General features: G+C 31.4%; 2 protein-coding genes and 1 long non-coding RNA gene across 3 annotated transcripts; all 3 read right to left on the bottom strand.

Moving 5' to 3' along the window:
- Positions 1–23045: 23045 nt before the first annotated feature.
- LOC148278945 (uncharacterized) lies at positions 23046–28370 on the bottom strand. Its single transcript, XM_088230667.1, has 5 exons — positions 28169–28370; positions 26333–26568; positions 24748–24941; positions 23294–23415; positions 23046–23209 (listed from the first exon to the last, which is right to left on the bottom strand). Exons 1-5 carry the CDS (start codon positions 28368–28370, stop codon positions 23046–23048), a joined length of 918 nt encoding a protein of 305 aa, XP_088086793.1.
- Positions 28371–39145: 10775 nt separating this feature from the next.
- LOC148278944 (uncharacterized) lies at positions 39146–39884 on the bottom strand. Its single transcript, XR_015823023.1, has 2 exons — positions 39431–39884; positions 39146–39311 (listed from the first exon to the last, which is right to left on the bottom strand). It is a non-coding gene; the product is annotated as an uncharacterized LOC148278944 (long non-coding RNA).
- Positions 39885–41647: 1763 nt separating this feature from the next.
- On the bottom strand, positions 41648–72080 carry LOC148278943 (nose resistant to fluoxetine protein 6-like). The gene is made up of 12 exons (XM_088230677.1): positions 71916–72080; positions 64099–64292; positions 60025–60125; positions 57752–57905; positions 55298–55453; positions 52826–52948; positions 51949–52194; positions 48138–48233; positions 46989–47118; positions 45186–45360; positions 44320–44462; positions 41648–44214 (listed from the first exon to the last, which is right to left on the bottom strand). Exons 1-12 carry the CDS (start codon positions 71940–71942, stop codon positions 44056–44058), a joined length of 1704 nt encoding a protein of 567 aa, XP_088086803.1. The 5' UTR covers positions 71943–72080; the 3' UTR covers positions 41648–44055.
- Positions 72081–72089: the final 9 nt, after the last annotated feature.

Here is a 72089-nt window from a genome sequence, read left to right as displayed (position 1 = left end):
GGTGAATTACATCACAGAACACCCAGGCTTGAGAAAAATCACATTTAATTTTTGTGTTCTCACCGGGAATCGAACCCGGAACCTTCCGTCTGTGAGTTAAGCGTCTTGACCACTACACCACGGAGGCCGCCTTATCTTAAATGTTCTTCATCTATGTTGTAATATGTTAATAAAAACAGCTCCCCAGGGAGTTGAATCCAGTCCTTGTCTACAAAAATTTGGACAAACTCAAAATATTGTTAACTTCTTATATTATATCAGAGGGCGCGCTAGAAACTTGATATTGCATATTTTCTGTAAGCTCATCGAAATGCGGTTCATAGATTCTTATAGTGATTCGTAAAAACATGCTGCCAAATAGTCATCTGTCAAACTGCTCAGATTGCTCGCAGGGTAAAGTGGATCAAAAAAAAGTGATCAAATACGCCGCACATCTCCCAAAACTTGCATATATATTTCTTCACAAATTAAATCCGAAAAATATATTGTATCAGACATGCGGGTGACTAGGAATGGATACGCGGTCGACCGATTGTCCGCGGTCGATTCTTCGACTACCCGTGCTATTTAGGAAGCTCCACATAAAAACCAAGATAATTTCCTTCTGTTCTTTGGCACGATTGCGGAATGTTTGTATACGTTATATCTTCGTAAAAATCTTAGCAAATTCAACCAAATAACCGAATATTGCACGCAACTACACTGGCTCAGTATCAGGCATGGAAGAAACGTTCACATTTTATCACTCCTTCACAATATTTTTAATAATCTTACTTTGTCTGTTTTTCTGAAAGAACTCTTCCAACCTCTATCACAGCATGGGCTATCTCTTTGTTCTAGTATGCTGAGAACCCTTTCAATACTCATTTACCATTCCATTTTTTTGCCTCCTCTTTCACAGTGGTAGCTGCTCGGTTGTGGGATAATCTACCCACTAATGTCAGGGGCCCCTTCTTTATTCACATTTAAACCATAGTTAAAATGTAATTATCTCAATATATCAGCTTTTCCTTGGTGAGAAATAAAAAAAGGGGGAAACAAAAAAAAATTTACAGTGAAAAGGTTGAATAAAATCATGATGAAAAACACGTTTAATGGACTGTCGCGTAACATAACATTGTGTTGTTATGGCGTTGTAGCACAATGATGATCTCACAATGATTTGCGGTTCGCGACCAACGTCATCATTATATCACATGTACCCTTTGATCATTAAATAACGCTTCACTTCATGTGCCTGCACATAATATAGCCGCCATCGTAATCAAACAGATTGTTATGCTGATTTCAAATTTAACAAGTGAACACAGCCAGTCCTGTTCGATTAATTAGTTAATCCTTTTAATCAAAATTTAAAGGAACACGAAAATTACTGTTAAATATTTAAAAAATTACTTCATCTTTTTCTCCTCTATTTATTGACTTTATTAAACTTTGATGTAACTTTTAATATCAAAACATAAACCATAAAATATTTTATAAATATACATACCTACACATTTTACGGGCAATTTTAAGTGTCCTCTTTACAAGGCTTTTTTTATTTAAAAAAAAAATATTTGGAAGTTCAACAAGGATACATAAAATACATACAATTTTTAAGTAAGCATTGCTTACATTCTTTATACATATCCTCAATTATAGAACTCCACCATCTTTTATAAATTTTATAAAATAAGTGTTAATGTAAAATAAAGTTAATGAAATCGATTTAAGCAGATTAAGTTTAGTGAAAGATAAGAATAATAATTGAGTTAAAAAAATAAAATTGAGTTAAACACAAGAAACTTTTTAATTTATTTATTTTTTAATGGAAGAAAGAGAAAATAAGAACATATAAGATGTAATAAAATAAACTAAAATTAATTTATATCCACAAAAATAAAGATTAGGCATTTATTTGATTAAAGACACATGGTAATATTTTTATCATTTATCATGACAAATGTCAATGTTTACTTTTTTTTCTATTTTGTTATAGAGTCTTAACAATAGAAAAAATCTTTGTTATGAAATAAATTAGGAGTTAATGCTATTTGCTATGTAATAGAGGACGAAAATTTTGATTTTAACATAGCAATGACTAAATTTCATCATATTTAGAGTTACCGTAGTTTACCTCTCGTACACAGACATATTTATGGGTACCGCATGAAACTTAAGACGGTTTTCTTTTCTTCGGTGTAAAAACATATATTTTAGTCAATCTTTGCTTCAGAAGTATTTATGGAATCACCATTGGTCGAAGTTGATACTTTCTTATTTGCCAAAATATTAACAACTCTTAACATGGGAGACTCAAACGTTATTGCGAAGATGAATACAGCGAAATGAACAAATACCATTATTCCAACTCCTGATGTCAACTAGAAAAATAAGAAAAAAAAAGAAATATATCAATCGTTTATATTTTAATAATTAATTTCATTAAATGTTAGTAAATATTTATAATATGGTTTCTGCAATATTTCACTATCCCTAGACTGGCGCCGGAAGCGTAAAACTCATTCTTCCGCACCAAATGTCGCCTAACAATTTTATCACTATACTCGAAGTTTGCGTTAAGTTTGGATATCCGCGAGCGATAATAACCGGTGAAAATCCCGTCTTGTCTTTTAATTCAGTACCCCGTGCGTAAAATCTCTTACACCCCCCATTGTGCGCGATTTCTATATTTACTTCCTATTATTCATTAATTAATATGCCGCGATCATCAAAAGTAGTGCGTGTTGATGTTAGAAGAATTGCTTACGCAGCCTTACAATATTGTGAAGCAGAAAAGTTGCAGAAAGGGCCATTAATCGCATTTGAAAATTCGATAAGACGAGCTGCCGCCATGACAGCTTTGTTATTTGATTATTTAACTGATTGCTGGCAGGATAGTTATTTTAACTATCCTTTCTTAGTAATTTTTTTCGGAAAAAATATCTGCGTTTACCATTTTTTATTTCATGTTTAAAAAATTATTGTTCAGTTTCTGTTAAATTAACTATGTAAGTATTTTTGTGTTTGTTTTATTAAAATAAAAAAAAAGTTTTTATAATATAATATTGTTCTGTTTTGTCAGGTTTCAACACTTTTATTAAATTATTTTTTTAATGCATAAACTTTACGTAGTAAATGATATAATGTACTTTGTTTTAATAGCAGTACATTGTTTAATTGTGCAACGCTTGTCTTTGTAATAATAAACTACTAAAGTAAATGATAATATAATAGTGAACGGGATTTTTTTTAAAGTAGCAGTTTTGGACTTGTCGAACGAATGGACGGCGAAAGGACGGCTAATAGGATTTACAATGTTAATATTGATGGACGCACAAAGCGAGAAAGACCGAGAAAGACGTGGCATAATCAAATTTAAAAAAACATAACTAAAATATTTCTTGAATTTGATTATGAATAGACCATGCTTATTATATATTCACATTAAAATTGTGACAGTTAAATATTTTTGCTAAGAAAATTAAATAAACAAAAACATTTCATCAGCAATTATTTCTACACCTGACAACATTGTCCATCCCATACTAGCGCCGTCACCAAACTGCCAAGTAAGACTGGTCGACCATAGTACTTCCGCACCCTTCCGCTAGGCGGGTACCACAAAGACGTCCAGCCTGCTCTCAAAGTGACAGTAGATAAGTGCGGACAGTTTCCATATGACTCAGTTTGGTGCGTAAGACAGACGGTTTTATCCATATAATTCAGTGTGCAAAACACATCGAACTCTGGATAGCCACGCGCAAATCCCGTCGTGTGTTTTAAACCAGTACCCAATCCACCCTTTCGCTTAGCGGGCACAACAAAGGCTTCCTGTCCGATCCTGAAATAACCGTAGATAACGTACCGGGCCGCGTATGCTTAATCGTGTCGGATTAAACCTACTCGAGCGTCGCCCGCCTCTTCGAACCAGCCTATCCCCCGCGTAGAAGTCGCCTTATTTTTGTACTCATCCTGCTTCCCTCCACTCCAGTATAAAAGTCGAGGATCCAGCCCTGGTCACCGTTGTCATACCATAGAGATAGAACTCTGGTTTGTCTTCCGCGGCGGGTGAGGACCCACATCTCAGATAAGCTACTTTGATTTTGCCAGTAGTGTCTTGATAATTTGATGTTCCTCTGTGATTTGGTAAAGATACGTATTGTTCTTCTTCCGTTGCTTGAGTGCATGTTGTATAGGGCAAATTATTCTTATTTTTCCCATATGTTTTTGGGTTTTGTTTGTATTACTACGTTCTTCTTCCTTTCCGAGGCGGGATCTGGAGCGTGCGGCCGCGGTCTCAATTTGGAACTAACACTGTATTCCTTCACTGTCATACTGGGAAATTAGAAAAAGGTGATTGTGCTGACCATGTGTATTTGATTGATCACAAATTGACAATACTGCAGTGAGGGATACAATGAAAACTTTTAAAGTTTCTTTGTTTTGTTATTTCCGCGGTTTGATTGTAAAGAAATATTAAATTTTCACATAATTAGTTTAAAAAAAATAAATATTGATATGCGAAACTGAAGAAAGACTCAAGTCTTAATGAACAGTTTCTGGAAAGGGTTAGATGCTTTCATTATATGTATTTCCTTCCGTCCACGTTGTTAAAAGGTGACTGAATTCTTCTTGTTTCACTGCCGAATGTGTTATTGTTTCCATTCGGCCGATTGTGGTTAAATATGTCTAAGTAATGTCTACAGTATAATTGTTTTTATTTACACTTGATTTTTCATGCTTTCGCCCTCGTAAAATAAATGTATATGGTCACATAACCCTATCTTTCAATAAATAGTAAATGAGCTTCCGTCGTTTTCAGTCAATAAAAATAGGTACTCGACTGAGTAATAAATGAAATAACTAAAGACGACAACCTCGTACCCCCTTGAGAATAAAAAGGTCTCCTCTCTCTGCCCGCTCAAAAAAAGTACTTAAGGATTGGTGAGTAAACTATCTAGTTTGTATATTTTGTATATTCCTACCTGAAAAATGATCCATTTTACCACTATACTCCACAGAGGAGTCCACCATGGTTTTATTACGTTTCATAGTTCAGCTCGAAGTTTTATGTGTTTATTAATATATTGCAAACCATTATTTCATTGCCTTTGTTTGTCTTTGCTACATATTTTAATGTTCGTTTTGTTCAGTTCGTTGTATTTATGTTTCTTCATATAACTGTTTAAATTGGCTTAGGCCGTATATAAAATAAATAAACACCGTCTTGGTAATTGTCAAAAGTCATATAAAAATCTTGTTCAAGCGAGAAATTTTGGTTGAATTGGGATTTATCGGAGCTCATAATTGCTTTGAAGTAGCCACTTTTTATCGCGGAAGCCTATGTAAAATACGAATGAGAACTATCTAAATTTTTTGTTGGATTTAAATTTTTTAGATTTAGATTTATTTATTTATGATAAAATACATCGTTTTAACTTTACATATTTCATTAAATTACATATTTTATTTGTACGAAAATTTCCAATCAGCAAAATTGCTGGTATGAGGGGATATAATATATTATGACATAATAGGTTTAATCAAAAAGTCGATAAAATAACAAGACATACAATTCGTCACACGGGCTGTAAAAACTGTTTTATTTGGGTGTTTTGTAATTTTTTTAGGTCATTAGAAAGTGAATTGTAGAATTTTATTTCTGTAAACACAAAATTGTTTCTTTTTCTGTTAGTTCTAGGTTGTTCGCAAGTCAAATTATTTCACGCTCTTGTATTTCTTTGGTGTATATTGTTGTTGAATTAAAATGTAATATATGTCATTATTATTATTTTTTTCATCTTAAATATCATCTTGACTTTTTCTTTGTAAATTAATTAATCTAAATTGAGCATTTTTGTTATTTTATATGAATCTGGAGTTCTGGTATATTTATTAAAATTAAACGTTTCTTTAAGTGCTTTAACTTTTGTTCTTATAACTAATTCTTGCATTTGTTTACTACTTGGCGACCATATTATTAATCCATATACAAAGTGTGGAAGTATGAAAGCATTGCATATTATTAATTTTTAGTTAAATATGAAACGCTGACTAAATTTTCAGTGTCAATTATTGGTTAGATTCGATCGTATGACAAGTCGGTAGAACATATCGAGGAAGATAGAGATAGTACAGAAGTAAAGTATACCGTTTTAATAAAGCGCTATGTACCGTTGAAGATAGCCTTTATAACCGTGGCCCAGATGCAGCGGATATTAATCATCTGTTTTATGAAGGCATGGTCTTACACTTAAGGTTCCAGTCCAGGGACAGTAAAATATTGCAATGTAAAACCATTTTCAAAAAAGCAGTTTCACGTCAACTCTGCCAGGATTCGACCCTGGGGCTTTAAGCTCAGTAGATCCAGCCGCATTACTACAAGGCGGACTTATTAAAATAAAATTAAAATCGGGTTGTGGTCCCGCGGCTAGTGTCTCGGACTCACGGCTCAAAGGTCCGCGGTTTGAATCTCACTCTACCATGATTTCCATTTTCTAATAGTGAGTTATTTACAACTCGTTGAAAATGGCCCTCAAAATTAAATATTTGGGTCTATCATAAGAACGTAAATATTTCTTTTAAAAAAAATAAAAAATCGTCGCTTGATTTTATTTTTTAGAATTTTTAGCTGAGAGTATTCATACTCGTATGGTAAAAAATCGCTCGTCCAGGATTTATTCTACACACAGAATTGTATTATTAATCCGCCCGAACATCAATTGATAACTTAACTTTAAAAAATAATTAATATGAAGTCTTTCAAGTAACTAAGCGTCAGTGATTTTTTGTAAATTTGATTGATTAAACTGTGTTTACCACCTACTTAATTTATCTTTATATATTCATAAAAATGGCCCTGAAAAATAAAATATTTGGGTTAATCGTACGATCGCAAATATTTATTTTTCTTATAAAAAACCTTAAATAATAAGTCGGCTAGAAGAAGTCCCAAGAACATAATGATGTCTTAAAAATTAACATTTATTTATATTTTTCTTATTTTATATTTATTTCAAACAAAAAAAAAACAATCATGCCCTATGTTTCTTTTAAATCTTGTCATATCATGTATTTTATTTTAATTGGATTGTAAATATTATTTCGTTGCATATTTCTACTTCCTATTTTTTATGTTTTTTATTCATATATGTGTGGCAACACTATAGACGTCACACGCGACGTCGCGCGCCAGGTCCGAGCGACGAACACCAAGAGAAGCGTTTTGGCTGTGTTCGGTGACACACGTTCTTTAGACAAAAACTTGATTTAATTTTAATTGTTACGATTTCATACTTTTTCTTAACTGCTTTATTTTACGTTTTATAAATCAGATTCCTTGAGTTATTTTAAGTATTCCCATTCTCTATTATATTAAGTTTACTTAATTTTATATATTGTAGATTTTGTATTAATAAAAGATAGTAAAACTATAAGTACAATATTTCACTCTATCTGTGCATTACACGTACCATGTTAGTCTGAAGATTTATCCAAAACGAGCGTGAAGTAAAAAACGTTCTCACGATACGATTTTTGCGGAACGATATCAACGCGGATAAATATTTAGGAATTCATGTGGAACCTACTAGGCAGTCGACATAAGCCGACGTTTAGTAGGTAACAAATACCACCATGTATGTTTTGTTTTTAAATTGTAAAAAGTGAAGCTGCAATGAATAGATATTTTCTTGCAGTTTTACGTCATTTTTTTTTAAACTACCTAATTTGTATTAAAAGAGTTTATTTTTGGTTCATATCATTATTTTTTGTTGCAAGTAAATTATTTGCATCATTTTACCAACTGACGCCGTATTACTGCGCTGAAACTAAAACTCAAAATGCTTACTATCGTTAGAATACTTGATTCGAGAGTCATCTCATACATCCCGACAATATTTCTTATTATTGCTGGATGAATAAGGTAACTGCAGTAGGTTATTCTCGATAGTGGAATCCAAATCCTAAGTCCCAAAAACTCAGCAGTTCGACCTTGAAATACAGAAAAAAGCACGTTAGAATTTTTGGTTATTTTATTTATTCGACAATAGGAAAATATCACATACTACGAATACCGATAAAAATATATGAAATGGATTTAGAAAAATTAATTGTATTTTAAAATCAATATGCATGTTGTGGAGAAATGTTTTCAAACATTATTATTTTTTTATTTTTTTTTATTAATAAATTTCATAAAAAGTATATGTTTTTTAAAAATTCTATGCACATCTAGTAAATGTTATCATCGTAACTCTCCAAAAAAGAGACTATCTCTTGTGCTTGGAGAGTGACTTACACTGTTGTAGTTGTTTATTTATAAGAGTTTATATAATTTTAATTACGAGTACATGAGAAAAAAAAACATAGGATATATTAAGAAAAAGCATAAAACAATAAAACATTCATACTAATTATAATTTAATGTTGTTTTTACACGTGTTCAAAAAATTTCATTAGATTTACTTTAAATTTATTTATTGATATATTATTTTTAATAGTTTTTAGTTCATTGGGAAGATTATTATAATTTTTTACACCTTTGAAGACAAAGCTTTTTTGACCATGACTTGTAAAAAATGTAAAAAAGAAATTTAATAAAAATTCGTTGACAGTAAACGCGAAGTGTTTGGCCTTGGTCGTTGTGACGTCAAAATTTGTGATAATGTTCTGAACAAACATCAATAGCCCGGAACAAATAAACATAAATCGTGACGTATTAGGGGAGTGGCAATGGAATGACTGTTTTCGAGGGAATTAAAATATTAAAAATAAATGGATAATCACCTCCGTGTCCTGATACACAAGCGACAATAAAAAATGCTGTTGCCATGCCCCATATTGGCCTATGAATTGTCATGTACAAAACACTGATATGTATCGGTACGTTACGTTCTGAAAATGAAAATAACATTCCAACCAACGTGAAAACTGAAACATACCAAAGTACGTTGATTGATTTCTGAAAAAATAAAAAAATATATTCTAACGAGGAAATTTAGTAGTGGTATTTGTTATTATCGTTAGTTTTTTTAATTTGTATCGCATTATATTCGCTGTGATTTTTTAAAGTTTTGGAGAGTCGTCGGAGAGTTGTACTGCCATTTTAAATTAGAACCTCGTACCTCACAAAATACACTAAAAGAAGAAAAAATATATTTTATTTTATTGGAAAGCCAACAGACATTTATAAATTTATAAGATACAATTATATTATAAATACATATCATAAAGTACAATTAGAGGCTCCACGTAATATGGTTGTTGTTAATGTTGTCACATAAAAATTTTACATAACATAAAATAACCAATCATACAAAACATATAATATTACTAAAAATGTAAATAATAAATGAAAAATGTTGATCACACAGTTGCACATTATAAATATTTATGAAATCTATCACAATACATAAAAACGATATAATTAATTGAAATTGAGATTAATTTTTACAGCGTGTAAAACATTTTTTTCTCCAATTTCGAGGTGAAATCCAGTCTTCTGTCTACAAACATTTGGGCAAACTCAAAATATTGTTATTGAACTAACTTGTTCAAGAATAAGTATAAAAATTCGAATATTATTTTCAATAATTCAATCAAATGAATCTCTTCACAACAATAAAGTTTTCTGCTCTTTAACTTCACTTAAATCAACAGATGGAAGAATTAAAAATGGTGAATGTTAAACTATGTAAGTAGCCACTTAAACCAGCCAATGATAGGTCATAAGCCCGGTAAATGCCTAGACTTCCCCATTTCCTTCGCTGTTGTAATTTGATAGAAGAAAAAAAGATTGCAAAAAATAATTTTAGGTCTATTATGCTTTGCACTGAACAATATCGTAAAAAATAATAACTGTGTTTCACTACTATATTCATTTAACTTTTTGTACAAAGTCGATTGCACGATGGCGGGCTTATTGCCAAATGGAAATTTCTTCCGAACATTTTTATTTTACTTTATGTACAATGATTCAATTATGGACAATCTGCTTTTTCTGTTTTGCTGCACCTATCTAGTAGGTACTCGTTTATACTTTATTATTTTTTATTTAAAAAATCAATTTTTCAAAAAGTTGAAGAATTTTCTCCTGTAATTTTAAAAGTAAAGCCGAAATTCAAATTATTTCCAATAAATGAAAAAATCCCCCCCTCCATCCAACTATATCAGTACCTGAGTGCTATTGTGTATAGCTATTTTACGGGGAAGTTGAGTGATTTTTTTTATTTTTATGTATCGTATTTTCAAAGTTTTGTATTTCTACTCGACGTCTCAAATTCTCTTCCGATGATTCTCGGTCAGTTCTGGCGATTAGTTCGTTGCCGGTAAATAAACCGGAAATCTTCAACAACTCTCTTATCATTGGTTGATTCATATAAACTAGTGACGTCGTTCAAAGTAGTTCGTTTTTTTTTTATTCAAATTTTTTTGTAAATTTTCAAAAAACGTTACGGTATAATTTAATGCTCTAATATTTACCGCACGTAAGAAATCATTTCATGTATCCAATTTCCCGTAGGGCTGAAGTTCTTCATTCTGAACACCCAAAACTTGTTGTGTTCAAACTGATATTAAACTCGTTTGTCGTTTAAATACTTAGTGTTTTATTTATGTATTTACATAACCATTATTTAGATGAGAATGATAAGAAAGAAAAAAATATGATGTGCTGTGTCACTTAATTGAACGTTAGTATGAAGCTAAATTCATTATCATCATCATCAATCCCTTTTCGCACCTAATGGTGCATAGGGCACTGGATTGATACACCAATCGCAGCATATCTAGATCTGGACTTTTTTGGTGTAAGTTTGTATTGTTTTAAAAATTCACTAAGATAGACCGGATCTTGCCTTAGGTAGTAATTTATTTTTTTGTCCTAGCTTTAATTTTATTTAGTTGTATTTTATTTTATTCGTGCCTGTATTTATTATAAGAAATTGCATTTACCATCGTTAGAATGGACTGCATAAGCCCGTCAAACAAATAAATAAATAATATTGTTACATGAAGGTAAGGTGATCAGTCTTCGGGACTATGAAAATATTCTAGTGTGAAAACACTCTTTTAAATAAATATGTCACATCAACCCTGTCAGGAATCGAACCAGAGACCTCTTGCATGGTGGGCAAACGCGCTGACCATTACACCACGGGACCGAAAAATTACAGCTTAATTATAATGACATAATTATTTTAATTATTTTCGTGTCTCAACAAATTGAGTGCAATACATTTTTGATTAAATAAATTTGTGTATAAATAAGCGCGAATAATTCACGGTTCGTGTATTTTCATTGCAAATGTTTAATTTATTTATTATTGAATTAGTTACTTACTTTACTAAGCGGAACTTTCCCGTTATTTTTTCTGAGAAAATAGCCAGAAAAGGTCCCAATCATATAAACACATACTCTGGTCCAAGGGGTTCCATATAAAACATTATAATGGTTCCACATACTATCCAAACTATAAAAAAATACTTGTATATTATTATTTTAAGCATTTTAGCACTTAGTTACAATGCATTTAAATCTTTGATGGCCTTTGTTTATGTGTGCTGGACAGAAAATTTTCGTATGAAATATGATAGCAAGCGTAATCACACAAACAAAAACTGTACGCTTACTTGGTTCTCCGACACGCACCAACACAAAAATATTGGCCATTTAACATTCTAGCGCATTGTACAGTGTCTTCGAATGTTTAATAACCCTGTGTTGATGTGTAAGTGCCTGTCGCTGAACTAAGTAAATATACGAATTTCGTTTGAGTTAGTAGGCTCTTAAATTATTTATATGAAATATTATCGATACGCGCGCATAAATCAAAGGTTTATTAAAGATTTTTATTTTGTTATTTATTTGTTTCAACGCCGTGTAGGCTTTTGCTTGTTTTAGATATATAAATATAAAACATTTAAGTTTGTGAGTAAAAATTCTTGATGGAAGTTCATTGTAATTTATTATATAAATAAAACACGAGTGATACTTCAATCCACAAATTTGGAATATCCAGTGACCGGTTTCATCGCTTTCGCGACATCTTCGAGACTGGTATCTTTATTAAAGAGTTAAATGTATTTATACAAAACAGAGGTAAGGATAGATAATTCAAAGTTATTTGTAAGTAAATTAAATAAAGTTATTTTTATCTTAAGGATCATTATCAAAAAATTTCTTTGGGTTAACTAATGAGTTGAGTCTTTAATAAAGATACCAGTCTCGAAGATGTCGCGAAAGCGATGAAACCGGTCACTAGATATTCCAAATTTGTGGATTAAAGTATCACTCGTGTTTTATTTTTATCATAAAAAAAATAAAAATATATATAAACATAATATCTGAAATGTATTTTACAAAATGAAATAAATATCATCTTACTATAAAATATGCGAGTATACACAGAATACATATATATTGCAGTGGAGAGAACAAAAGTGAATTTTTTCCCTTCAATTATAATGGCGTCCCAAATTTCATGCAAGAAGTAATTTTGATAGAAAACACGGGTTTTTTATTTAAAATTGTAATTTTTTTATTGATTCATAAAGTACAGGTTTGTGTATGGAATAGCACATCGGACAACGCAAAGCGAAGAAAGTACATGGACTATGAAACAACAAGTGGATGTTGATTTTCTGAACAAACTTGTTTTCAGTAATGAGGCTTATTTTCATTTTGATGTTTTCGTCAATTCTCAAAATTGACACATTTGGGATATAGAAAATCCACGAGAGATTGTCGAGAAACAAACGCATCCACAACGTTCCACTGTTAGGTGTGGATTTTGGGCTGGAGGCATCATCGGACCTTCTTCTTCCAAAATGTGGCCAGTCAGGCAATAACACTTATGGCGCTCACCACCGCGGCATGACAATCCAGATTTTGTGCCTTAATTGCAAGGTATGGGTATGGATGACATGTGATTTCAACAAGACGGTGCCACATGCCATACAGCGGGAGAAATAATTGAATTACTGCGCGATTAATTTCCTGGTCGGGTATTTGCCGTTTTAGGGCCGGTTGCATCGACAAAAGTTAAGTTAAAGCCAGGGCTAAAGTCAAATAAAAGTTACTTTTATGGCAAAATGCGTTGCATCAAAAAAAGTTAACTAAATATTGACAAAAAGTTACTTTTATTTAACCGACCACTAGGGGGCCGTTGATTATTTGAATTTTTAATTGTTAATTATTTTTCAAAACACGGGACTTGATCATCAGCGGGCGTGGTGTAAAATAAATTTAAATTATCACTGTATTGAAATCTTAAAGTATAAAAATTAAAATGCTGTTTATTTATTTTTAAATAAAGCTAGATTGATCTCAGCTAACTCTTTCTGGGCATTTAAGGCTGCCATAGTTACCCGAAAAATGTCACTTTTTTGCTCTATTTCTAGAGTAAAAAGTTCTTCATTTTGTTTAAGATTTTGCTCTTTTATTTTTTTATCTAGTTCAAAAAGGACGATGTCCCTTTTGTTCTTTTCTTCTCTGAATGCGCAGTGTTGCTTCGCCCTTTCGCACACACTGAAAATTGGAACGAAATTTAAACGTTTGTGCCCAAAGACGCGTCGCGGGGCACGTGTATTGCTACATGTAAATAAACAAGTACGTGCTTGCGCAAAAATCCCAAAAATTTTTAGGGTGAAACTTAAACCTTTACAGTGGCAACATTCTTAACTTTAACTTAACTAAAATAATGTTGATGCAACGGAATTTTTTAGTTACCAGATTTTGAGCCTTAACTAAGTTTAAATATTAAACTTTAAACTAAATTTATACCAACTTTGATGCAACCGGCCCTTAGTAATGAGAATTGGCCGTCCATGGCTGGTATTTCAAACACTCTCGTGACCGTATTTTGTATGTAAATACACGAGAAAAACTGTTTTCTCGTGCCACGAGAAAAACTGTTTTCTCGTGCCACGAGAGTGGTTTAGAATAGCACCCCAGATCATGCGATTTAACGCCGTTTGACTTTTTCTTTGAAGTTTTTTAAAGTCTAAGGTTTATGCCAACAAGCCCGTGACTATCCAGCCTTAAGGAGACAATTGAGAGCTACGTAAGCGGAACTCAGTCACATTTTTGAAAAACGGTCACGGAAAATTGTGCTAGCAAGCCGTGGAGACCATTTTTATCCGATATGCTATTGCATACATAACCCTATGCTTTATACTTTATAAATCAACAAAATTGTTACATTTTTCAATTAAAAATCTGTGAACTTTGTAATTATTTCACAAATACTATCACCATAAACATATAACATATATTAGTAAAATAGTATCATACTCACAATGGAAGAAATTTCATGACATGTGTCAAGTATCCTACAAAAATATTTGACGTCACACTTATTAAAACCGTTATCCAGATGGCCAATTTAAAACGTCTGAAACAAACTACGAATATAAATCAAATAACATTTTTTCAGATATTACAACATATTATCGTAATCCTAATTTTTCATAATATATAATTTTAATAAAAATAAAATAGGAATCATTAATAATAATAATATTTATTTTTAATATTTAAAGCATTAACTTTGAGGTCAAACATTTAAATAAATGTTATTAAATATTTGTATATAACCACTTACCGACTTTTCTATGTTTGTCCTAATCAGTGCATGTGCTTATTAAAATGCATGTCGTGTTGGTTTTATATTTTTGTGCAACAACTATGGTGAAGGTGTATAGTGGGTTTTGCATGTTGGTTTGCATGTTGATTTAATTGGTGTCCTGACGAAGAGACGGGTACGTCTCGAAACCGGTAGACATAAAAAAGTCGATAAGTGGTTATATACAAATATTTAATAACATTTATTAAATCTTTATTAACCGTAATAGACAATGTCATACATACAAAAAAAATAACAAAGATATACACAGTTTGATGGCGGACTTATTGCTACTTGCAATTTATTAAGTCTATCCAAAACTAGAGATAAAAAAAAGATAAAAATTCATTTCAAAAATGAAAAATTTAAAATTAAAATAAAAACAAATAAATGAAAAAGTTTAGAAAAACATAGACAGTAAAAACATTACACAAGATTATGATGTTTTTTGCTTACATTATATTTAATACATTTTAATTTATTCTTTTACATCTTTCAAATATTCATTTATGGTATTTAAACATTTGATTAGAAACACTTTTAGCACACTTGCAAATTTTTTAACACAATCGTTTTCCTTAATTTTATTATGGAGCTCATTATATATATTGCTATATTTAAATAAGTTAAACATACTTTTTTATTAATACTATAATTAATATTAAAAAAAACATGCACATACTAAAAAATCATCGTCACAATCCTATCCACACCCGGTGGTGCATGGAGTACTATATTGGGAGTTACACCAATGTTTTCATTACCTCATGTACCACATTGTCTTCTTGATCATCTTAGTCATATGCTTATTTATGTTACGTAAAGGCATGGTGATCAGTCCCACGCTTCAGTTTCATCAAAATCACCTCATGAAACAATTTTCCATGTCGACCTTCCTAGAAATCGAACCTGAAACCTCAAGCATGGTAGGCGAATGTACCAAACAACTCGATTACCTTTTTCAGTATTTTTATGAGGCTGGAGAGTATCGAAAACACTTATCCAGGGTTCTGGTTCTACTTCAAGTGTCTTCATCTACTCGGACATGGACGTTTTACTATATACATAATTAAACGTATTACTATATGAACAAGGTGAAGTATTATAAAAGTTGTTGGACGTGGGTGCACGTATCTTTACTGAGACCAGGGCCCCCAAGGAGTGACAATATTAATATCGAAGAAGGTATCTCGCTGCCTTGTGATGTGGCAACTAATCTTGAAACGGCTGATATGCGCTATTTTTAAGACGCCTGATAGCTCCACTTAAAGAAAATGGTTATGGTGGTTCCAACTCCTGTTGTCAGTGGCATATAAAGTATTTAGAATAAATGACAGAATTTTAAAACCTCAATTATGATGGATTATCTGGGGTGGATGTCAAATGATCCTTGTTGAATGAGATTGAAGAAAAGCGAGCAAAACTGAACGCACTGAAAGACAGTAAAACAGACCCTGATCTAATTGTAATTCTTAAGCTAGGGTTTCCTAGGACAGCGGTGCCCGTATTTTAACGGCCGTAGTGAACGGTGATGCAGTGGACAGCCGTCGTAAAGGTGATTAGAGAGTGGTTTCCTAGGAAAACGGTTTTAAATGGTGTTGATAACACCGTTTTCCTATAAAACCACACTCTAGTCACCTTTACGACGGCTGTCCACTGCATCACCGTTCACTACGGCCGTTAAAATACGGGCACCGCTGTCCTAGGAAACCCTAGCTTTAAAAACAACTACCAAAACCAAGACTAAATTATCAAGAAATCTGCTCGCACGGAGAAACGACGCTTTCTGGATTCGCAAATAAACAGTCTGCTGCGTCTAGGGGCATCTCACTACTTACTCGGTTAGAACAAAATTCAGATTATTCAACTCTTGTATAATGCCAGAACTTGTATATGAATGCAAATCCTGGTACCTTACCAAAAAACCAAACTTCTGAGTTTTGAGTAGTTCTTACAAGTGCTTAAGGAGACTAGATATACGGGGGTTTGATTTAATAACTAACATTGAGAACGGACGCAGCAGCCTCCTATAATCAGAATCTTAAGGGTAGTTGACATGCCTTAGGTTCGTGTTCCGAATGCCTCCTGAGAGCATTAACTCATGTTGCCTCTTTTTCACACATCTGGACTTCCGCCGTCCTAGAAGGCTGCCTATATTGATTTTTCGGATTCATTCGGCAGAACTAGGGGACGCGAGGTTGACGTAGGAGGATGTGAAAATTCTAGCTAACGATAGGGTCTCAGGCATCTGGTGATATCCACATGCTTCACTCGGATGTGGAAAAGAAGAGACAATTGATAGCCTGCTTTTACAAAAATGGAATGGACGCTGATTTTATCGGCATGAAATAAAAAAATTATAAATCGGTACATTTATTTCGTTTTAGACAACTTACTTTGTTGAGAGTAAAAGCAAGCTTAATGCGATGATGAACAGTTGCATATCATTACTGATAAACCAGCTCCAAGTCATACACATTTGTTCCCTGGTGTATAAATTATTGATAAAGAGGATATTCCTCCACCAATACTTCTCACATTGAATGTCATTTCTCTCTATATCTCTCAAAACTGTTCTCCTGTAACTCCACTTGGTCCAAAATTCTGTCATACCAATAGCGATTATGTATGATGGCAATATCCTAAAATTAAACAAATTACATAAATTTTAAAGTTATTTTTTTCTGTTTCTACCTTAATTTACAAGTTTTTTAAATCAGTTTAAAAATTGATTTGCTTCATTCAAAATAGCTTTATAAACTTGCCAACCAGTTTCCGAATTTAAATAAAGTTGTACATTTTTTAAGTTGGTACAAGTACTGGCATCTATTCACATTGTGTATTCAGTATTCCACGTGTGGTCTTCATATTTATTAAATCATTTGACTGTCTTTGATAAGATTTTAAGTTATTTTGCATAGTTTATATTTACGTCTTGACAAAGCAACGTCTTGTATCGAAACCAGTCGACATATCTAGTCATTTTAAACGAAATAAATAAAAAGTTCAATTTTACTTTTCAAAAAATCTAAAGCTAAAAACTTCATTGTTGACCAAAAATATTAATCACACTTTTCATTATACCTTCAATAAAATAAACGAAGGATACATTGGTTATTTACCTTGCAGATCTATATAGAATTCCAATGAAAAGATACGATATCTTTTTTGCCGCAGATTCTACTTTTCCAGACATTTTTTTCAATTCCGCGTCAAGAAAACCGTAACCTAATAAAAACGCGCTAGAAATAAAACAGACAAATTTTATGGTACATGGTTAGCTGAAATATTTAAATAAATCATTTGATTAAAATATTATGTTATTTAAAAAGAAACCATCGTGCCTTTTATAAAAAGTAAAAGTGATTTTTTTGTTGTGAAAACCAGGACAGTTATAAAATATTGATTTCTCATTAAGACTAAAATATGTTTCGAGGTTACTATTGTGTTAATATAGGTGTATTTTTTATTTTTTGTGTTTTTCTATCATCATCATCATTTCCCTATTTGCGGTGCAAAAGCCGCTGCATTGTTACACAAATCGCGACGTACCTATCTAAATCATCTTATATTACATTACTCGCAAGGAAAGATAATCAGCCTTATACTTAAGATTCCAGTTCAGGGACTATAAAATATTACAATGTGTAATCAACTTTTTTGATCAATATTTCATCTCAACTTGCATAGTAGGTAAATGCAGTGACCACTAGACGACGAGGCGGACAAAAATCAAATTCTAATATCAATTCGAGAGTTAAAACTTTTGCCATTGTCTAACTTGGAAACTAATACAGGGTGGACCTTAACTGTGTTCGTGGTTTGTTTCGTTTTTTTTTTTATTAATACGTAGGGCGGCCGCGGTGCAAAGGGTAGCGTTAGATGCGCTATTTCGTGGAATTTTCAGTCGCCATGGAGCCATTCACAGGAAAGCAGCGCGCGTTTTGTGTTCGCGCATATTAAACACAATTATTCCGTGACCATTTCGAGACAAATGTACTGGGCTCACTTCGGTTTACGAGACATTAGTCAAGAACCAAGTGCAAAATCTATTCGGGAATCGATCAAAATATTTAAGACAACCGGCTCAACAGTAAGAATAATGGATGAAGGCCACCCGAAGTCGGCGAGGATACCAGAAATTTTTCAGCGTGTTAGTGAATCAGTAAGGGAAAATCCGCAACCATCAACTCGCAAGAGAAGTCAAGCCTTAAACAGCAAGAGGACCACTTTACGAAGAATTTTACGCCATGGTTTACATGTAAAAGCCTATAAAATTTAACTGATGCAAGAGTTGAAGCCGAATGATACCTATCTTCGACCGTTTGAAGGAGATGTTCCCCGGAAAACTCAGTTAACGAGGAGGAGACATTGAATGGCCTCCAGAGACCTCGGATCTCAGCCCGTGTGATTATTTTTTGTGGGGATACTTAAATATTGATAAAATTATTGATAAAATCAAGTCTATGAAGACAATCCAATAACAATAAATCAGTTAAAACCAAACATTGTACGAAAAATGAACGCCATCCCACGGGCAACTTTTCGACGTGGTGTTTTTTGAGAATTTGCGAATCCGCCTTAAACAATGTAAAGAAGTTGGTGGAACCCACTTGGACAATATAATTTTTAAAACTTATTTATTATTAAAAAATTTATTTATTGTAGTTTCTGAAAATTTAAATAAAAAATTAAAAAATTCTACAATTATTGAATTATTCGTAATTGAAACTAGGTATACATTTAATGCCCACCCTATACAATATAAAATGTACAGCTCTATAAAAACTTACCCTTTCCAACAAAAGATTCGCTCATTTTCTTAATGGTTTCATTCTCTTTAGTAAACCAACACGCATGGGATTATAGTAAGCAAACCAAGCATATAAAGAATCGAAAAAATCCATACGTAAATATGGAAGTCAATTACCTATAAGTAGAATGGTGAATTTTACACAGCGCAGCGTGTAAAGTCATCACCCTAACCGATGACAGATCACTCACTCTGTATCTGCCTAGACTTTCATATTCTAAGCAGCTTCATCTCTGTTGAAAAAAATATCTTAAACTAATAATAGTTATTAATAAGTAAAAATACTGTTTTCTTTACCTTAATATTATAAATGAATCAACTAGGTATGTAGCATTTACAAATACTTGAGCTCCTATTTTTTCCATAATTTGAAAAGCATATACCCTACTGTAAAGGATGTCATTGGTATATAAACAAAAATGATTCAACAAAATCCAAAGTGACATCAAATACCTAAAACAACAATACATTTTTACTTATTAGTTTCGCAATTTTACTTTAAAAAGATGTAAACAGTAAGCACTTATTCTAAATTAAATTGCTTGAAAAAATGTATGCGCAGTGAATTATTTACGCTTTATTAAATTAGTTCATAATATCTTAAAAACTAGTGTGACCATTTTAATAACATTACATTTTATATCAAAATTTATCATGAACATAATTTTTCATTGAGATTTGAAATATTTCAAAGATTTTCATTTCTTTTTTTTCTTAATGTACTCATTGTACAGTTTTTTCTTCTCAGTAGTAATCTTATCTTTTTTATCTCTAGTTTCTAATATATGGCATAGTTGATTAAATTTTATTATGCCTTTATTTGATTTAACCCCTCAATTATTTTTTGGATAAAAATTACTACATTCTATTTAATTTGTTGCTTTACTTCTATAATAGTCCCATCTCATCACATGACTTTTCGTCCCATAATGTTGGGACTTATGTCTCAAAAAATGTACAGTAAACTTATGTATGTAAATAAATGATATTTATGCATGTATTGTTAGATAATTTATACAACGCTACTTTTGTGAAAATCACCTCAAGGGCGCTGTACAATAAATAAATATTCCAGTGCCTCGATTATGGACGCTATCTTCATCTGTATATATCGAGACGGTATACTTAAATTCTGTACTATCTGTATCTTACCTCGGTATGTTCTACATACTTGCTATATCGACATCATATGATTGAAATAATCCAATGAATGACCGCTACAAATAAATCCGCGTTCCTTACGTCATTAACATTTAAAATGGTTCTCATTTATATTTTAAATAGGCTTCTTTTATAAAAAGTGCCCCCTTCAAAGAGATTATTAACTCCAATAAATCCCAATTCAAGCAAAAAATGCTCGCTTGAACATGATTTTTTTATGACTTTTAACCATTGCTTAAGCTAGGGTTTCCTAGGACAGCGGTGCCCGCATCTTAACGGCCGTAGTGAACGGTGATGCGGTGGACAGCCGTCGTCACGTCGACTTGAGAGCGGTTTCCTAGGGAAACGGAGTTAAATGGTGTTGATAACACCGTTTTCCTAGGAAACCACACTCTAGTCACTGTTACGATGGCTGTCCACCGCATCACCGTTGACTACGGCCGTTAAGATGCGGGCACCGCTGTCCTAGGAAACCCTAGCTTAAAACAATATGCTTAGCGATCGTCTGCATTTATCTATTAAGGTTACTACGTACTCGTAGCGATTACAAAGCCGGCTCTCGATACGTTTTCTCGGAAAGATAGTCAAACAGATGGAAAAAATATAAAAATATTTTTTTTTTTACAGTGGTAACTTTTAAACTATCTAACTAACCTAACCTAACGAGATTATTTTTGAATAAAATTCGACTTCAAAATTTACTTATTTCTCTATCATATTTTTAATAGGCTTTTATAAATAAGTGCCAACCTAAAAACGATTAAAAATTTGAATAAATTGTAATTAAAGAAAAATTGCTCTGTAGAACCAAATTTTTGACACTTTTAATGCGTAGATAAACGTTTCGAGGGGTTCTAGACCCGTCGGTATAAACCGATGTACTTACATAAAAACTTGATAGTATATCTTTGTAATCGGTCGGGAGAATTTTATCTTCAACTATAACGTAATATTGAAGTTATGTCATTTTAGAGCGTAGATATGTGTACCGTGACGTACGTTTCCCCTTATTTCATATCGATGTACCTACCTAAAACTTGAAGGTAGGGGGTCGGTAGTATATCTTTCTATTCGCTAGAACGAATTTATCTTCAACTATACCGTCAAGGTCGTCTTTCTCTTCCCATCATAATCGAGGCCCAGGGCAGGTTTTAGAGGTAAAACACTAGTCTTTGTATCCATCAAGTTTCTTAATCTTTGCACTAACGATTTGCTTATGCGTATCGGAAATATATTTTAAAATTTAATAATTTTTTTATGTATAATGTTTCTAATCTTCGGAGTATACTCCGAACCTTTTTTTTTACCCACGGCTTCGTCATCAATATAATTTATTTTTTTCATGAAATGTTCCAGACAGGCAAATATAATGTAAAATTAGCTATTTTGAAATATTTCCTAAATAAAAATGACTGTATTTTAATTTTCTCCTCATATAATGTACCTCGTAATACATATAACTTATTTATAAGTTATTCTTATAGTATAAAGTTTATATTTGAAGCAATAACTTTGTAGTTATTCATTATAATAAAATAAATAATACAACTTTGTTTTAACCCACTAATTAGTGGTTAAAAACAAAGTTGTTTTATTTATTTTATAATATTCTTATAGTCCTTAAAATAAAGCTTGATTAGAATGACAGCTATCAAACTAATTTCATTAGTGATGGGAAATTACTGATCACTGATCAAATCGATTTTATCAGTAATTTCATGCAATCATGAAACTCTGTTTCCAAAAATTGATATAAAAAACGAAAAAACAGGCCTATTATAGTGTGTTTTATATAATTTTTCACCAAAAAATGAGACATTTTGCCTTTTTTTTATGAACAACATCAAACGAATATATTTTTTATTCGATCAATTTATCCCATCTCTAACGTTTTTGCAAAATGATGTAACCTTGTAAGAACGTCGTTAACAATTAGGTTTATTTTAGTTTTTTTTTAGTTATAAAGCTGATTTTATATATTAATGTTAATTTATGTTTCAAGCTTTGTAATTAAAAAATAAATTAACACGCCAGATGAAAATGATTTTTCGTGTGTCAATATGAATAACTCCTTTGACGTTGACAACTGTCATCCTAATCATGTTACATTTTAAGGACAATAATTATTCTTTCTCTTATAAGCACCTGACCTTACTGCAATATGATTTATTCTGAATGGGTTTAAATCGCAATCCACAAATGTGAATGTATAGATTGAACATAATAATGTAATTAGTAATTCAGTTAATTTATAAACGAAAGCGCATTCTGGAAATGTCAAAAACTACATTTTTTATTGCATTATTTTTTAAAACAACACATTTAACTTTTATCAAAAACGATTTAACAAATATTTGTAAAAATAAAACTCTTCTATCTTTGGCCTTAAATAATTGGGGCTTAAAAACAGTTTTCAAAAAACGTATTTAACTAATGGATACGTTGTATACATTTTTTAAATATTACCTTAATCCAAAAATCGGTAGAAACGTTATATATTTGTCATCTTTTATATTTGTATCAAAAATTAGTTTTGCATTACTTTTGTAACTAAAGCATAGAAACATTTTCTTGAGAAAGGATTCATTGTTTTTCATCTCTAATGCATCTCTGGTATCATTTTTACCTGAAAAAATTTTTTTTAAATTTTTTTTATGTTACCTTTAAACAATTTACAAAATGACCACAGTGATTTTAAATCCCAAGTCACCTTTGTCCGAGCGTCCATTTTTCCCTTTATTGACAGTGACATCGTTTTCTTTCATTTTCTCCGATTTAAAATCATGAATAGTCGCCCAGCAACATAAAACGAGTATGGTTGATACGGTTACTCTGTAAAAATATGTAATTTGTTCGTTCATTTTCGTTCATTCTCCTTTCGTATAGATTTAAAACCTATTTGGTTAAATTATTTTATTTGATTAACACTTTGTATCCTGGAACCGTGTAAACACGTGATTATATAATTATGCGTTGTGTCCCAGTCCCGTGTTTTCACGTGGTTTACCAGCTGTCTAAAAAAGTGTATTTTATTGACATCTAATAACTTTTATTAGTACTTTTTCGCTGCTGGTAAACCACGTGAAAACACGGGACCGGGACACAACGCATGGTAATTATAATCACGTGTTTACACGGCTCCAGAATACAAAGCACAAAATAAGGAGTTAGGCCCTGTATATGTGCGAACATTGCATTGCGCAATGTGGCTCTCCATAAAGACCAATGTTGGCAAAACTATCATAAAAAAAATATTCATTCAATTATTTCAATTGATTTAATTTAGTATTTTCATAATTACGACACTTTCGAAAAACCCTCAAAGCATGAAATTTCACAAAAATGGGCCAGGCACAGGGTAAATTCTATGTGTATTCAGCCGGTGCTTATAGTGTTAACACGTTATAATGTACGAGTAAAAACTATTCAAATTTATAATCCCCGCAAAATATAGGAAAAAAATGTCTTTTGAAATTTAAAGTTGTCCTCAAAAACCATGACTTAGTATTGAATTCAAAATTATTAAAATTAAAATTATCATTATCATTCCCTTACTCAAACCTAATGGTGCATAGGTCACTGAATAAGTATACCAATAACGGCGTATCTCGATCATCTTTGTCACATGAATATAAGATGATCGGTCTTGCATTTGCGGTACCAGAACAGGGACTATGAAGTAATTATCATACCCCTTTTCTCACTTAATGATACATAAGGGTCTTCATTGGTATATTGGTGTTCTGTGATATAATCAGTGGCAGTGTATCTCGATCTTTTTTTGTCACTTGAAGTTAAGATGATCTAACTTACACTTCAGCTGCCAGTCCAGGGACGTTGAAATATTGCAGTATAAAAACACCGTGTCGGAAATCGAACCCAAGAGCTGTTGCATGGTAGGCAAATGATCTAAACAGTACTAAATGATAATCATTTAAAAAAAAAACTGAACCTTTACAATACATATCGCGTGAAAATATTATGTATAAACAGTGTCGGTAACAATAGACATATTTTAAAAGAGAATTTGTCCGAGGAGACTATACGTTTTCTACACAAATATCAAATAGAGTAAATTTTTATTTCAAATGTCCTCCACTCGTGTAATTAATAATAATTATTTATTATGCAATTTTAAGGTTTCGAAGAAAATACAATACTTACGAAAACAAAATAAATCTTGTAGAGTTCATCCAAGAGTAATCATAGCCTGTCTTTTTGACATTCTTCATCGTCAAGGAAGTGTTGTAAAGGGTTTGGTAGTATAATTTACTGGAGTCAAAGTACTCTTGGAGAAGATCTGAAATATCTTCTTCCGTACAAACATCTGGGAGACACAACCCCAATGTTATTACATACTGAAATAAAACGTATATAAAACAAACCATTTTTAAAAAGAGAGCCAATTCGAAAAAAAATACTAAAAGCAAAAAATACCAAATACGTAAAGTCGACAAATCGTGAGCCTTAAAATTGTATGAAATTTAGCTGCGACAAAAAACGCATTTGTACGTAGTTTCATAAAAAATCAAACGAAAATGTGAGTTTTCTCTTATTGGGAATTAAAATTTTGCACATAGTGTATATTCATTGAATAAATCAAACGGCATATATTTTCGTTATATTTATATTCGTGTGCAGCTACGAACGATTGCCTTTATAAAAAATTGTTGGATTACGTCCAAATGCTTGCAGACTGACTGGATTTCCTCCCTAGGGAGTTGTTCATATTTAAATTTATTTCAACAGAGAGGGAAAACATTTTTGAGAAGGGAATATGGAAGTCTAGGCATTTACAGGGCTTATGAACTGTCATAACATTCACCATTCTGCCCGTGTTTGAACATCCACATTTCTTCAACTCTTCCATCTGTTGACTTTTGTGAAGTACAAGAGCTGAAACCTTTATCACGTGGGTGAGATTCATCCGGCTGAAACAAATCACCTACTAGGCAACGCCTGAAAACAATTTTCCAATTTGTATACTTCTTCTTTTACCAGGTAGTAAGTGTGTAAAGTGGCCACTTAAACCAGCCAATGACAGGTCATAAGCCCTGTTAATGCCTAGACTTCCATATTCCCTTCTCAAAAATGTTTTCCCTCTCTGTTGAAATAAATTTAGATTGCCTTTATGTTTAACCCTTCCTCCCCGGTGATGTGAACCTAGTACACATTGCGTCTAATAACTATAATATATTTATAAATATAATAATATTTGGTTTAAATTTTTAGTATTCCTCCATTATACATTTACGTATCGACTGAAATAATTTGTTATTAAATAATAAGTACTTTTTAGGCACAAAAAAGCATTTAATTGGAAATCGGGATAAATTACAAATATCATCAAAAGTATACCAATAACACTTGGCGTTACACGTCCACTGTCCAGTCACGTAGTCCAGTACTAGCTACTTAGTAGCTCTCGTGAAGTTGGCGCGGGTGCACGTTTCGCCCGAGTCGTTAACGATAACCAATGGTTTTTTCATATTTTCAGCAGTTGGATTTGAAATATTATCATCTTTTAATTAAAGCCATTCTCTATAAATATTCAATTTTTCCCTTTTTAAATCCCTTATTTTTTTAATTTGTAGTGACTACACAGCACCGTAACGCGCGGGTGTTTTTAGGACAGTAAGGGAAAAGTTTAATCTTATCCGCAATGTATTTTTTAAAAGATTAAACATAATAGCTATTGCTGAAGATATTTCACGTTTTTAGGGCCTTTTAACTTTGATACAATGATTACCTCGCCCATTAGATTAGTAGGTGACATCATCTCTGAATCATGAAAGAAGTACGCCCCGTAGAACCCCACGGGGAAGGGCGGGTAGGCTGAAGGGTGTAAAAGGGTATTGGCACGAGTGGTGAAGTTCATGCCAAACTTGTACGGACTTGTACTAGCGAGACATTGCACGCGTGACCCAATCCAAAAAGTGTTTCCCCAAAGTAATCGAGAAGCAGGAGAACCAGAAGAGTCCAACACTGAAACCCAATATTAACATTATTATCCTTCACATTGTAGATTCGTTTTTGGCAAAAAGAAAATAACTTTTTAACAACCCATAAATGAACAGATAAGTTGTTTTTTAATATTGTTTTACATAGAATTCATATTAACTGCTCTTTATCCCATCATTGTTGACATTCTCCAGTCCGTGTAATATATTTGGCTGGCACCATTTATTTATTTATAAACATAAGTTTGTTGTAAATTATTTGAGACATAAATCCCAACTCTATCGGACTAAAAGTCCTGTGTTGAGATGAGACTAGCAATTAGTTGACACAGACACATGCGTATATCACCACAAATATAGGATCAGAAACATTTTTTTTTTAATACATATATATATATGGCCCATCAATATGGTAAACAGTAAACTTAAACATTCGGAAAATCATCAAGGAGTTTCCTACTCAAATCCCTCCCACTAAGGAAATTCAGTCCTTTAACTACTTTCTTGAAAATAGTTTTTGTCCTTGAGAGCTTAATACGCTCTTCCAAATATTAAACACTCTCGGTGCGATAAATGAGAGATGCTTCTGAGCAAAGTCGTACGCATTTTGTGTTTGACATAATTCATGGTCTGGAAAACCTCGTACGGACATTTTGCTGAGACCTCTCCTTATTGTTCTATCAGAAGTTCTTCTTTTAGGTACAGTTGTTTCATATCCAGCACCTCATGTATTGGAACAACTGTTCTGACGGGTATGTTGAAGGGTGCCGGAATATTATTCTCAATAATAATTCCTGTGAAATTATGAGAGGCTTTAAAATGGATGCCGCACAACCCCAGCCAGCTATTCCATAGGTTGCAGTGGATTGAAACAGAGCAAAATACACACCTTCTGAGAGTGCTTATATACAGAATGTCTCTAAGAGAGCAAAATTGATGGTACAGCTTTCTCAACCTAGAGTCTAGTGACTGGTCCTGAGCCTCCCATCGCAAATTCCTATCAATGATAACATCAAGGTATTTTATGGAATCTACCTGATGCAGACTACCATTGATCTAAACTAAATTTGTGTGACGATGGTGGTTGGGAACGAGACGGCTAAGTCTGACAATGACCCCGAACCATTGCCAATCCTCCACAAACCATACTCCAGAATTCCATGTAGATATCCCTTTCCTAACCCGTTGAGCATTTTTCGTTGAGTAACTTTTGCCAATTCTACCCGGATCCTCTACCTTACAGTAGTGAAGGTATTTATGTATTTCAACGACTTACTGAACTATGTTAGCGATATTGTGACATCTTAAAAAGCTTTGAAACTAAACAGGCTGATAAATCAGATAAAATCAGATCTGAAAGTGGCTTTCACATAAGTAGAGAGGTCAAGCTGATCTAAGATGACACTTTCAGATCTTTAACCTCGAAAGCTTGCTAATCACCTTGCCACGTCAACTATATTCATAAAAAAATCCCCACAAAAATCTTCAGGCACAATCATCTCTTATGTTGTCTATTACCCGGTTATGAAAATCTTGGAGACAATTTGTGGATGTCATATAGATTGGTATATAATTGAGCAAACAAATTAATTAATTTCTAATTTAATTATTCCGAAATTCCTTACTTTTTATTGCCCATATCTCTCTATTCCTGATTCCTTCCGCCGTCCTCGCCAAGCTCTCCCGGCACGCGGAGCCGCCCCCCCGCGCGGCCGTCATGGCCAGCCCATAGTACACGGAACTAGTCTCCAAGTCCACATCCTCGCACAAACAAGGAGACAAGTACAACACTAATGTAAGGAAAAAAATCTTTTCTATTTCAACCATGCTATAGACCGCACTGACATGCAAAGAACAATACAATTAAAAATTATGCTTAACTATGCCATACTACGTAAACCTATCAATTCAGTTGTGTTTGTCATTTGACAAAATAATTGCGTATAAAAAATGGGGATTAAGTATTTTTAAACCTAGTAGACCTTGCTTGTTTTTATATCAAAAACATTGTTTTGCATAGTATCACACAAAACATGAATAATTTGTTATAATTTTTAATTATAAGTACATTTTTTATTACAAAAAACTGTGTTTTCCTTAAATGATGACGTCTTCTTTAAAAACACGGGGATTTTTTAACATAATATTTGCATACGTCATATAAAATTGTTGCAACAATTTATTACTATTTTTAAAGAATTATCAATATTAGGCCATACTCTTATACCCATTTGTTTTTTACCTCATATTTTGATAGCGCGTGCAAATTTCTTCAAACTTTATTATACTATGGACTTTTGACCGTCATGTTTTTCTTCTTCTAATTTTATTTAATTTATTATTTTATCAGAAGAAAACCAGATACTTAATGGATTTTTTTTATTTATTTTTCAACAATATTTACAAAATAGTCTTAAATTAAGTCCTGCTGAGTTGCATGCATACAACTCGTCAGCGGGTTCTTATAAATTACATCGATCATTAAAACTTAACCAACATTAACAATAATTTTACTTGAAAAACAATTACATATTACATTATGAAAAATTAAAAACTATCACTAATACAAAAAACTTTTTTCTAATAACCATAATTTGAGCAAACGTCTCACTCCTGTATTAAACTTAGTATTTTTAATATTTTTTGGTAACATGTTAAATATTTTAGGTATACTGTATTGCAGGGTCCTTTTGTCATATTTATTGCAATATCTAGGAACAGCTAGCCCTTCCATACTAGTAAACCTGGTGTTGTAATCAATAATACAATGGTTTTAATATTTCGGTAGAAAAAAATATATGCAATGTATTTCAATTACATTTTATGATTATAACTTTATTGTAACATGATAATATTTATAATTAGTGTATCAGTGTTATTATTGTACATGTGTGTAAGGGTAAGTATATATACAGGTGTGTGAGGGTGTGTGTATATGTGTATGTGTGTATGTGTATATGTGAGGGTGAGTATGAGTATGTGTGTGACAATGTGTAATAAATATAAGTGTTGTAACCGTCTTTGTATAGTGTGTTTTTGCGAGGATAACCATACTAAGTTCATTTTCACGGCCGTTCACATAAATGTAGAGTTTTCTGAATAATCATGCCGTGTGTTGGATTTTCTTAAGTATTTAATTGTTTGTTTTTTCTTAAATAAATAATATTAAATATTTTCAATTGCGTTTTTACTCCGAACGCATAAGTTTTTCCATAGCGTGCAAATATTCATTACAATTATATATTCAAATACACAATCAATTTTCAATTTTCCTATATTTGAATGAAAGAATGAATAAATCATGGTTATGGTTTCATTAACTCGCTAAATTGCGTTTTTAATTTCGCTTTCATATGTAAAAAATTTTCTTGCTGTCTAGGTTGTAACTAGTTGCGTGATTTATATCTTGCAATGCTTTAAAGTTGCGTGATTTATATCTTGGTGGTATTATAATTTGTTTTTTTTATGAAATTTAGAATTTGACTGTAATAACTAAGGTGAAATAAAAAACAAATAATATTTAAAACGTTCCCAAAATTGAAATATTTGTCTAGATAAATCATAAGAACAGAAATATAAATACTTAATAAAATACTTAAAAAATTAACTCTGATCTCAGAATCAACTCGCGATTACTTTAATCTTAAGCTCGTGGGTCAGAAACTAGTATAATATCTTGTCCAAGATTTGATACAATTAATATTGTGTCGTGTAATTTACAAATTATTAAAATGTGTAGTCAAATTCAGAAAAATTGGAACACGTCAGATTTTTCAACAAATATTTGAACCAAGATGTGGTCCTGTGGCTAGTGTCTCGGACTCACGGACCAAAGATCTGTGGTTTGAATCCCACTCTACCCCAACTTGATTCCATTTTCTAATAGTGAGTTATTTACAACTCGTTGAAAATGGCCCCCGAAATTAAATATTTGGGTAAATCATAAGAACGCAAATATTTCTTTTTTTCAAAAAAAAAAAAAAGATCTGCTCGCGCATCCCACACGATGACACTGTTAACCACAGACTAAACATATATTCTCTGTTAACTAAACTCACTGGGATACCACTCAATATACCCGGCTGGTTTACTCCCCAGTCTTCTCTCAGAATATTTTTTCATTTATTATGGCTTTTACCATTCTTGATAATATCTACTACTACTACTACTACCATCACGCCATTTCTCTGTAGGGGTAGGCAGAGAGAATGGACCGCCACACACGTCTATCCTGGCATATCTCTCAGAGTAATTTGCATGATTATTTCGATTTGGCGTTCCTGTCGCCTGAATTTTCGGATTAAACCTGTCATGGCGTCTTCTTTTTATTTTTTGTTTGCTGAAACAACGACCAATTTTCGTCAGTTACTACCTAATTTCTGTGTTTTGCCATTAAAAGGTCAAAATCTAACGATCTGTGTGTTTCGTACATCGTGTTTTTTGTGCGTGTGTCCACGTCTAAGCGACAACTATTGCCTGTGTGCTCTTTAAAAAATAAGATTTAGTTACATATTTGTCAGTGCACTTTTATAAGTGAACATTTTGCTCAAAATTGATATGTTATGTCTTTTTAAAAGCTAAAATACAATCTTCGTTCTTTTCAAGCGTCTGTTCCAAATTGAACAAATTTTGTTTTCAAGATAAAATATGTATGTGTAGATTATTGTTACGTTAAAATCATATTATTTTACATTGTGCTAGAACAAACAACAACAAAAAACGCCATGGTAGCTCGCTCGTCAATGATTTTTTTTTTCTAATATATATATATACTACATGATTAAAAAACGTGTTCCACCTAAAGAGCGTCTTTTTTATTTGGTCTCCTTTATCTTGAATATAATAAAAGCCTCTCCACCATTACTGTTTAATTTGCTGAATGGCTTAATTGATGAACCATCGTTACTGGAACAAGTGGCATTCAATGTTCCGATCCGCCGGTTGCGAAATAATGTGCTGTTTCTCGATCAACACAGCACAAACTATGGCTTGCATGCACCAATGTCCCGATTGTGTCGTATTGTAAACTTGAGACAATATCTGGACTTTTTGGTGTAAGTCTTTATAGATTTAAAAATTCACTAAGATAGACCGGATCTTGTCTTGAGGTAGTAATTTATATTTTTTTTGTCCTAGCTTTAATTTTATTTAGTTGTATTTTATTTTATTAGTGCCTGTATTTATTATAAGAAATTGCATTTACCATCGTTAGAATGGACTGCATAAGTTCGTCAAATAAATAAATAAATGTTAGGACGGTTTTAATTTGATTTTAAAAGTTCATTGTTAATTGTGGTGTATTTGATTTATTTATTTTTTTAATTTAGTATTTTTCCAGGAAACACTACAGCGCAGCGAGTACATTAGTAAGCAGTCGTCCAGGCTGCGGAATATAAAAGTAGCGTGGTACGGAAATACTTTCGCTGAAGTGATCGCCAACGTCGGGGAGACCCGACAAGGCACAGAAAGATAGATAAATATAGTTAACTAATTTTTCGATTACATTTCATGTGTCGGCAATCACTTACCAAAATTTGTATTTCAGTATTTTCGAAATGCAACATCATTAATGATAGAGAAGCTTTAATTCTTTCGTAACGTAAACGTGTTGTTTATTCAGTAGTATTAATTAAAAATAGTTTTAACTATTACTAATAATTAAACGGCCTGCCATAGAAACTTAGAATCTCTAGCAGATTTTTGTTTCGAGCGATATTAGCGCCAACGCAAAATGTCGATAGAATGAAACGTTTGAATATACAATTATTGAATTCCTAACGTCACTTTGTTACGGCATCGTCGTCGTAAAGCTATGGTTTCCTAAGACAGCGGTACCGTCACAGAGCGGCCGTCACGGGACGGCGGATGACGTCATCAAAACGTTGACTATGTAAATCAATGGCGCTGGTTTCCTAGAGAGCGTTGACCGTGAACGTAACGTCGAAGCAACGGTGCCGCCATTTGCAGGACGGCCGTCACAGCGGTGCGAACTGTTTTCGAACGGTTTTTCTCGCGAAGCGGTGACCGTTTAGCTGTCAAAATGAGTGCAAACGTGGTGCGGAATGTTGAAAATGACGAAATATTGATTAATTTTGTAAAAATCATGACGATTTATGTAATGGAAGGGCAAAGACTATTAAAAAGTCGAGTTAAAACAAAGTTCTTGAAGAAATATCGGGACAACGCTTGAAATATCAGGTATGTACTAAAATGTAAATAACAATAGAATCATATAAAAATAACAGAGCAAATGTTTATAAGCTACAAGAAAAAAGCTAATCATCTATCATAATATTATTTTTCTAATTCAAAACATTTATTATAACATTGTTTATACGTAATAGATTTCAAGGAATCCTAACCTATTTATTGTGTCTGCAGATAATTGGTTGAATTCTATATTAAAATTTCGTAAGGTATCCAAAGTAAAATGCTTTTATTGGATTCAATTATCCTTTTATTTTTTTTATTTACAAGGGTGTTAAATGTGACGCATTTTGTCTTGTAAGGATATTATCAAACTTTTTATTAGGTTACCTTACCAAATCCTAACCTATTTTGAAGTTGACATTTTATGAAATAACACACAACATTTCAGATTAAAAGTCACATGAGTGTGATTTAAAATAAGGAGTTCTCCATGAATATTAAAGAGCCAAGAAAAATGCCTGGAACATAATCTTAACAGAGTAAGTTTGATGAATTTTAAATAAAATATGCCCTTTGAACATGAAATGAATACAACAAATTTGTCGATGGATACAAATAAGTATACCAATGTAATTCTTGTATAAACATTACTATATTATTTTTTCTGCATTAATTATTACATTTATTTATTCTAGAAAGCTACAAACACCAAAGAGTAGTCACCAATATAAACTATTTTTGTTACAACTGAGAGGGAAAACATTTTTGTGAAGGGAATATTGAATTTGCGTCGTAGGTGAATTGGTTCAGGCGAATAAATCTCACCCAAATGATAAAAGTTTCAGCTCTTTTACTTCACAAAAGAAAACAGACGGAAGAGTTGAGGAAATGTGATGTTAAAACATAGGCAGAATGGTGAATGTTACAGTGTGTAAAATGCCTACTTAAACCAGCCTATGACAGAGCATAAGCCCTGTAAGTGCCTAGAGTTCCATATTCCCTTCTCAAAAATGTTTTCCCTCTCTGTTGCAACAAATTTAGAACTAGATAACTCCCTAGGGAGGAAATACAGCCTGTCCGCAAATATTTGGACATAATCAAAACATTGTTTTTAATGAGTAAACTTATGGCACAGAAAAACGATTAAATGTAGACATACTTGGGACTTATTAATACATTTGTTCCAGGATTCTTATCGCCGAATTCAATTAAATAATATGGTATGTAAATGTGCTCCCATTTATATTTGAGACAAGTTCAAACTAGTTTTATAGCAACTCCATAAACACCAGTAATAAGTTCTTATTTGGATACATAAGGTAGGTTGCAATAACTTTCCTCTATACTCATTGTGAATTTTATTTTCAGAATAAGTACATACTACAAAATTATTTTCACCCAAGTGCAGATCAAGATACGAGTAGTGAGAGGGTAGATACTCTCCCGATAGTACTGCTAGGTTTGCTGTGCGAGTCGAACTCAAATGTTTGCCAGCAGAAATTGCCAGGCTCCCGAGCGATTTCTTCACTGCCTCAACATGCAAGGACAAGGGGACATTCGTCAACGACCTACGACTCAGACTCGCAGACATAAGACAAACACCAGGCATCCACCACAGTCCAAAGAAAACCTTTATCCACAAAGAACTTCACAACACGAGCCACGTATTTATATGTACTGACTGCCACAGAAGACCATTCCAGAACGCCATACAGTGTAGAACAGACGGGAGACAAGACTTTCTGAAATCTACCTTCACTATTGTGATGGAAAAATCCAACGACACCATACCCACAGCAGTACTTACTTCGGACTCACCAGATCCACCTCCAGGAAGGCAGACACTCCCCTGAAATGAACACTTCCCAGAATAATACTGATCATAAAAACAAAAATGTACTAATAAATATGAGCAAACTATTTTTACCTGGATGCAAATTATGTTTTTAATACCTCTTATGAATGTACACATTATTGTAATTCCATTTTGTATTATAATTTTATATGTATTCTTCTCCTTTTTGTAGATCATGAGAAATGTAGTTTATACTCACATAATATATTTTCTATTACATAATATTTATGTAAATTTAGGATTATAATGAAAAATCCTCAAGTATGCTATACTAAAATGATTTCTTGTTTAGCATTAGGCCTTATACTCATATATATACATATAACTCATATAATATTTGTTCTTTATACAAATATGAACCAAACTTTACTTCTTTAAATATCTCTTTGTAAATAGAGATATTTAAAGAAAAAAACACAATAAATTTAAGTAAATTTAAAAAAAACATCTTAAAAAAATAATAACATATTATGGTAAAAAAAGCAATATATTATTTTTAAATGCTATTCTAAAAGTAATTCAAATAAGTTTAAAAATATAAAACCAGCAGTGAAAAAAGAAAGAATAAAAGTCTTTCAAGTGAAATGTAAAAGAGCATCAGAAATTCAAATGTATTAAAAAAATATTTTGTACTTTCTCCAGCCTGTCAATATAAGTAATGTATTGTGGTTTGTAAGTTATGAATGCAAATTCTAGGTGAGTACTTACATAGCTATAATAGAGTAATAATGAAATAATAACAATGTCCGCTTTGTAATGACAAATGTATTCTTTATGTTTGTTGTTACTATGTAAAATTACTATATTATATTTTGACAGACTAATAAAATGAATTTAATTATGATTCAAAGAGGTTGGACATATACTTGTATGATATGGAGCAGATGATATTCCTAAAGAATTAAAAGTTCAATACTGTGTTGTGAGGTACATAAATTATTAGTTAAACGCTGAAGACATTTTGGTTTCGAACTTACAGTTTGTAGTTTATTTATTTATTTTATTCAGAAAACATACAGTCATACAAAAAATCGGGTTGTGGTCGTGTGGCTAGTGTCTCGGACTCACGGACCAAAGGTCCGTGGTTCGAATCCCACTCTACCCCAACTCGATTCCATTTTCTAATTGTGAGTTATTTACAACTCGTTGAAAATGGCCCTCAAAATTTAATATTCGGGTAAATCATAAGGACGCAAATATTTCTTTTAAAAAAGTAAAAAATAATAAGTTTTAAAAACAACAATTTTTTAACATAAAAAGACCAATAAAGTTTTCATAAATTAAAAAGATATAAACATTAAATGTGACAAAAAAATAAAAAATAGATAAGAATTTTAAGTGAGAAAAGAATAATTAGTTATGTATATTATTACATATGAGAGTTATAGGTATATATTATGGTGTCTGTAAGAAGTAAGTGTATAATGATTGTAATTTTTCAGAAGAAATCTGTAGAGTTTATATATAGTAAGCAATATTAAGTTCTGATGTTCCAGTATAAATTGTTACTATAATATTTACAAGTTCATAAATGAATATTAAAGAAAACATAAAGTAAAGTGAATTCTGGTTCTTTTGTTTTACAAAGAGATATTTAAAGAAGAAAAGTTTGGTTCATATTTGTATAAAAGTACAAATATTATGAGTTACATATATATGGGTATAAGACCTAATGCCAAACAAGAAATCGTTTTATTATGGCATATTTGAGAATTTTTCATTATGATCTTAAATTTACATAAATATTATGCAATAGAGAATATATTATGTGAGTATAAACTACATTTCTCATGATTTACAAAAAGGAGAAGAATACAAATAAAATTATAATACAAAATGGAATTACAATAATGAATATCATAAGAGGTATTAAAAACATAATTTACATAAAATTTTGCATACTAAAAAACTATGTAATAGTACTTAATGTTTCCTAAATAAAAGAAAAAAAATATCTCTTTTTCTTATTTCTGTTTACAGGATATCATGCTTTGTTCACCAAAACACTAAAAATTGGCCCTGTGAAGGAATAGAACGCACCAAGATCAGTTACAAATAAAAATGTAGTTATTGTATATATTATTTTTATTTAATCAAAAATATACACCTTTTATTTTATAAATTATTATGTAATGTATTTTTTAAAATTATTTGAGTATGATCTTCTTCTTCTCTGGTCTCAATCCTGGAATTGGCTGGCAGCAATTCCTTTCATTCTTCTCCTCCATTCCTCCCTGTCTTGTGCGGCTCTTTTAAAGTCAACATATGATGAGCAGCGCACGTCCTCTAATAGGTCCTCCGGGTACTCTCGGCGTGGGCATCCCCTAGAATTTGTCCCCTCGGTCATCCCCTCCATTGCACATGCGGGCCTTCTTGACGTATTACATGACCGATCCATCTCGCTCGCCTTTCAGACAAGGTCCTGAGCAGGTGCCTTCCACCTTCGATTCTTTGGAGAACCTCCTCATTTGTAATGTGGTCTCTCCAGGAAATTCCTAGTAGTCTTCTATAGGACCACATCTCAAAAGCCTCTAGTCTCCGTTTATCTCTTTCGGATAGGCACCATGTCTCGCAGCCATACATCAAGATACTCCATACATAGGTCTTGATTAGGAGTATTCTTAGTTTTAGGTCTATTTTATTTGATTCTATTATTTTGGACCTTTTATTAAATGCAAGTCTAGCTTGATGTATACGGCTGTCGACCTCGCTCTTAGACCGACCGTCCCACGTTATTTTGCTCCCGAGGTAGACAAACTCCTTGGTGTTCTTTAGTGGTATTCCCGACATCACTACTCTCATCTGGTGTTGCATTCGGCCTACAGTCAGTAGCTTTGTTTTTTCTTTATTTATCTTCATACTGTAGTTATTTTGAAGAATGCTTTCCATAGTTGTAAGGGCTCTTGCAGTTCTTCTTCTCTTTCAGCAACCATAGCAATATCGTCAGCAAACCTTATCATATCCCATTTAGTATGATATTAATAACAATAATTACAGGATTAAATAAACTAAAATTTGTTATTATACAGATGTTATAAGTAATTATGATATTTTACAAATTGCAAATATTTATTTATAAATCCAACATACTCAAGGAATACTATTTAAAAGTTTAACATATAACATCAAATCAGAGAGACTAAACATATATTATATAGACTATAAATCATATATTTGTATTAATTTGTTTTTACATTATAAATTTAAGATGTTTCTATCCACTTGTATCAAACACACACTCACCCTTTCCACAAACCCACCCTAACACTCATATACACTAACTCTCATATTCACATACCTACCAAACCTCACTCCACTCCAGCAATATTACAGCACATTTAAATCAAAGCTTTCTGTCACTCTCTAAGACTTGCAAATAACTAATACAATAATAAGCTCCACTCGTTTGACGATAACAGCCGAACCTCGCTTCTAAGTTATCGTTTTGAAATTTACTCAAGAGTAAATATTCTACTTTATGCATGGAAAACATACATGGGATCAACATTAAAAACGCATCCAATGTAGTAATGAGGGATTTAAATTTTTGTACACCTAGAGACTAACTCTCAGGTATTGAGAGTCTCCAAGTTTTTAACCAAAGGGACATGTTTCATAGAAAAATTTTATGATCTACACTATCTTCTCTAATGGGTTCCTTGTGAAGATTGTTGAATCTCTGAAATTCAAATACGCCTTACCCATTTACAATCTTCCACCATCTACAAAATATACTTTTAAAATCTAGAGTACTCTCGGGTTCTACAAACAGTTCTGGATTTTTAAGCGCTACGCACTTTAAACCCACCAATTGTTTTCTCATTAAAAACTTTTAACTCTAGGGATACATTTTGTTTTAGAATGTTGCTTGGATATAGGACTTTGTATGATATCATGTGCCCAAATTTGATCAAGGTTTTTTTTTCAAGATCATTAATGAATTTCGAATGTTGAAATTGAGCGTCTAATATTATACTGAAATCATTTAAATAAGGATTTTTTTGAATTGATCCAATTATCAAATTTGAAAAATAAAGTTCTACTATTATCTAAAGGGTGAGGTAAACTAGGGAGTAATATTTTATCTGTTTGAAACAATTCAAATGCCTTTTTTGTTAATAGCATTATTATCGGATATCAAAGGTATTGTGTATTAGGCCTTGTATACAAACTCCTGACGTCACTGCAACCTGTGAAGATCTATTGTGATGGATTAAATGAATTAAAAACAACTACTGCACAACATCATTATACTTACAGAGGAATATTTTTCTTTAATGAAATGAACAAAGATAATAAAAAGTACAGTCAGGAATACAATATATATAAGAAAGAAGTAATACATCTATAATTCTTCTTTATGTAACACTGATTGAAAACATTGTTAATATCTTTTTTGTAATTTATTTATGTTATTCTAAAAATATTATTGATTAAAATAAAATAATCTACTATAAGACGTCACTCCCCATTATGTACACAAGAATTGTTTATTTCTTTTACGTAATGGGAAACGTTAATGTAAATATATGTATTTGATTAATGTAAAAAAATGTATTTTAATTTGTTAAATAAATTTAAAAAAATCTATTGCACCTATAACTTTAAGAAATCCTCTCATACAAAATAAGCCGGATATAACTACATTTGTTCTGGACACTGGCTTCATTATAATATAGTCCGGTGTTTTTCATGCCAATTGATGTTGATGTTGAAATGGTTTGGTGACTAAATTCGTGTATATCAGCAGAGTCGTCTTGAATCTGGAAGATATATCAAAAGTTAATATCTATAGGCATTAAACATTTACGTATTTAAAATTGTCAAATGAATTGACAGAAACGATACTTACATATTGCCAAAATTATTATTCATTACATACCTCATTACTACCCCAGTACCGAATAGCAAATAGGCCCTGGAGTTCTACTGGTATTTTCTCATCTCGTTTGTGTCCTTCCAAATCGAGTTTTACTAGAGTAATTATGCGCCTCATATTTTCCTTCGAAAAACAGTATTTCTCCTTGAATTCACTGTCTTAAAAATCTTTAAAAGAGTTGACTCTTTTTTTAATACGATTTTCGTGCACGAGAAGGTCGCATGCCTTCGAAAATGTTTAAAATTAAATAAAACTGTGACAAACTATCCATAAATAACGACAAATATGACAGATCGCATTCTAGGGCATATTTTTGACAGATAAGCTGCCGTGGCCGCCAGATATGACAACGTTTTCCTAGGAAACCACTCTCTAGTCACCGTTTCGGCGGCCGTTCACCGCATCACCGTTCGTACGGCCGTTAAGATATCGGCACCGTTTTCCTAGGAAACCCAAGCTTAAGTGGCAAATCTGAACTCATTTTAGTTCTAAATTATCCCTGAATTAACTGTCAACTCAACTGTCAACACGTATTTGTTATTGTTTTTGTTACTTTATTTATCTTCAGTCTTATTTGTTTCACTGCATTTTCGTACTTCACGCTTGCCTTCTATTCTAGAAAAACTGATTTTTAAAAAGGTTCACAAACCACGTTATTTACCTGGTGTTAATTGTATATCGCAGAATAATTTATTATTAGTAACTAATACTACTACTGTCAACTGTTGTCAGTAGTCACGTCATCACAATATTCGTTCTGTCAACTTTGAACTGCCCGTTATTTGTCATGGCGCCGAAAAGATCTTGTACTATTTTCTGACCCATGTAATACGAGCTTAAACCAAAATCTTTTAAGCTTTTTCTAATATGAATCTCGTAACCTCTATCCCTCGCTCTCTATGTCCTCTACGGCTATCTTCCAGAGGCGAATCGTGTATATAAGCGATTATGCGCAGCTTACCATTTGCTTTGACTATCCATAATAATGTTTTACGGTAACTTTATTTACAGAAAAACAAACAAATAATTATTCTTGTATTAATATTTTTTTATTAATTAATAAATAATAATAAAACTCAGAGTTCTGATTAATATTAAAAATATCAGTTGTATTCAAAGAAGTTTTTGTTTGTTAATTTTTTATTCCCAGTTTTGCGTTAAATTGTCATTGGTATATGCTATTCACCGAAACATGTTTTTTTTCTTTTGTTGTAATTTTTTTCTAATTATTTAAATAACTGTTTTTTGTATTAGTGGCTACTTAAATTAAAATCAAATTATTTTAATTAAGGGTACATGTATATTTAAATAATTATTATTTGCAATTTCTATTAAGAAGGTTTGATAAACAAGTTTAGTACAGGTGACCCTCCAATAACACGGTCTCCAAGAACACGGTTGAAACAAAGTCGAAGAGAAAATTCATTTCTCGTGTTGTAAAAATACAAATTTTAGATCGCATTGTGAAAGAAAAAAAAGAGTCAAGCATCGATTGGAACCATCAAGAAAAAAATAAAATAGAAGTGCTGTTAGCGTAAGATCTACTTTGTCTGCAAAATATGCATCTTATCCCCGTGTACCAATAATTGAGAAAATGGAAAAGGCACTCAGTATTTGAAAAATGCGTCTGTAATATTATGCAGCTAATCTTTAATAGTCGGCAATATTCACATTTGTAGAAATGATTGAGTGATTTGAAAATATGCATCTTATCCCCGTGTACCAATAATTGAGAAAATGGAAAAGGCACCGGTATTTGAAACAAGGCTTCTGTAATATTATACAGCTATTTTTCCTAGGCCGCGATATTTTTTTTTAAGGATGGAAAGTAGCTTTTAATACTTTTTATCTTATTGAATATCCCTATGTCGTCACTCGGGCAAAAACCACGTCAGTCGGTCGCTCCGATGCGGCGTGAAAGAAGAATGAATTTTTCACAAACAGTTTTCCCGGGGTAGTGAAATTTTTTGATGACAAAAGGTAGCCAATTTTACTTCTCGCATCTTTGGTTATCTCAATCGGTGGCTCAGACAAACACACTTTCGGATTTTTAATATACGTATGGGTATGCATACAATACATGTTATGTTGATTTCATAATAATTTATTTAATGAATAATAAATTATGTTGCAAAATTTTCAACATTGTGGGTATATGGGAATGGTAAATAAAAAAATATTTTGATAATAAATTTTATTTCATCTTTGATTTTTCAAAAGGCATCAACAAAATATTTTTGTAGCACAATACTCGTAAATACTCTTGGAATCATCGTGATATGGTAACACAATAATGACATTTAATTATTGGTAGTCGGAAAAAAAACTGATTAAAAAAAATGGTACAACATTATTCCGGTCATTTTTTAAAATTAGTAAATCAAACAGCTTTGTAACATTCGCGTATTTCAATAAGAATAAAAAAATAAATATTTCTTATGAAAACAACGCCAGTCAATTGATTTTCCTGTTTAAGAACTCATCACGGTAGCTAACCTCTACTGGTTTGTTTTTCAAAATTAAAATTTTAATCGTATTTTATTTATATAAAATCACTGAGATAAATTTAATTTCCAGACCGGTTTCAAATCATGACTATAACTTAGTCGAGGCTTAAAAAAAACTTAATAACTACAATTTAAGTAAAAGAACTTTGTTTTTAACCACTTATTTTTTAAATATTTTTTACCCACCAGTTTCGAAGCCACACAAGTTTTTTTATCAAGGGATAATTTACTAACGAATCTTATGCTCCTTTATTTTTAAAGTGTGTACTGAAAATTCAATATAAAAATAAAAAGTAAAACTTAATATTTAAATTTTACCAAATATCAAGTGCTGCAAAATTGAAATGGCAGTGGGCAGGACACTTGGCGAGGCAAAATGATGGCAGGTGGACACTCAGAATATTAAAGTGGAGACCGTGACAAACAAAAGAAGTGTTGGAAGGCCACAGAAAAGATGGGTCGACGACATTGCCTCTATTGCCGGTAAAACGTGGATGATGAAAGCGAGTGATTGGAAGGAATGGAGACGTTTGGAAGAGGCCTTTATCCAGCAGTGGAGAGAATAAGGCTGCAGAAGAAGAAGATCAAGTAGATACCTCAAATAAGTCATATGCTAACGTGGGTTCAGTGTTTTACGTTCAGAATGCAGATTCTCAGAAAATGAAAAAGGGGTAGGTAGTAGGTATCAGATTGGATAATATTTTTAATCCTCAAACATTTTTAGATAAGGGCTGTTATTAAATCTTTAATTTGTTTGTCAATCGTAAGAAAATTATTACTGAGAGCTTTTTGGATTTCTAATTTTTCATCATAATCTAACTTTAAACAGTTAACGGATGATATATTTTGGGTATCTACTTGTTATTGGTAAGATTTAAAAGATTTAGTTTTAATTTTTTATTTTTGTAATATTATCACATTATGCTTGTTTTTATTTACCTATTTACAAAAAGACATGACTTATTGGCTGCATATGTTAAACTTTAATATTCAATAGAAACTGCTAAAATAAAAAAGAAGATCATCATTCCCTTTCCGCACCTAATGGTGCATAGGGCACTGCATTGATACACTAATCGCAGTGTATCTTGATCATTTTTGTTACATGGAGGTAAGATGATCAATCTTACGCTCCAGGTACGAGTCCAAGGAGAATAAAATATTTTAATGTAAGAACCCAAAAAATGTATAAAATTCGTTGGTAAAGAAGCTTGTGTGGCTTTAAAATTGTCCGGTAAATTATTTTTTTTAAATATAGGTAGTTAATAACAAAGTTGCTTTACATAAATTTTAGTTATCAAGTATCAGTTTTCTTTTAAAGCTTTGACAAAGAACAGTCATATTTTGAGATCGGTCTGCATATTTTATTTATATTGGAAATTTTACACAAACTAAATACGTTATTGTTTGTTATATTTGATCTTAAACGTAGCTGAATTATATCTTTTCATTATTAATATTCAAAGCATTAAGTTTGTGGTCCAACATTTTAATATTATGTCAATAAAATTTGTATAAAACCACTCACCGACTTATCTGCCTTTTGATAATAACGACGTTTCTTCTGGATTAAATGTATGTGAAGACAGATTGACTAAACGTTTATAAAATATATGAGAATTTTTCACTTTTGAGTTATCAGTTTTTCCTACTTTTTTTCATTTTCAAATCGTTTTTTTTTTTATCTAGATTACTTTTTTTATTAAATGCTTCTATGGACGTGAATTGTCTGACTTTATCATCAAACAAATCCCATTCAATGGGGTGTAGTAAGTAAGTTAACTCCACATGTAAAATTTTCAAAATTAATTTTATTGACAGATAAGTCGGTGAGTGGTTTTATACAAATTTTATTAACATAATATTACATATATCTATTTATTTTATATACTTTAAATAATTTAACTTAATTTGCTTCTTTATAAATATGTCTTATCTAACATTCTCTTTTTCCTCTTCCCATAAATAACATATTGATTCTTTGTTAACTGCTTTCAATTGCTGAATAAATTAAAAATAATACGTTGGTTTCGGTGTTTCTCTATTTTGTGTATGAGAAGTACCTAGTCGTGTAAAAGAATCCACAAATTCCATAAATAATCTCTAACGACTCAAAATATTTCACTCCATCTTATTAGTGACAATTTCCTTATTCTCTTGAAAACCGTTATCGGTTTTTGATAATAATTTTGAAATTTTGACAAATGGGAATTCATATGTCAAAGAAAATAGTATGGATACTATTAGACTTATCGTGATATTCCCTATTCCCGAAAATATCTGAAAAAGAAACAAATTCATGCCATCAGAGTATTTAATTATTTTCAACTCAATTAAACATGACGGATTTTTTTATAATAACCATTTTAAATGGATGATTCTTACCATAGCAGGAACAACTAACTCTATGCCAGCTTCTGAAGTGGATCCAATAGCTCTAATGATAATCGGATGGATCAGATAATTACAGAATGTAACTCTGGCAAATGGAATCCAATACTTAGAAGATAGAAACGATCCAACTATACCTAAAATACAAAACACCAACGATTAAAATACAGAATCCCAACCGGCTCAATTAAATTTTGGAAACAAAATTGTTTGAAATGTCAAAATATGAGAATATATATATATATCTAAGCTAGAAAAGAAAATGTTACCAAGCGACATGGAGCAACTTTACAAAATGGACTTTTTTATTCTCTTTTTTTTCTGCCGACCAGGGCCTCGATTATGATGGGAAGATTAAGACGTCATACCTTCACCTTGACGGTATAGTTGAAGATAAATTCCCTCTAGCGATTATAAAAATATACTACCAACCCCCCCATCTTTAAGTTTTGGGTAGGTACGTCGATATGATTCAAGGGGAAGCGTGCGTCACGGTACACATATCTACGCTCTAAAATGACATAGCTTCAGTATGACGTCATAATTGAAGATAAAAGTCTCCCGACCGACTACAAAGGTATAGTATCGATACTCCCTACCATCAAGTTTTGATGTAAGTACATCATGTTATACCGACGAGTCTAGAACCCCTCGATACGTTTATCTGCGTATTAAAAGTGTCAAAAATTTTGTTCCACCGAGCAATATTTCCTTTAATTATAATTTATTAAAAAATTTAATCGTTTTGAGGCTGGCACTTTTTTTCCTGAAAGCTTATACCGTCTCGATATATATAGATGAAGATAGCGTCCACAATTGAGGCCCGAACCGACTAAGTTCCACTGGATTGAAAGTTATACCTCCATTTTCAGTTACGCACGCGACCAGGAAACCCGCCATGGCGACTGCCCACAAGCTCTTCCCGAGGGACATGTACAGGACGCTCCCGGACAGCGACATGTCCTTTGCTCCGACTGACAACATCATGGCAGCCATCACACTCACGGACACCATGTACATTATGTTTATCGTTTTCTGAAAATAAATACTTAATATTATTGGAGTGTCTAGTATTATGAACATGAAGTTCATAATACTAGACACTTCAATAAGGATCTGATTCTACAGAGAGGAATCAATACTTTTTTGGCTCAAAGACAGCAATATTATATAGGCCCGAGGGTATATAACCTTATCCCAGTTTCGTGGAAATGTGGTGGGATTGCCAGGCTGAGGAAGGTGTCGACTGCATTCTTAATCCATATTGGTCGGAGGAAGTCAGAGAATTTGTTGTCCGATGTAGAAGGACGTAAGCTGGTTGCTTGTTTTACTAGTAATGACTTAGGACTTAGGATATAGAGATATTGGTATTATTTATGTTATCTCTGGATATTCATTGTTTACCTTTAAGACTGAAAAAGCACACATTATGATAAAACTGTAAATACTTTTAAATATCATTATAAAATACATAATTTACTGCCTTAGAACGGGGAAGCTATCCCTAGTTAGGCAGTTTAGATGAACCAACAGCAAAAATAAAAAATATGTATGTTTACTTTTACTACTGAATAAATTTGTTGTATAAATAATTACTTGTATTTTGCTGTAATAAATATGTAAAGAAAAAAAATAAATAAAAAAAATAATAAAAAATAAAAAAAAACTCCAGCATAAAAAAAACTAATAAAAAAATATACGCCTTTGGGATCGATAAGTTAAGAAAACTATTATTATTATTATTCAACGTAATAACTTTGTAATCAAACATTTTACTAAACGTAAGTTATTAATTGGGATTTGTAATTGGGATTTGTAATTGAGATTTGCATGTTAGTTCAATTATTAATGTCATAACGAAACCGGTATACATAAAAAAGTCAGGAAGTTCAAGAAGAAGATAGAAGAAATAGAAGATACTCAAATATTTACTATCGTTTATTGAACTATAAACAAATAAAATTAAATAGATTTCTTCATTCTATAGTCAATTGAATTAATTTTTTACGTTGATTTGCTATATTTTTTTTTTTAAGTTTCTGTCAAAAACAAGTAAACTTTATAAAACAATAAAAGGGAAATATGACTTTTTTTACACTTATGAATTAATAATAGTCTACGAAATACTGTCGTGAAAAAAAAATGTATTTATTAGTAGCACAACCAATATTTTTTAATTTCTAATTTTGAATTCCCTCGAAAACACTTCATTGCATTGGCCATGCCCTTAATACGTCACGATTCAGTAAAAAAAATGACAGTCTTTTGTGACCGTTTAAGTAGACCGTCGTATATTTCACGAATCTTCACATCGCGATTGTCAATTGCAATCTTGTCGCGTTTTTGTGCAGGCCTATTATTTATCAATGTTATTTTTAAAATAATAAATGAAAACATTTTTACTCAATATCCACCTGATTTTGAAAATAAAGTTAATTTTCAAAACCCATTTTACATATTTTTATCGGTATTCATAGTATGTGATATTTCCCTATTAACGTTTGGGTGTGATTTGAAGCAAGGGGGGTTTTTATTGATGAAGTTTAAAAAAAAGCAAAGCAAAACATTTTAAATCCGTTGAGCTTTATATTTTACGTTAGAGTTTGTAGAACCCTTAACACAATTTTCGGTTTAAAATATTGTTTATTTTATTAAGTATCTACCTTTTTCATTGCTAAGTTTCCATCCAAGTGGCGTAGTAAATATCCTGCTCCCAAGCCAATTATGTACACACTGCTTCTATTCCACGGGGGACTATAAAACACATCAAAGTGTGTCCACATGTTGTCCAGGCTACAAAAATAGACAGGTATAGCAAATGTCATTAATATTTCATAATTTGCCTAGATCCGACATTTATGTAATGTTTATGTTTGAAAACGAAATAAGAATTGATCGAAATAAGGTCGAACTCAACCATCCGTAATTTCAGCTACGCATTATGAAATCAGAAATGAATGCGAATCTGATAATAAATCCACAGTAATCCTAAAACAATGACGTGGTTCTTCTCTTAATATACGAGGGTTGATTAATATGCTCTAACCCTGACATATTTTGAAATGAATTAGGAAAAGTTATTGAACCTTATTTTTTGACGTAGTCTCTCTGGACTTGTATGCACTTTTTCCAGCGATGCTCCAACATTTTTACAGCCTCCTGGTAGATCATTTGTCCGACCCCTGCCAACCACTCATCCACCCAGCACATGACCTCATTTCGTCCTTTAGTTTCGAGAATAGCCGGTAGTCACTGGGGGTTGGATCAAGTGAATATTAAGAGGGTGTTCAACCAATTCAAACTTCGATTCGTGAATAGCAGCCATTGACACATACGCCTTGTGTGCTGGAGCATTGGTCTGATGAAACAGCACCTTGGAGCATTTTAGAATGGCAAGCGACCTGTTGACACTAAACCATTGCAGGCTTAAACTTTACACTCAGTGCTTTAAGCATAGGCATCTTGGGCTACACTGGTCAACTCTAAGCAGTTCAGTGGTTCATATTAATCAACCCTCGTACGAGTAAGCACAAAGGTGTTAGCAACGCATTTGCGGGGTAATATTTTTTTTATAAATGATCTTATTATGTGTTTTGTTCTGATTTATTTTTAAAAAATACACGTTTGTGAATTTTCAAAAACTGAGCAACAATTGTATTAAGTAATTTGACACGTCAGTTATTTTGATTTGATTTACGAGTGCATGGACGTTTAAAAATAGTTCCATGAATTGTGTTTTTTTACTTTATTGAGGAGAAATTTCTAGTTCTTTCTTTCTGGGTGTAAATAAAGAATAAATATATACAACTTACTATGGAATAAATTTCATGATGTATGTCAAATATCCAACATATACGTTGGAGCCCACCAAGATGGCAGCAAAAATACCCACAGCTAATTTGAAATATCTGAAATGCAAAAAATTGTATTGAATTTAAGAAAATAATACATAGTTTTTATTTTATGATCAAATTTAACTATGACAATCTACTTTCAATACTAAGTACGATATTTTACTAGAATCAGATTTTCCGATCAAGTACCACATACTTTGTAGCCGCAAGACATTATATTGCGGCCCGTTTATTGTACATCGCTTTTGAAGGGATTTCTTATAAAAATGGCGCTTAAAAAATCAGTCAAAATGATTGTTTATAATACAATTCCACTATTTAAGATTAATTTATAAAACGTGCACATTTTGTTATTTTTTCTGATAGCATTTAAATTATACATCTACATTTTTCTCTTAATTAGATCGGGTTGTGGTCCTGTGGCTAGTCTCTCGGACTCACGGACTTAAGTTCCGTGGTTCGAATCCCGCTTTACCCCAACATGATTCCATTTTCTAATAGTGAGTTATTTACAACTCGTTGAAAATGGCCCTCAAAATGAAATATTTGGGTAAATCATAAGAACGCAAATATTTATTTTTCTATTAAAAAAAAAATAATAAAAAATTAAATGATTGGATAATTCACCTTTTTTTATCAACATTTACTACTTAAATGTTTTAATGCTTGTCATTTGAAAAACCATTAAAAAGTGGTCGTTTTAACAACATTAAATATGGTTTCGTATTTGTACCAATATTTTGTTTTAAATAGTGCTTGTATGGAAAAAAATTTCATTTAAGCTTCTCTGGACTGGCATTTAAAACGCAAGACTGATCATCGAGTCTTTTTGTAAGCAATTTTCAAGATAAATTGTAACTACCAATCATGAACCAATATGTGAGGATAAGAGAAGGTCGAATTAGGTACACAAAATTCGTCGGAACCATTTTGAGATCGTTTTAAAAAAATTAAAAAATACGTAGGTATCTGATTGAGATCTACAAAAAACTAATGGTGTTTGTCAACATTATGAAAAAACAAACTTTTTTTAAACACTAAAAAACTACTACTTTCAATTTTTTTGCAAATGCATTCTCCTTGAATAATCTCCCTGGTAGATCGATGTATTAAACATTTATGCTCTTAACTTATTTTTACATATTCGATTAAAGATTTTGATATCTACGAACACGCACAGCGCAAAGATCTATATTTCTCTGAAAACCGCACGTAAATCGGTTAAGCCGTTTGGGAGGAGTACGGTGACATCACACGTACAGAGGAATTATATGTACATACAAAGATAAGTTATGCACTACAAAACATTGAGTTTTTCTACTGACATTTCTTGATGGAACTGCATTTTTAATTATAATAATAAAAATACGTACATAGTTTATAGTACCATATAGTACGTATATAGTATTAGTCTGACGATGTTGGTCACGACGAAACCCGGTCACTGGTGTAAATTTATAAATAAAAGTTAAATAAAACTATTTAGGAATTTTTATTATTGTAATTATGCACTACCCAGACATTGTATTGGAATAAATAAATAATAAAATTATTTTATGCAATCGTATGCATGTTTTTATACATGAATTATGATATAATGTACTTTACATAAATTTTTAACAGTTTTTTTGGCATTGAACCAAAAAAACTAGATATTCTTAGGAACAGACTTGTCGGATAAACATCGAAAGTGTGTGTTAATTACACACGTAAATGTCATCAGACATAGGTGTTGAATTTTTAACAGAAGATGTGATGACAGGATCAAAGGTATAATTGGCCACGAGGTGAAATAAGTTTTTCATCTCGTCATGTTTTGTGCATATGAATTATAGTTAGGTACAGTATATTGTTGTACGAGGAAAACGGAAACATTAATAATGTTTGTTTAAAGACTGGGAAAAAAACATTTGTCCATAAATCAAATATCTCTGTACTATTTGTTCGGTGCCTCTGTACATATCTCGAAATGAAAATGAATGATTATTTTACAGATAAATCTGTTCGGTATTGTGCAATCTTTATTTTGACGATTATAAATATGTTTTTAGTTCATATTTTTAGAAAAACATATGATTTTGCAAAATTTCGCAATTGCTGATTTATTTAGAATTTTACTACAAAATAGTTTGTTTGAGAAATTAAATAAACTGTGATTACCGTTCTGATCTATATCTAAACATATGATCTAGTGAGTGACTCTAGTTTAAATACCCATATTTTAATAACTTTCACCCTTAATATTAAAAAATATATAAATATATATATATATATAAATATCTTTGAATAGATGTATACAATTTGCAACTGGTAACTTATTAATAATTTAAAATAAATAATAAACAATTTTGTCTATGTAATTCGGTCGACCTCGTGGTGTAATGGTCAGTGCGTTTGCCTAGCATGCAAGAGGTCTCGGGTTCGATTCCCAACATGGTTGACGTGAAATATTTATTTAAAAGGGTGTTTTTACACTAGAATATTTCATTGCCTCTGGACTGGTAGCTAAAGCGTGGGACTGGTCATCTTGCCCTCTTAAACAAAAATGATCAAGATAAACTGCTATTAGTGAATAAATGCAGTGCCTTATGCATGATTGGGTGTGGAAAGGGAATGATGATAATGATGAATTCTGAAATTATCTTGGGTAGCTAATTATTTTGATTTTACGAGAAAATTACAGTTTTTGAAACCTTTAAGACACTCATTGGATTTTTTAAATTTTTTTTTCTTGCAACTGGCAAACTAGACGCCAGTTTCACAGTCGGCCGTCTAACCAACTACGCCTTGGCGCCTGTTTCATACAATTGTTAAAATCCACACAGCACGATGAAATAACATTGAGTGGATTGATTTACAATATATAATATTTTTTTTTTTTTATTTATTTTTTAATTTTATTTTTTTAACGGCTAATAATCTAGAAGCGATTTATTTTTAATGTTTTTTTGCAAGTAGGTACGTTAAAACAGAATAAGTATTTTTAAAACTTTTTTGTAATGAGCTTGTTTTTTATGTGTTCGAATAGATGAAACAACACATTTATTTTTTGAAACCCGTATCCTAAAAATGATGCCTTCCACAACTTGCAGTTACGTAGCGCATTCTACCGGTCCAAGTTTTGCGCAATTTTTGCTAAAAATCTGGCGTTATTTATGGAATGGTGTATGTAATATTAGCTTCTAACGCCTGAAGAGTTGATGGTTTCTTTCCATAGATCTTGCATTTAACATAGGTTTGTAGGAAATAATCCAATGGCTTGTTTGTCACGCAGTAAATTCATGGTTTCACGAAGAGCCCTATTCATTGGAGATCTGAACACTGGATTTTATACAATTGGCAAGAGTCTAAGCCGTTCTATTATTAGTTTGAGAAAAGGGAAATGTCTCGTTTTTTTAAGATTTTAAATAAATAAGGGTCTATGAAATATTGTCGAGTAAAAAAAAATTTTATTTCAATTTTGGGCATCAAAGCATGAAGTACATGGGTTTTTGCAATGTTGATTTTTAAACCCATGCATGCGAAGTAACTATTTAGATTTTTTACAGTGGTCTGAAGACCCGTGACTGAATCGTCAATTATAATCGCATCATCATACTCTAGGTCGCAGAGATTTTGGGAGGAGGAGATGGATATCCCCCGATCTAGTAGAATTGACTACCTTAGGATGAAGCTAATAAAAATTATGAACAATATAATATACCGATGATAATGTATCTATTTTTATGAGTGCATTTGTGAAATAATCGTTTAAGAAATATTTACTTACGATGTTGACAAAACGAGCAGTACAAGAGACAAGACAAATAGTTGCATATCATTACTGACAAACCAAGTCCAATTCATGCACATTTCATCCTTTGGGTACAAGTTATTGTAGAACAGGAAATTTCTCCAGTAATATTTTGCGCAAAAAATATGGTTTTTTTCTTCAGTCCAGAGAATTGTTTCGGTTTTCATCCACCAAGCTACGTACTCCGCTACTCCCAAGGCGACAGCGTAAGGTGGCAAAAACCTAGAAAATAATAATTAAATTTACCAACACGTAACTCTCGTGTCCGGGCGGAACGAAAAATACACTTCCTGCGTGTGAAATGGTAATAAAATTCTGGATGAGGAATTTTCGACTCGCTGTCTACTCTCCTAAAATCCTGAAAAAAACAATCGGTTGGAAAAACGGAGAAATAAAACATCTCATTTATTTTTTTAATGAAAAGAAATTCAAAAAGTACTTACATCAATTGTTAAAATACGTATAATAATAATGATTTTACAAAAATACAAAAAATTGGCAAATTAAAATTTATCGTTTAAAAACCGTCACGAAAATAATTATTTATCTTTATTTGCAATCAAACTTAATGATGACTCGTCAATAAATCAAACGATAAATGTTAATTAAAATAACTACGTAGGGGCATATATTACGGATGCCTCTCAAGAGCCTTAACCATGCTTGTCTACTTTACAAGGCATCAGGTTCTCGCGGTCCTGGACATCCACGGCTGACAGTTCGACGGCAGTGCACGTCTGAACTACGGGACGAGGGCCTAACTTGGAAAGACACGCAGGTTTCGTGGACACCATAATATGCTGCACCCAGGGAGCAAACATGGATTAAGTAAATGTAGTAAAATGTGACTAACCTCGCCATTCGTTTGAAAATTCCAAACAAAATTGTTTTACATTTGGTAACTGCAGATTCTTTTACGCCTGCTGCTTGTTTTTTCTTCTCGGCGTCCAAAAAATAATAACCCATTAGAAATGCGCTAAAAAATACATTTTAATTAATTTTGTAGCCATTTTCCATCATATTTTGTCAACAATAATTTGTTCCAATATTTAAATGGCGTTGTATAGTATGCGAAATAATCCAATCAAATGAATTTCTTCAAAACAATAAAAATTTTAGCTCTTTAGCTTCACTGAAAACAACAAATGGAAGAATTGAAGAAATATGGATGTTTAAACATAGGCGAAATGGTGAATGTTACGCAGTTAAAGTGGCCAATTAAACCAGGCAATAACAGGTCCTGGCCTTGTAAATGCCTAGACTTCCATTTTCCTTTCTCTAAAATGTTATCCATCCCTGTTGTAGTTTGTTTATAATTAATTCTATTTTAACAATATAAAATGAATAACATAAACAGTCGATATGAAAAAAAATGGTTCAATTATTCTTCTTTCAATGGATTTTTAAAATATTAAAATTAACTTAAGTCCAATTACTATTATTTTGCTCTTTGGTTTACTATTACTACTACTACCATCACGCCATTTCCCCGTATAAGTAAGCAGAGAGAATGGACCACCACACACGTCTATCCTAGCATACATTCATAGCTTCTTCCACATTCATACATCTTGCCATACATGCCCTTCGGTTCTGTTCTTGACATGACCAGACTTAAGATCTTGGTTTATCTGATCACGCCACGTCTTCCTTGGTCGTCCTCGTCTCACGTTACCGTTCATTTTCGCCATATTTTATTATTCTTTCGTCGTTCATTCGTTTTATATGACTAAACCGTCTCAGAGACCCTTTCTTAATCTTATCAATTATACTTGACTCAGATTTACACTCACGCCTGATTTTATCATTCGTAACCCTGTCATACATTGATTTCCCACAAATGCATCGAAGAGATCGCATTTCAACCGCGTTCACTTGGCTTTCATCCTATCTCTGCCAGTTCCATGTTTCACTTCCATACATAATGTTGGGACTAAAACTCCGTTGTGAACTGCCAGTTTAGCTTCGATTGAGATTTTTTTACTAGAAAATTACTGTGCTCAGTGCGCCGTTCATTTTGTTTCCCACATTCACTCTCCTTTCAACATCTTTTTCTACTCTTCTTTGGTTTTGTCTAGCTAATTTGATTTCCAAAGTTAATATAAAAAACGCCTTTAATCTTTCATTTTACAAAAAAACATTTAGTACACAATAATTATAAACTCGATTCAAATTAGCATATAATAAAACGTTCACAAATTAACACAAGACTTGAAAATACAATGAAGCTTTCAGTGACAACGAGGAACTACTTTTGCCTGTAAACTTGCCCTGACTAGCTAGAAAATCCGAATTGATTCGTTGAATAATTCAATCCAATAATTAATAAACTTGAAAATCATATCATGAAGCAATGAAACAGACTCTTTGGTATACAAAACTAAGTCGATTAAAATATCAGTCTGTCAGCCAGCAAATTTATTACTTGGATTTCACTTGTTTTAATGTTCTCAGTGAGTTTTAATCCAAAAAAACATATTTTATAATTTCGCAGTGTTTCGCTATCGTGGCAGTTATTTTGTGTCAATAATTTCGAAAATACTTTTTAAAGATATTATAAAACTGTTATAGGAATTTCAATTAAGTAGTTAAAAATATGTTGATTTTGGCCAAAATGTTGTAAATAAAAGGCTGTATTTCACCCTCTATACAGGTTTTAAGATTAACGTATTTAAACGATTAAACCAGCCAACGACTGGTCACAAGTCATGTAAATGCTTATATTTTCACATTTCTTTTCCCAAATATTCTCCATTACCGTAGTATCTTCATAACTCTCTAGAGGGTGAAATCCAGACCGTGTCTTTAAAAATTTAGACAAACTCAAAATACTGTTGATATAATCAATTGGTCTAAGAAGCATTTTTTTTAAAAATATATCCATGCGTTTCCTCGCGTATAGATGAAAAAACTCGGTAAGATGAATTTACCTGAATTAATAATGGTTTCAGTTTTTTATCTGAAACAATTAACACGTGGAAGAATTTTAAAAATATCTTTATCCAAAATAGGCAAAAGGATGAATTTTACATAGTGTTTAAAGATGCCACTTAAAGCAACCAATGACAGGCCATGAGCCTTGTAAATGCTTAGATTTCCATATTCCATTCTGTAAAATATTTTCCATCTCCGTTTTATTGTAGACATTTGTTTTGTTTAAGGTCATAATTAGACGATTTATTAAAAACTCTAATCATAACTCATCTATTATTGTTACAGGATTATTAACTTTTGGCTGTCAGGTATTATTTGTTACCAATGTGTGTTTTGTACTTGAGATATTAAATCCAAATGCATACTTGATTATTTTTTGCAACATATTTACCTCATGACGATAAAGGAATCCACGAAATAAGTGGCGTTGACGAATATTTGCAAATAAGCATCATTCAGAATGTAGAAAGCTTGTCCTCTGTTAACAAGGTAATCACTGACGTACATTGCTCCATGATTCATCACTATCCAGGCTGCTAACACACACCTGAAATACGTATATTTTAATATAAACAGGTAAAAGTTGTGAATAAAAACACCTCGAAAAATCAAACAGATGTTTTTTTATTCACAACAAGAAATATCCACGTGTCTCTAAATTATTCGAGTCACAAATTTCATTGATAGAATCAATCATTTTCTTTATAATTTAAATTAATTACATGTATTAATTTAGTTTTATTTTTGTTAGTTTTACATGATTTTATTATTTTAATTTGTATTTAAGACATGCCTCAAAATAATGTAATGAATAAGTAATATTATCTTTGGATGCAAAAAAAAATTGTATAAGAAATAAATAAATATTACGAAATAATGTGGCGCTTTATAAATCATTCCTAAAATCTAATTAAAAATAATTATGTTTCTATTTTATTGTTTAACATACCTACATACATAACTTTAATTACAGTTTGAAGACATTTTTACAATCAATTCTTAAATTTATTTATGATTTTAGGAGAAAAAATGTTGTTCTTGGAAGAAACGAAACGTCGTATTGTAATAATAATTATGCTTTTTTATTGTATGAAATAAACCATAATTATTATATTTCGTAAGATTAAAAAAAATGACTGACTTTTCTTTGTCTACTGGTTTCAAAACGTTCTCGTCTCTTCGTCAGGACACCAATTAAACCAACATGCAAAACCTACTATGCACCTTCACCACAGTTGTTGCACAAAAATACCAACATGTCATGCAGTTTAAAAAGTTATCCTTGCATGCACTGATTAGGTTATGAAAACATTTTATGTTGTGGGAGAACTAGTTTAAAAAAAGAGAGGGAGGGAATGAAGGGAGGGAGATATAAAAATCGAAGAGTCGGGTACGTCTCGAAACCCGTAGACATAGATAAGTCGGAAAGAGGTTACGAGTATATACAAATATTTAATACCATTTAGTAAAACGTTTGACCATAAAGTTAAAGCTTTAAATATGAATAATAGATTATTGTTTACATTTGTAATATTCTATATTATAAACAGTATAACACCATCAAAAGCGTAGTACTTATTGGTTATCGGCTCCCGACATTTTTTCTAGACACATTTAGTTAAAAATAAAATGCAATTAATACGAGTATATATGTGTGTGTGTGTGTGTGTGTGTGTGTGTGTGTGTACACACATGTATGTGTATGTATACGTGTATATTTATATCTTATATCTTACATATACCTATGTGCGTATATTTCCTTATTTAAACTTATTATTGTTTCTTTTAATCTTTTTTGTGTTATTTTTACTTTTAGCTTAATTAATATACTTATGTTACATTGCTGCACTTAAATGTATTGCTAATAAATGTAAAAGCCCATAAGGCGTATAAATAAATGTTATAACTCTTCACAGGTATCTCGTTATTCATAAAATAATGTGATTGTAACACAAGTTTTTTAAGTAGGCTTGGGATCATGTGGGTAGTATCGCGAACTCGCGAATCAAAGGTCCGAGGTTTGCACCCCGCTCTACCACAATTTGATTCCCATTTTCTAATATTGAGTTATTTACAACTCGTTGAAAATGATCACCAAAATTTAAATATCTGGGTAAATCGTGAGAACTCAAATGTTTCTTTTTAATGAGAAAAAAAGGCATCTTAGTTTTAAATTACTTAAATATAATCTTTACTCTTGGGCAAGAATTTCTTTATCTTAGTGTAATTAAAACATTACTTTTTTATTTGTTACCTTAGGATTATTTTTGGAACCAAAGACGACTACATCAATTTTTTAAAAAAACTCAATGTAAATTGCATCATATTATTGAAAAACGTCATATTATTGTCAAGTACGACCTACTTATTTTTAACCGTTTTTTACCGGCCTTAACTACAGTAAAATTATTAATTTATTTCAATTACACAAAAAAAATATTTGGAAAAAAAACTTGTTGATTTGAGCATTCAAGAAGGGAAAAGTATTAAATGAGGAAGTTCAGTGTTTTATATTTCTTTTTTTTATTTCTGAAATAACTCCGCGTGTGACGTCAGAGGTTTTCCTCTGTCAGTTCTCCCGATTGGTTCGTTTACAGTAAACAAACCGGATATCCTTCACAGCTTTCATATCATTCGTTGGTCCATATGAACCATTGACATCGTTCAAAGTAGGGCGTTTTTATTTTTTTTTAAATTTCCTTTATTTTCAAAAATTTTTGCCATACAATTTATTGCTCTAATTTTTATCGCGCGCAAGAAAACATTTTTGTATCCAATTTCCCATAGGGCTGAATTCCTGTGTTCCTCAATGTGTAATACATTTTTCTATATATAAGGTAGTTACCGTAATCCATGTATTGGTAAAATAGAAACTTTTTCATCCACCACGACATCTGTGTTGAATAATGATTTGATATTTCGTGAGTAACTGAAGCAGAGAAGCATTTGTTCCCAAAAGGTGAGATTGCGATCATCGTCGAATCTTTCAACATTGGTATCTAAAAACATACAAAAACAATAATTGTTTCATATTTATGAATTTGTGAAAAAAAGATTTATTTGTCAATAGACTATTAAACTGGCCCAAAAAAATATTTTCCATTTTTATATTTATATTTTTTTTATATTTATAAATCATAGAACACAAAGTATTTTACAAGTATAATACGTTGAATTACATTCCCGGGAGTTACAACTCAATTCGGGACATAAATAATATTAGCATTTAGAAAATAACACATATTGAGAACAACAAAGAAACAAAGCAAGTTTAGCACCTTTATAACTAAATATACATCAACAATATATTCGCCTGAAACCCTTTTTTACACAAGCAGAATAAATATATCTAAAAAAACGCTTTTAAGAATAAAAAAAAGTAGTGAATCTACTAAAGGAGATGAGGTCATTAGCATCACATGCCATGCAGATGATGCTGCCATAAGGATGATGAGAACATATCCATCTCAGTTAGTAAACATCTGGATGCCTAAGAAATGTCGTATAGTACAATCAACACATGTTTATAGGAAACATAATTCGGATATACAAAACGTGTGTCAAACCAAATCATCGTGTATACAACAGAGACGAGGATAGACGGAGAGAAAATAAAAAATACGAAAAACCAAGTAGAAAAACTAATTAGAAAAACTAAATAGAAAAACCAAATAACGGCTCAGAACGTCAGAGATGAAAGTACTAAAGTCAATCGCAGGGAAACCCAAAAGAGGCAGAATCTAGAGTCAAGAAGTTAGACGGATTTGCGATACCCATTGCGTAAATAGATTGTGGAGAGATTACGTCAATAATTCCATTAATCGACAGCTCTAAAATCCCCTAAACCATTGCTCACGAAATCCCGGCCGTTTGCCGTCTGCCCGGAAGACCACCAAGGAGAGGGAAGAACAGCTGAAACTCAACGTCTCAGGAGTTAGCTTTTAGCTGATACCAAACTAATCGATCTTAACCGAGAAGAAGAAGAAGATTAAACTTTCAGAAATAATTTTCACTCAGATCTTCCAAGAAAAGGTTTAGGTAAAAGTCCTTGAGAGCCACGCTTCGCAATTTACGCATTTCATTTTCTTTAATTTTGGTCTGTAGTTTATTATACAGCGTTCGAGAGATATTCTCTAAGAACTTTTTTCCAAACTTGGTAGAATGAAATTTTGGTAAATGCAGGTTTTAATATATCGTATTATCAGCGCGGCGATTTTTCGAAGTTTTGTATTTCTAAAATAATTCCGCGTGCTACGTCAGAGATTCTCTTTCGCTTATTCTCGATCAATTCTGCCCATTGGTCCATTCACGGCAAGCAAACCAGAAATCTTCCATAACTTCCTTATCATATGTTGATTCATATGAACCAGCGACGTCATTCGATAGTTCATTTTCATAGTTTTTTTTTTTTACATTTTCAGGAAACTTTGCAGTATAATTTAATACTCCAATTTTTACCGCGCGCAAGGGAACATTTATTGTATCCAATTTCCCGTAGGGCTGAAGTTCCTCATTTTGACGTCATGCTTTTCTTTCAATAATTGCAGAAACCGAATTGCACTTAATTGTATATTCGCTAATAATAAAAGTTGTGTCTGTTTTTCTCCAGATTTAAAAATGAGCAACAAGAAAAATTCTGCTCTTCATGATATTGTATTTGCTTTTTCGTTACATACATTATTTAATTTGATCACAAGCCTTTAAAATGGAAATTCCCCATGACGAAGTATAGAAATGGAAAAAAAATCATATTTAGGCGTTGCCTAAATTCAATTTGATAAATCTCACCAGCATAAATAACGGTTTTAGCTTTTTCATTCCACAAACATCAACAGATAGAAAAATTGAAGGAATATAGGCAGAATAATGAATGTTACAGTGTGTAAGGTGGTCACTCAAACCAGCTAACGACAGGTCATAAGCCCTGTAAATGCCTATACTTCTATATTACCTCTCTAAAATGTTCTTCATCTCCGTTGTAATATGTTAATAATCTTTCTTATTTCCTTGACGATGCTTCAATTATAGCCAAGTCTAAAGATGACTTTTTTTCTTTCGTTTTTTAATCTAATCGACAGCCTAAAAAGTACGAGAAGATTACTGTGTTAAATTACTTACCATCTTTTGCGTTGCCTTTTCGGGTAATGAATGTATGTTGAATTTTGTCTTCATATACTGAACTCAGCACACACACTGCAAATACACTAATCAGGAAACTTCTGTAAATAAAACAGAGTTGTTAATATACGTCGAATACAAACTTTACATTAGTGTTTTAAATCTTTACGTATAAATTCACCAAAAAAATAAAATATTAGAAATATTTTTATTTACGAAGTTGTTATTTTTTTAAACCTACCTTTTATGGTGTAGGTGTATTAAGTATTTTTTTAAATTACCACCACCCATCTAAGTTTCCTTAAATCAACATGCATAAAACTCCAGTATACCAATACAAAATAAAACAATGTTGAAAAAAACCATAGAACATGTAAATTAAGGTGGACAAATTACACGTTTCTCTGTAAGGTAAAGAACGTAATAAAGATATTAAATGTATTTACAAGTAATGCAAATAGATCGAGTCAAATAATGAATCGTGTGTTAGAAATACCACATTGTAAAACGAGGCTAGCACAGAGACATGCATATATTATAGGGCCAAAATGTTTTTATAATTTTTTTCTGATAATATTTCATTTATCCTAAACTTTCAAAATTTTCCTTCTTTTAAAAAAACAATAATTATCCTGGATTCAAACTAAAAATATTTAATCTTTTTTATATGATATATTTTGTTGCCCTTTAATAATAACGAATATTTTAATGATTTTTTCATTTCCTTTTTAATTACTAGGTATAAAATAAAAAAAGTACTTTATAATCTTTTACGGAATATTTTATTTTCTCTTTCTTTTCTTACAAATAATATTATAATGGTCTTTTTATTATAGGAGCAAAAATTCATTAACATTTCTTGTATACCCACGAACAGGCCATGCCTTTGTGGGATTTTTTGTTTACTATTTTTACTGTTAATATGTATTTCATTGCTATGTAATTATCCTGATTTTTTTTAATTCTCTGTTTCACCTCTGATGTACAAGTATATTGTGAAAAAAAACAACAAAAAAAATATAAATAAAAATCTAAGTACATCAAACAAATTCAATATACATACTCTTTTACGCCTACAGCGTTTTTGAAAGGTATGTTACTGTAATATCTACTTCGTATTTTTTTACTTAAAGTATAGCAAGAAAATACAAGTTTTTTTTTTTTTACATTTTTAAAGTAATAAAGGTCTTTGAAATCTGTCCAGTAAAAAAAATGCCACTTAAAAAAGTATTTTCAAAATTCGTAATTTCGAATTCCCGCAAAAACGGTCATTGCATTGGTCAGGCCCCTAATACCTTACGATTCATGTTAATTTTCAACTTTGTTTCTAACCATTCAAATTTTTATGGAACATCGTCACAAATCGTGACGACACAACTATCAATGCCAAACTTGTGTTTTTCTACAATTTATTTTTTAAAGTTAAATATGAAAAAAAAAATCCACAATATTTATATTGATTTTGAAAATATAATGAATTATTCTAAATCCATTTCACAAATTTTTTGGTATTTGTAGTATGCGATATTTCCCTATGTTTTAAATTTTTAAATTTTTCTAATACAAAGAAAAATGGATGTTCAAACATTGGCATAATGGTGAATGCTATACGGTCAATAACATGTCATAATTCCTGTAAATGCCTAGATTTCGCTAAAATGTTCTCCATCTCTGTTGTAATGAATATATTAAATTATTTTCGTTATTTCAAGGATAACTTCTATGTACTATGTAGGTAGTAGATATTTTGCACATCATTTACATATTTTTTCAAAAAACAAAATTATTCTAACGATTGACGTCAGTATGAAGATTAAAAAGATTATTACTCTACATGATTTACCAAGCGACGCAAGTCATTTTCCTCTTTTTTTTCCTTGAATTTTCTACACGTGGTCATTACACATTTAATTCGTCATATGTGTTATTTAAGTTATTAAACGGTTAATTTAAAAACGAAGATTTTCGCTCATATAGCTTTGTAATTAATTTATACATATATTATTATATTATACTAACCAGCCGAGTAGTAAAAATTAAATTAATTTTATTCAATTTATTATGGTTTTTTCCTATCGTAAAAAAAAATACTAGGTACCACCTACTTGTTTAAAAAAAAAAACAAGAAATTTAAAAATAAACAGACATTATGCCAATTTCAAACCCTCTTAAAAAGGTCTAAATTAAGTGAAACATATCCTAAAAAATTAGTGTCTATAAATTAAAAAATACAAATACTTTGACTTTGTAGCCATGGAAAATAAGAAAATTTCTGATACATGCATTTTTGTTATCTATGGACCAATTTATTTACCTTCTTTTTTTAAAGATAAATATATTTGTCTTTGTTACTAATATATTTACCCTTATGTTTTAATTTTGATCCCAATTTCTAGTCTTCAATGACTTTGCTGGAGAATGCCAATCAAGTTGTTGTAGAGCGGAGCTCGAACCTTAGATTCTTATCTGTGAGTCTGCGACACAACCACAGGACCACAATCCGGGTTTTCAATAGAACTTTAATAGTTGGTACGACAAATGTCGGTTATACGTAACGCTTTATTAAGTAACATATTATTCCGAATATTGAGTCGAGGTTTCGCCGCTGCCCGTGTATTGATGTTTTTTGTATTTAAGAACGAGATCAGTGGTGGGGCCGGAATATATATTTTTTTATTTCACTATTCCATGAGCAAAAAACAGATATCAGATGAAGTCAAAACTACGTGTTCAAAAAAATTACTTTTTGAAAGTCGTCTTCTGTCTCCGGATTGGCTTTGAAATTTTAAAAAAAGGTTTTTCTAAACATTTTTTGAGTCCGGATTAATGTTTTTGTAAGTATAGTTTTATGGACTTAATATAGTCTTGTAATATAAACATTAAAAAAATACGTCTTGGTTTTGCCAGAATAGGAGTTGTGGTAAGAAGGGGGTGGGAATATTGAACTCTGCTCTCACGCTGCAAATCGCGCTCCAGCCATTAATTAAACTGAGTGCTCGCGTTTGGGCATATCGTCGATAAGTATCAAAATCGCAAATCATAGAAAAGCTTTTGTGTGATGCTATCGTGATATGAAAGACAGTGTGTTGCCAACTAATAGAGAATGAGTTATTAAAGTAGACAAGACATGGCTTAATTAGCACGATAAATATTCATCATTTTCCAAAATAGCTGACATTCCACCAAACAAATAAATGACATAAAAATAGCATCCTTCCCTGCTGTGTAATATATTCATTTTACATAAAAAATTGCGAAAAAAAAATCTAGAAGAATTCCGTAGCGGTAATAAAGTGTTCATTGGCATTTTGTCGTGTAAAAGTAGATAAATGAACAAACGCTCTTATTCCTGAGACCGCAAACTACTCATGTAACAGTCGAATATCTTAATTGATCGGCAAGCATAAAGCACGTACAATAGAAACATATGTGTTACCATAACTGCAAAATCTAAAGTTTCCAAAAAACAACCCCAATTTAATTATAAAAAAAACTTCCTTTTTATATTTTTTAAGTAAATTAACCCTCCAAACCTCTATTTTAGAGACTTGTCAGTAGGTAGGAAAGAAAGAGTATAGAAGAAAGTTATGGATAATCCACCACAACACTTAGAAAATTGAGGATAAATCGTTCGTTGGATTTTTTTCTAGCAACTGGCGGGAAACGAATTGATAATAAAACGACATCGATATGCAATTCTTCGATTTCTTCAAAGTCTATTATATTTTATTCAATGACATCTAACATTACGTTCGCACTAAAACTGCAATACTAACTAGCAACAAAGGACCTGCCACTTACATGGATTTTACCACCTACATGAACATTTCTAATTGGTTTGGAATGTTCAAAAGAGCAGCAGCAGCAGCTATTGGTGCAAAAGTTCTGCACAAAATCAAATCTGACGTTTCTATTTTATTGCAAAATCTAATCATCAATCTCGACTTTTACTTTGCCAAGGCCTTTGTTGTCTAGACTTTTTTCACTCGATTTTTTTCGAAACGATGACACTTCTAGGATTATTGTTCTATTTTACACACTAAACTATATTCTTCAACCAATAAGTATACTTACATGAAAATTTTAAATATTAAGGTTCTCGCCCACTCGTAATGAACGCCAGTTTTCTTAACGTTCTCCATCGTCAGCGATGTATTGTACAGGGACTGATAGTTTAAACTATTCGAGTCAAAATACTCCTGTAAGTATTGTGATATCTCTTCCTCTGAGCACGAGTCTGGCAAACACAATCCCAAAGTAATGCGGTACTGAAAACACAATTTAAAAATCGTCACAATATTATAAATACTGATTAACACAATTTTCTAGTCAAATCAACCAAAACGGCAAAGGAAAACATTTTTTAACAGGGCAAACGGAAATCTAAGAATATTGCAATAAATGTAAAACTTGGTAACTCCTTTGGAATATGGCAATTTTTGTCCGTTCAATAAGTAAAAGTGCGGTTTAAGCAACGGTCAAACAGTGCATATATGAGAGATACCTCGATGTATTTCAAATAAATAATAATTTAATTTATATTAAGAAACTCGTCAGGATACCAGAAACTCATCAACATAACGAATTCACCTTTCATAGGTACACTGCAAAAGTGGTGTCTCGTGATTTTTAGCAATATATAAAACTTGCGTAAAATGAATATTTTCCGACCTCATGATGTTTAATTTAAATAAAAAATAATTTTATTCATCAGACAAAATCTGTCTGGATACCAAAAATTCAATATCTTAACGAATCATTTAATGCAAAAGTGATGAGTAATGATTTCAAGCAATAGTTATAGATTTAAACATGCGTAGGTTGTTTTATGAATATTTTCAGACTCGATGATGTTTAATTTAAATAAAAATAAAAATTAATTTATACGACAAAACTCGTCTGGAATCCAGACATTTAGTAATACCACGAATGCAAAAGTGATGAGTAACGATTTTAAACAATACTTGTATATTTCCTCGTCTTTTCATAGGATAGTGTAGATTTTTACTTAATTTCTGTTTCTTGAAAAAAATATTACCTGCTTTGTTTACTAATAATTTTTTTCATTAAATAGTCTGATACTCCTGCAATATGTTCATCATACTACTTGTGTATTTTACTTTTTGTATGTTTTTGATAAATAAATAAATAAAATATATCAAAAATTTCGGTAGGTAGAATGTTCATATTTCAAAAACATTTATGAAAAGGAAAACAAGATATTTTTTTTAATTTACGCATTAAGGAATAAGTGATACGTGTATTTTAAATATAAGATTTAATTCATTGTCATGAACCTACACTGAATAGCGTATTTTTGAGACTTTGCACCGATTGATGAAAAAAATCATTAAACTGAGTTAATGATTGTCATGGAAACTTTGTGTAATACCTGAAAATGAATAATTTATCAGCAATTTATATATATTGTTCTCAAATTTACATTTCAGCCAGCAAGTGATATTTCAATATAAAAAATTCAAACAGTTATTAAGAGTTTGACAACTTACTCATTTTTATGTTATTTTAATAAGTCAATACTGTACAGCTAAAATTAGTAAATGTAGTAACGAAAACCTCAATTATTTATTTTTCTTTTCCTTCCACTCTCATTTCAATTTCCGCCAGTGACATCACCAGAATGCAAATTTTATTTCGTATTAAGTAATGTTACATCAATTCATATTGATTTAAATTGTTGACAGAGTTTGGTATGTAAATACACACAAATGTAATAATGTTAAGTCTTATTTCCATGTTTTTTTTATGTCGTAACAAATTTTTCATCGTTTCGAAAATTTTCAAAATTGGTCAATTTGACTCGGCCTTCGATACAAAATGGATGCAATAATGTTTATGAGCTTTGATTGTGGGGGATTACATGTACATTTTTATTGCTATATTATTACACGTACATTTTTTATGCTCGTGTATAAATTATTTTCAAAATTTGATCACGTGTATTTGCTATTACAATCACCAAAAATATTTTTTATGACTTTTAATCTTAAAACAAACCTTTATTTATTTATTTTAAAAAAAATGCATTTTACAATAAGTATACATTAGTTACAAATGACATTAGCTCAAAAAAAAAAGAAAAAAAAATCTCATAAAGGCATGGCCTGTGTGTGGGTATACACTTTATTTTTGATTGAAATAAAGGCTACTGGAAAAATACAATATGTATCAATAATTTAAAAGATGAGCGCTGATATTATAACACATTTTTTTTTGTCACTGAAAATGCGAAAATTATTGTAAAAGTACATTTTATTTATTAAAAAAAGTAGGTTTTTATATCCGTTTTTTCTTATCCTTAATTTAACAAAAAATTAAATCATCTTTTTTTTCGTTTTTTAATGGCCTTTTCACCTCTCAACTTAAAAATTATAATCAAAATGTATTTGATTTAGTAGTATTCGAGTATTCGTAAGTGGTGCGGTGATTTCAATGTCAAATGTCACTTAGTATATAGTTTATCGAAAATTCTAATTTTTCGAGATTTTGCGTTTGCTGAACCAGCCAGCTGAACAACCATATAATAGCAGGCGATTCAACGTTCAGGCAGGACAACGTCTATCGGGTCCGCTAGTATTAAACAAAAATGTTCCAATTTACTTTGATACGTGGAGTTAAACATATAACATCGTGATTGTAGGACAAAGGCAAATGTGTCAAAAATGAGACTATGACTTTTTTTATTTGATTCTGAAAAGGTTTTATTTAGGCTTTGTATTCCGGGTTTGAACTACAAAAAATTAACTCAAGTATAAATGAATATACTTTGGTACTTATTGAGTTTTGACGTAAAGTGTACAAACAAAATCACTCATCTAAAGTTGACGAAAATCACATGCGTCGTTATTCAACCATCATGGTGATATGTTGGAAAAATATTTTGTTTCATAATATTTATTTAACAGGTTAAACATTAAATGATTCAAACATAAATAATGCGTTATGGCATGTGTCTGATTGTACATATACATTCATTATAGGATTTATGTTGCGAACGATTAGAGACTTTGACTCAGTCTATGTAATGAAAATTGTACATGTTGCTTTAGTACGTATCCAACTTGAATACAACTCGGTATTATACACCATATTATAAAGTGTATATAAATAATATCGAAAGAATTCAACATAAATGTTTACGTTTCGTTCATTTTAAATTAGGGATTCGAGTTGAACATATCAATTATACATACTTAAATAAATATTTAAACTTACACACATTAGAAACTAGAAGAAAATTAAATGGTTTGATATTTTTATTTAAAATATTAAATTCAATATTTGACTGTTCCGAACTGTTTTTTTTATTTTTATTATTAATAAAACATATAATACAAAAAATACATATTATACTCCCAGGAGTTATAAGAAACTCCTTTGGGACCGTATATAAAAAAAAACATTTTTTTGACAATACATAATATCATACAAATTAATACATCCGAAATAAAAAGAAAACATTATTATATAAGAAACATAAAACACCATCTTATATAAACTACATTAATAATTATCAATATCAAAAAGATTTCAGAAATATTTTTTAATTGCGATACTTTTGGATTTTTTATTCAGTTTTTCGTGTCTTAGCTCATCGGGTAGTTTATTATCAAAAAAATATTAGTTTATTTAAAACTAATTAACTTGCGAGTGCCCGGTCGGATTACTCGATTTGATAAACTCTTCTATATAAATGTGACGTAGAATGTGTGTGTAGAATTTATGTGTTTGCAAATGATGTAGATATATTGGGAAAAAATGAACTTCTGTTCTTTCTACTGGAATATATGTATGTATGTACTATATTAAGTTAGATGTTTTTTTATATTTTTTTAATTTTCTTATTCTTATTACTGCATTTAAATTTTTTGCTAATTTTGTGTAAACTATATAACTGTTATTTATTTATGGTAAAACATGTAAAAGCCTTCAAGATGTTTAAATAAATAAATTATATTATTGGTGTAATCGATCTGATTAATGCGTTTTTAAAAATGTGATCATCATTAATTAACTAATTACAACGGGGATGGAGAATACCTTAAAGAAGGTAATATAGATGTCAAGGCATTTACAAGGCTTGTAACCTGTCATTGGCTAGTTTGAGTGGCCACTTTACACACTGTGTAACATTTACCATTTTGTCTATGTTTGAACATCCTTCCATCCATCCTAAAACCTTTATTGCTGTGAACAGATTCATCTGACTGAATTATTTCACATAGTTGGCAACGCCTGAAAACAATCAAATTTTCAAACTTCTTCTTGGACCAGTTGGTTTTATTACAATATTTGAATTTATCAACAAGCATTTGGACAAACTTAAATACTGTACATCATTAATGTTTGTAGCCCCGGGAGTGTTGCCGTAGACTGACTCACTAGTAAAAATACGCACTCCAACACCACATCAGTCTTAACAAATAATTTGTGTAATGTGCAGATATGTTAATGTGTTGCTAAAAATCGCAACGTTGATTGGTTAACTTCCTTTGGTGACCATGGCAACGTGTGTTTGATTGAAATAGCACCATTTGGTAAAACTATTATTTTTCCTTGCTTGAAAATTCGAAGTGTTGTTTTTTTAATTGACAGTTCTGTTTTGTTTTTTGGTAATTTGATAATTTATTTAGTATGATTCCGTATGTTTTTTATTAGTTTTAGAATAGCGCCGATAAACTTTTATTTAATATTGGTTTGGCAAATCTAGATTTTGTTTACTTTTGTATTAAAATTTCATGGATAAATATACAAAAAAAATACCTCACCAAAAATCTTTATATTTTTAACATGTCAGAAGGCGAAAGTGATGATACACCTAAAGTAATGTGATATTTTATTTATTATCGATCATTTTCCCGATTAATGTCATAGTAAAAATAAAATTATGTTTTTTAACGTAAGTGGTTAGTCGACAGAACGTTCCTATATTGATTTATTATTTTTGTAAAACATTTTTTTTCATCTCTCATTGAATATATTTTTGTTTTTTTTTTAGGTTAACCTTTTCTTTTATTTACATTTTTTAGATCTTAATTTTAATAGGTACATTTAATTTTCTTATTATTTTTTTTTCTGTAGATATGAATTGAAATTTTCGATTTACTTTGTTTTATTTTTTATAATGTTTTGATTACATTTATGAGCACACACTATACAAATTTGTGTTTATTTTTTTTTATATTTAAAATATATTCAAGTAAATTGCTATTCTTTCATTTTAATTGAATAATTTTACTATATTTTCTTATTTCAAAAAATATATATATATATATATTTCTTTAAACTATTTTTTATGTTTATTATTTTATACATATACTGTATTATGTCTGTACTCTTTTTATTTGATTATTTATTAAAACTAATGCCTGAGCACCCGATGACAAACTATTATTGAATAGTTTATCGGGACAAAATATATTTTAATACTTGTTTTCTTTATAATGTATTAATATTGTAATAATGCGTATATTTTATTGATACCATACATATTTTTTCATGTGCACCTGCCATGGGCATCATATTCATTTTTACATTATTTTCTTTGGAAAAATGTAGATATATACTTTGCCCTTTCTAAACTAAGTTTTTTTGTTTCAAATGTGTTTTCTTACTATATTGGATTGTATTAACTGATTTTATGTATTATCACTATTTTTATTTTTCTTTTTATGTACCGCCCCATACGATTTTTTTATAACTTCTGCAGTCTGATTCTAAGTTCGCGATAATTTAACACGAGCTTGTTTTAACAGGGGTGCTATTCTGAACCACTCTCGTGGCACGAGAAAATAGTTTTTCTCGTGAATTTTTTTTATGTAAATACACAAGATAATACGGCCACGAGAGCGTTTGGAATACCAGCCCAGAAAACGGATTTTATTTTACGTTCGAAGTAAAGCGCGGCCGTGTTAATTTCTGCGTTAACTTGCGATAGCATGGACTCAAAATCAGACCACTGCGCTTGGGTACCAAATTTACCGAAATCAAATGGAAATATGTATTTTTAAAGGTTGATCATAGATAAGATTTTTTGGGCAAAATATCCATCCAGGGCAAAATTGGACGGTTTCGCGGTGTGTTAATTTTTTTTTTTTTCTGTGAAATTGTTACAAAATGAGCGTCCACATTTGTATTTAAAAGTCAGTCTGCCTTATAGTTATTTGTGTTGATAAATAAAAACATCAAACATTAGATTGACAAAAATTTCAAAAGACATTCCCTGAGAAAAAATATGTGGAAAAAATATAAACAAAAAATAATAGTGGAAATAATAGACATGGCTGACCAGACCTGACATGACCTGTCATTGTCACGGTGTAGTAAAGTAGTCACTTAAATTCCATTCTGCCCATATTTGAATAGCCATATTTCTTCCGTTCTTTAATCTGTTGAGTTTGTGAAACATTTGCCATTCTGCCCATGTTTGAATACCATGGGCAGAATGGTTAATGTTACACAGTGTGTTAAGTGCCACAAAGTATGTTAGTTTGTCCGGCAAAAGTAAATTGATGTAGATGAGATTTTTCCGAATTACTTCATCTTCCAATGCCATAAAATACTTTTGATTATTTATTATCATATACATAAAATTATACATTTATACAAAATTGCTTTGACTGTATAACTAATCTTCTAATCTGTTCTAAGACAGTAAAAACATATAAAACAATAATCAATACATAGAAAAAATAAATAAAGGTGGTAAACATAGCATAAAAAAAGTGTAAAACAAAGTAAAATACATGGTAAAAAATATGGTTCAAGACATTGTACAAAACATATTTTAAAACCTAGTAAGATACGTAGTAAAAACAAAAAACATAGTAAGAAAAATTAAAAGATATAGTAAAATATATATATAAAATCTCTCTTCGGTTCCCTAGTTCACCCGCACCTAGAATATTCCTCCGTTATCTGGTCTCCATATTATGATGTTCACATCAAGAATATTGAATCAGTTCAACATCGATTTTTAAGAAAGATAGGCTGGAGGTTGGGCATATCCAGAGACCTATATACGTATAATGAGTTAGAAACTACCTTGAATATATCTTCTCTTCAAGACCGTCGAAATAAATCCGACCTTATAGTCCTATTTAAAATTCTTAACTCACTCTTTGATGCGCCTGAACTTCTGAGCTCAATAAAATTAAATATCCCAACTAGAAACCTCAGACAAAACTCACTCTTTCATACCGATAACCGTAGAACTAACTATAGTTTTCATTCCCCTATGCCCAGAACTCTTAGGTCTGCCAACAAACATACCAGTCATGATTTCTTTGATAACAAGTTGTCTTCTTTCAAACGATCACTGAATCAAATTCAATTATAAACACCTATCTCCCGCTTCCACTCCCACAAAGTCTACTATAAGCCATCGAGTTTTTCTAATTTTGTTATAATAATTTTCTATGTATAAATGTGTCCTTAAAAATGCCCATTGGGCGTATATATAAATAAATAAATAAAAAATATAAACGCGTATAACAAAAAATATATTTTAAAAAACATAGTGAAATACGTGGTAAAAACAAAAAACATAGTAAAAGTTATATTAAAAAAGTATGTCAGTATATAGTAAAATTGTAAAATGTTGTAAAATAGTAAAATCGAATAGATACGAATATATTTTGTGCCACAACAGGCCAGAAGGCCCAATAACAGTGATGAATTACATCACAGAACCTAAAGCTTGAAAAAATCTCATTTTTTTGTGTTCTCATCGGGAATCGAACCCGGGTCCTTTTGTCTTAGGTGTCTTAGATATTACATCACGACGGCCACATTAATTGTTTTTCGATCTTTTAATTTAATTCATTTTGGTTGATGATGATGATAATTTTAAATAATTATAATCGAGTAACCTCGTGATGGAAGTTATTGGGCATCATAAAGGGAGAGTCGTGTGTGAAGTAAGCGCCGAAGTATCGCACGGGGAAGGGCGGCAGGGTGGAGGGGTGGTGCAGGGCCAGGCTGCGCGGAGTGGGGGTGACGGCACCCCTCCGAGCTGGACATGCTGGCGGCAGCCTACTGGAGTG

This window comes from Micrasema longulum, unplaced genomic scaffold, assembly GCF_059751315.1.
Source record: "Micrasema longulum isolate JH-2025_06_02 unplaced genomic scaffold, ASM5975131v1 h1tg000805l, whole genome shotgun sequence".
Classification (NCBI taxonomy): domain Eukaryota; kingdom Metazoa; phylum Arthropoda; class Insecta; order Trichoptera; family Brachycentridae; genus Micrasema; species Micrasema longulum.
The sequence above is the reverse complement of the archived record's forward strand: the minus strand, read 5'-3'. Positions and strand labels throughout refer to the sequence as shown.

Bases quoted from the DNA above. Each gene is read 5' to 3' on its own strand.
- LOC148278945 (XM_088230667.1), bottom strand. From the start codon at position 28,370: ATGGTTGAAATAGAAAAGATTTTTTTCCTTACATTAGTGTTGTACTTG. The intron at 26,569-28,168 runs GTAAGGAATTTC...ATTGGGTTTCAG, and splicing joins AGAGATATGGGCAATAAAAA to TGTTGGACTCTTCTGGTTCT. The intron at 23,210-23,293 runs GTGACTTGGGAT...AAATTTTTTCAG, and splicing joins AAATGGACGCTCGGACAAAG to GTAAAAATGATACCAGAGAT.
- LOC148278943 (XM_088230677.1), bottom strand. From the start codon at position 71,942: ATGATGCCCAATAACTTCCATCACGAG. The intron at 45,361-46,988 runs GTAGATACTTAA...ATTTATTTTCAG, and splicing joins GAAACTTAGCAATGAAAAAG to AAAACGATAAACATAATGTA. The intron at 44,463-45,185 runs GTATAACTTTCA...TTTGTATTTTAG, and splicing joins GTGCGTAACTGAAAATGGAG to GTATAGTTGGATCGTTTCTA.